At 31.9% G+C, this 72,089-nt stretch overlaps 5 protein-coding genes across 5 annotated transcripts in view; 1 reads left to right on the top strand and 4 right to left on the bottom strand.

Moving 5' to 3' along the window:
- LOC108347073 (uncharacterized) overlaps positions 1–388 on the bottom strand; it is a 4,738-nt gene extending 4,350 nt beyond the window's left edge. Inside the window, exon 1 of the mRNA XM_017586190.2 lies at positions 16–388. Coding sequence (XP_017441679.1) covers positions 16–174 — 159 coding nt within the window. The 5' untranslated portion in view covers positions 175–388. The remainder of the gene's footprint in view (positions 1–15) is intronic.
- Positions 389–4,849: 4,461 nt separating this feature from the next.
- LOC108347039 (tRNA-specific adenosine deaminase TAD1) lies at positions 4,850–8,607 on the bottom strand. The gene is made up of 10 exons (XM_017586143.2): positions 8,384–8,607; positions 8,124–8,244; positions 7,478–7,665; positions 7,284–7,364; positions 6,868–6,981; positions 6,355–6,524; positions 6,196–6,272; positions 5,992–6,111; positions 5,726–5,813; positions 4,850–5,386 (listed from the first exon to the last, which is right to left on the bottom strand). Exons 1-10 carry the CDS (start codon positions 8,544–8,546, stop codon positions 5,276–5,278), a joined length of 1,233 nt encoding a protein of 410 aa, XP_017441632.1. The 5' UTR covers positions 8,547–8,607; the 3' UTR covers positions 4,850–5,275.
- Positions 8,608–30,085: 21,478 nt separating this feature from the next.
- LOC108347581 (remorin-like) lies at positions 30,086–34,393 on the top strand. The gene is made up of 5 exons (XM_017586921.2): positions 30,086–30,444; positions 31,828–31,881; positions 32,226–32,313; positions 32,649–32,730; positions 34,045–34,393. The coding sequence occupies exons 1-5, from the start codon at positions 30,255–30,257 to the stop codon at positions 34,237–34,239; spliced, it is 609 nt and encodes a 202-aa protein (XP_017442410.1). The 5' UTR covers positions 30,086–30,254; the 3' UTR covers positions 34,240–34,393.
- A 313-nt stretch (positions 34,394–34,706) lies between these two features.
- On the bottom strand, positions 34,707–37,470 carry LOC108347580 (transcription factor MYB17). The gene is made up of 4 exons (XM_017586919.2): positions 37,283–37,470; positions 37,018–37,154; positions 36,155–36,284; positions 34,707–35,277 (listed from the first exon to the last, which is right to left on the bottom strand). Exons 2-4 carry the CDS (start codon positions 37,151–37,153, stop codon positions 34,707–34,709), a joined length of 837 nt encoding a protein of 278 aa, XP_017442408.1. The 5' UTR covers position 37,154; positions 37,283–37,470.
- Positions 37,471–50,205: 12,735 nt separating this feature from the next.
- On the bottom strand, positions 50,206–56,167 carry LOC108347620 (DEAD-box ATP-dependent RNA helicase 8-like). The gene is made up of 10 exons (XM_052868487.1): positions 55,526–56,167; positions 54,097–54,157; positions 53,250–53,484; positions 52,596–52,834; positions 51,961–52,212; positions 51,700–51,880; positions 51,284–51,372; positions 51,118–51,191; positions 50,917–51,044; positions 50,206–50,565 (listed from the first exon to the last, which is right to left on the bottom strand). Exons 1-9 carry the CDS (start codon positions 55,804–55,806, stop codon positions 50,966–50,968), a joined length of 1,491 nt encoding a protein of 496 aa, XP_052724447.1. The 5' UTR covers positions 55,807–56,167; the 3' UTR covers positions 50,206–50,565; positions 50,917–50,965.
- Between the last annotated feature and the right edge of the window lie 15,922 nt (positions 56,168–72,089).

Below are 72,089 nucleotides of genomic sequence, written 5' to 3'. Positions count from 1 at the left end.
ATTTGCATGACTCACGTTAATGTTCCAGACAGTGAAAGCAAGGAAAGTGGCTGCAAAGCAAACCATGACAAACACCATTGTTCTGGATTTTCCCTTCTTCGACAACAAACTCTGTCTCTGATGATTCGAACGCCCCAAGAAGAGTTTCAGATATGTCTCGTTGTCCTTGTCCATCTTCAATCGCTTTCAGAAACCCTTTAATTGAAGAAGCTTTTGAAGTTCACCTCAGAATAATAACCATTGATAATGTTTGATCATGGATTTTGAATGCTGTTTCTTCTCACAAACTGTGCTGGTTGGTTTCTGTAGCCATGCTTGATAGATAGAGATAGTGTGTGAAAGAGGAAGCAAGAACCATTGGATTGGATGTATACTGAAATTGAAATACTTCCTTCAACTAGTCAAACTTTGAGTATTTATGATTAAATTTTAAAGTCTTATATGGAAAAAAATCTTTAATATATGATTCATGAATTATGAGAAACATTAATATTCTTAGCCTTTACATAATATTCATCTTATATAATTAAAAATATGATAAATATATGTCTTCATATTTTATATTTTATATTTATCATAATTAACTTATATTTTTCCTCAAAATTATTTCCAAACCAAAGACACGATGTATTATACGTCTTTCTGCTTGTATTCAACACAAGTACTTATATACTTTAAGAAATACGCGTCTATAATTAATAAAAATTTATTTCCATCACTTATTAAAATAACAGTTTCAATTTTTTTAACAACATACATAAATGTATGCAATTATTTATATTTCAAATGATGACAAACTGATAAAAAAAGCATACATATAACAACTAAACAATAATTAATTTTACTAATATTGATAAATGATATATTAATGAAATATTATATATATATATATATATATTTATTGAATGTAATGTTGCTATTATTATTACAGTTGTGTTTTTGGTATAAATCATAAAAACTTTCCACCGAAGAAAATTCTTGATTCAAATATGATCACTACTCAAATTAGTTTTTTTTTTTTTTGTTAAATGTGGTGTATAATAAATAGCATCTACTTTATCTTACCCTTCAATCCAAAATTATATGTGTTCTAGGTTATTATATTCTATTTACTATTAGGATTCAGAAATTTTCTTTGCTAATTAATCTTAAATAGGAAGTAAAAAGAATAGAAAGAGTTGTTTATAGTTTATGAATTTACTAATAGAAAGGTGATGGTATTATGATATAACTTGTTCATAAAGGCAATTCCACATTCATCCCCGTGATTTGCTCTTCAACTTAATCAGGTAATTTTCCATCGTTTCAAAGGGACGTAGAAGACTCAAACACTCATTTTCAGCCTCAAAACAAGTCTAGTACATAGAAATTCACAATATCACTATTTTTATAATAATTTATATCTAAATTTGTTTATAGAATTCTAATTATAAGTTTATATTTCATACTAAATATATAAGGAAGGTGATCATATAAAAGAGAAAAATTTACAAATTTTTTGTCTTAAGATTTTAAATTTATAATTGGGATCAATTTCTTTTGCGTGAGTTGGACTTAAATTAATTTTATATAATTTCTTTTTAATAAATTTCTTTTCAAAAGATTTATGTAAATTAATGTTAGTTGTATATTTATATGATGAATCTTATTCAAAAATAAGTGTTAAGAAGTAAATTTAAGTTTAATTCACTTTTATAAAATTGATTTTTTAAAATAAAATTTACATCAATTTATATATCGTAAGCACATTTTAGATTAGAGTAAAATAAAATTTAAATCCATTTATATATTTTAAACTAGTCTCGTTTTATATTTAGTTGGACAATCTATAACTATAATATTTTAATTATCGATATAAATTGAAAAGATAAAGAGTTAAATGGTTAATATTATTATTTTGTTTTGACCCACATTTTTCTCCGTGAAAGAGAAAGACACACATACATTAGAGTGGGAAGAGTGAGTTGGAAGAAAAGGGAGAGGGAAGAATGAAAAGTCAGCATCGAATGTTAATTTGATTAATATAATAATGTGAGAGGAAGAGTACCAAACTAGGTAGCAAATTCAAGTAATTAATTAGTTGTAAGTGGTCAATTACTTAGAAAGTGGGGCGAATAATGAGGGAAATAATGTAACATATTATTAGTTTATGAACTACAAACTCTGCCTATGGCCTCCTCTAACCACGTGCTCACATCACATTCGATTCAACTTTCAATGTTAATTTTATGCACATGAAAGAAAGATAATGAGGATATTCATTCAATAGTTAGGTTCGTTAATTATGCATTTCACCAAAGTTATTGAATAATAGAACCTATATTTAGATTCTTTTAACCTAACTGGGGAACAGTATCAATTAAAAAGCAGAGACTTTGCAGAAGTTGCAAGAATCAGTCGAGGACCACCATATAATGAGGCTAAAAAACATTCTAGTTACAAATGTATTTGGTTCATATATTTTCTATAGGTTAATTTTAGTACATGAGATTTATAATATCTTGTTTAATAACTTAGAATTTTGTTTCATTTTTCCGTAAACTTAATTTTGTAGCAATACTAATTGCCTTCAAAAATACGTTTACACGTTAACTTTTGAGTTTAGAAATTTTAATGGAAGCATACAGTGGCTCGTGAGATCGGGGATAGAGGAGATGACATGATGTTTGGGATATTTTTTTTAATTTATTGATTGACTTGAAATGCAGAGTCAGTAGACAGTAACGTGCACCAAACTAGAAAGGAAATTATGCAAACGACAAATAGACTTTAAATTTTGGACATCGACATCAATGCAGACTTCATGTGCCAGGGAGATTTTCATACAAGGTGGTCCTCGGCCATGTTAATCATCCATGTCTTTTAACTAATACTGGGAAATTGCTTTTTGCACCGCTGATTTCATTTCTGCATCTCAAAGATTTTTTAATTGTAGAATTAAAAAAAAAGTTTAATTGAGAATTACAAAATTTAATATTTTCCATTTGAGTTTTTACCATTTAATTTTTCTGATTGGATCATATAATTGTTATCTTGTTCAGTCTCGTTATTTAGTTATCATCACATATAATTTTATAATTTAACAACTATTAATTATGTCATAATTTTCATCAATTATTAGAATTTTTTTTTCTTTTTTATTCTAATCCATTTTTAGTAGATCTCTTCACAAAGAAATATTTTGATGCCTTCTTAGGCGCGGTACTATCATCGAGCTCTCTTACAATTGGCTTAGTGTAAAAATAATTTACAACCGAACCACCTTTCTTGTTTGCTATAAATGACACTAGTTCTATTTTCATTTAAAAAAAATGAGTTATTCCTTGTTCCTGGTCTCTTTCACATAAAAGCAGTTACACAAAGAGATTGGGAGAAAGAGATGAATCGAAATTCAGTTGCTTTGTAACATATCTAATTTGATTCCAACTATATTTATAAAACCATATCTTTGACTATTGTTAACTCTTGCACCTTTGCATAAAGGATAACACTTTCACAGTTTGATCTATCAAGAAGGAGGTTCACCAGAGAGACACAAATACCAATGAGATTTGAGTCCAACTATATAAGATATTAACATCACTCTCTACCCAAAATATTAAGACAATGTGTCAATGGCTTTCCAACCGTTGTTATACCCTTTGTCAGGAAAACTTTCGGGATACCACTGTTAGGTTTAACAAGGAGGATGTTTACCGGGAGACACAAGGTGGCAACAACTAAACAAGGTGATAGTACAAAATAATATTCACATAATCCAGTTAATAGAAAAATTAAACAATAGGAACTTAATTGAAAATATATGATTTTTTAATACTCCATTAACAATAAAAAATCTAATTAGAGCTCAACTAAACATATCAAAGTTAATTAAGTCTTAAGAAAATATTTTGGAATACACGATGTAAAATGTATTTATTGATTCACATATACTTTTGAGATTATGTAAACAAAAAATATATTTAAAATTACACAATTCAAAATACATTCTCATATTTCAAAATTGCATAATCTAATAGGAAGTTAGAGGCTATGTATATAGTTTCAAGTAAGTGATATAATATAGTTTCACGTTATATAATTTAGAATGCAACGCGGTCATATGAATGCAAATTTCACTTCTCCACCCTCATTTCCAAATTAAAAATGCGTTCTTATCTTCATCATCATACCTAATGAAATTTTTGTCTCACAAATATGCCCAAATGCTCCTTTACTCTTCCAAATATCAATTAAACTTTTTTTTAAAAGAACATCAACAAAAGAAAAACATAATAATATTCAATATAAAAAAGATCCGCATTTATTAACCAATGCTAAATACATTACATAAATATCAAGTAATAATTACATAAAAGTCAAAGAAGTATAAAAAAATAAAAATAATCAATTATATATTTTATAAATAAATTACAAAACTAAAGATCAAATAAAAATTAATATAAACTTTTTAGGTAATCAAATAAATTAAAAATATTTTAGTAAATTTAAGATAGAGAAGAATATGAAAAAAGAGATGGTATGAATACAAGAACAAAAATTTCTCATCAAAATCGAAAGAAATTTAAACATACCCAGAACAACGGTTCATTTGTCATTCCTAACAAAATACATAACTAGAAATTCATATTACATAATCTAAAATAGATTTTCAAATCGCACAATCCAAAAATATACTTCATATTGCACACTTTAAAAAGCATTTTCAGTTCACAATCCAAAACCATCTCAAATTATATAATCCAAAATATATTTTCAAATTCAAAACTATATTCTGATTTATTCAATCCATAATACATTTCTGGATTATACAATCTAAAACACATTTATGAGTTTAGAATTATACAATTCAAAATAAATTTCCAAATTATGCATTAAAATATGTTTACAGTCCATGTAAAATTTAAACTTTTTCTACACCTATGAAGATGCAGAGAGAAGGTATGGAAGTGCTATAAAAGAAATACCCCCAAGAGTTTCCGATAGTAATGATACGGATTCATTTAGCAATAATGAAAGAAATAGATAATCAACTCCTTGTTGGCCCAAAAATACAGGCTTCACAGCAAGCCCATAGTGAGATATCAGTCTCCTACATTGGACAATGATTTTCTAAACACCCCCTCCACTCTTCATCTTCCCACCCCATTTTTTGATTTATGAAGCTTCTATTCTACTATTCTACCCCTCTGTCTCTTGGAGTGTGCAACCATGTCCAATTGAGCTACATTCTCAGATTACAGAAGTTGGATGACAAAACCAAAGAAGGACTCTATTATTCTGAAACGGGGAATGCCTCACAATCTAAGGGTTTCAAGAACCACCTGTTAAAAGGTGGCTTCCCTTTGAAAATTTTGGAAGCCAGATTATATTCTTCAGCTCCATCCTGCAAATGATTAAGAGAAATGATACTTTTACACATACAGATATTTTACATTCATTTGACATTATCCTTTCTTAACACATACAAAAGTTCACTTCTTTATGAACATTTTACCTTTATAGTGTGTGTCAAATGAATGTAAAAATGTGTCACCCTACCATTAGTCAATGATTAACCATGCAAAATAAGACACAGTTAATATTACTAAAAATAGCAATAATTCAGGCCAAGTGAATCCAAATCTGCTTCTTATTCTTCTCACATAAACTTCATAATGCCGATCAAACAAGACAATTTACACCATCAAAATGAAAAAGAGAATGTGAAGAACATCAAGAATACCTTAAGTTCTCGGTAGGTAATCCCATTGACCAGAGAACTGCTCAATTTTTCCCTTCTCAGTGGCAAGAAAACCTCTAGCAGCCTCTGTCTGGAAAATAATAAATTTATTACCACCTCTGATCTTTCGTTAAAATTAATTAACTTAACTATTTTTATTGATCTTGATAAATTAGTTACTTGTTTATATAGGTTTGGAGGTAGCAGTAATTGTAATATTATCAGTGCTTCACAAAGATTTCTACCACAGACATGTCAGTGGCACTCACTTGCACAAAGATGACTGCGTGGATGGGTAGAGTGCCCCTTTTGCAGAGGTGCCTTGCTTTCTTCCAGTGGTTCCCAGTATGACTTCGTGCAACCCACATTCATTCCAGCATATAGAATATCTGCAAAGTTAATCATTCAACTAAATGCAACATTTTTCCATAAAGCTGCATTAACTTTACAATTCTCCAACATTTGGCGTGTACCCGCATGTTAAAGTGTCGGCTGCACTCTCAGATTGCTGAAAGTCCTTTGGTGGTACTGGTGCAGCGTGAAATATCGGCTATGAAATGAAAAAAGACATAAAAGTCAGCATCCAACAGTGAACTTTTCTTTCTCACTAAGATACCAAATATTCCACAGACCTGGTTCACCAGAAATGGAGCCGTCAGTTCACTCGATAAGGGCAGGATCCGTTCATACAAGGCTCTTTTCATGTTATCCTCCAAATAAAAATTCCCGGGACTGTTAATGGGAAGACCAACAGTGATTGAAGAAAGATATACAGGTTGAAGAAAGTAGGAAAGTAAAGCTCCTGCACTAAGAGTAACAATGTCACAACACTTAACTAACTTGATTGAAATACAATCAAACCACACTATTCTAATTTGTTGGTCTCGTGAAATTTGAGACATATCAGTTCATGAGCAAACCCATATAAGGAATCATGACACCACCTTCAACCAAAAATCATACAGTAAAGTATAGTTGATGCAGAATATTTACAAGTATACAAACAATAAAAATGTCAATCTCCATGATGTTTCGTTTGCTGTATTAAATTGTTGTAGAACAGGGGTACGTAAATATCACATCACAATTAATTTTCAAGCAAGAACTACCAACATGTAAACATCCATGGTTTAAGCATATATAACCTTGAACACCAACAACATTCCAACGGGCTATCTTGTCAGAGCAACTAACTGACAGCGTTGTATCACCACGACCCGGCTTCCTCTGGACCATCCCGGGTTGGCTTAAACCGTTGTCTGGAATTGATGAGAAAATTATTTCTCTTCAGACAGTCAGACCAAAATAAACAGCAGCAATATTTCAATTATCCATGAAATATAAAAATCACAATTTGATAAAAAATGATCATAAATCAATAATTGAAGTATAGAAGGAAAGAGAGTTCAGCAAATATAATTTCTATTAAAAAGCTCTTAGATGTTTTAAACTTTTCTTAGTCTCATCTGTCTTTAAGGCTCCTCTAGTCCTTAGACACTTCATAATTTTCACATAAAATGTTAAATGTTGTAAAACTTAACCATGGAATCGACTAGCTTACCCAAAGGTGAAGCTGAATCTCTTTCTCCTAAAAGAACAGTTTCCAAAGGAGAGACAACCGAACTGAGTGAAGCATCTCCACCTACAAATGAAACACAACTGGCAATTACCCTTGAACCTAACCAACATACAGTCATAAATAAAGGAGGAACATTGATGATCAGATAGAGTGAAAACGAGAGAAAGATAAATTACATGGTAACTGTGATATGTACATATGTAATTTCCAATCCTTCCTCAAAGTATATTTCCCTTTATTAAGACACCCTGTATCCAACTCAAATGGCAAGTTACCATCATCAAATTTAAACCGTTTGCCTCCATTGGTAGGTCCGTGGTTACCACTGGTTTCAGTAAGATGTTGAATCTGTGTATAGAAGAACCTGGTGTGAATAGAAACAAATGAAGTAACATCTCCTTACATAGCAAGACATTATATTAAGGACAAAAGTTATATACATTTTCATTGTATTGTTTGCATACTCTCCAATAACAATCGGAGGTTCATCACAACAATCCACATAATTCTGCACACCTTTATTACGCAAAAATTCGAGATAAAACTTCAATTCTAATTAGAGAACATTATAAACAACCTAAGGAATCGTATAGATGTTTTGACCAAATAATTCATCACAAAGAGTGGTAGTACCCTGCATTACAATTTTACAAAAATTTAAGTAAAATGTACTTCAATCATGACACGAAAACAAACCTTCAGTATCGGTATTAAAAACTGACACATCAATGGATATAAAGTGCTGCATACTTATGGTACAAAAGAAAACAAAAAGGTTCTTAAAAAAACGACAAAGCAGTTTCAAAAGGATAGCAATGAAACCTCATCAAAGCTCTTCTAGCAATGACTTCAGCATGCGAATCATGAACAACATCACCAAAAGTTCGCAAGAGAGAACGCCCAATGCACTTTGTTCCCGTTCCAATTGCAACAACCCTTAAGTCTTGGGAGAAAAAACAATGAACTAGTGAACTCCTTGACTCGAAAGAAGGCTTTTTTTTTTCTTCTATTATTGAGAAATTAAAAAAAATTGAAACTTGGTTAGTGGGTGATTGTTATAATGGAAAGAGGAAGAAGAGAACCATTAGAAGGAGAAGAGAGAAGGAAAGCAGCCAGAACAGTGATTTCACGGCCTTGAGGTTTGCCCTTTTTGGGAAGAGAAGCGTAGACAGAAAGAACCTTTTCGGATACCCTTTGGCCCCAATCACTTTCCTCGGAAGATGAAACTGAAACCGCCATAGACATGGTTGAGGTTCACCAAACCAGTGCAGTGCGACTGTACTCTGTAATGACAAAACAGGGAAGAAAACCCCAACAGCATTGGGTTAAACCTCTACTTTTTTTAATTAATTATTAAATGAAATGTTAATGTTAATTAATTAGTATCCTTTTCAAAGAAAATATATACAAAACTTATTCGTTGGACATTTTTATCAAATATTATTAATATATTTTTTAAAATAGTTAGTGTAAAAAATAACAACTGAACTCTAAAATCTAACCTCTTGTGAATGAATTATTTAATTTAATCCTCTTTTCTAGTAACACTTTTGCTTGGAAAATGTTTAAGACTAATTTTTTAGTTTAATTAACTAGTTATGCACAGAGTTTTGGACTTCTACTCAATGACCTCATATGAAAGTAATATAAGTTTATATTTATTTGATATATAATATAAATATAAAATGATTATAAAAAAATAAATTTTTGAATTTTAAAAAAAAATAAAAAATAAGAAACAATAGTATAAAATAAATATAAAAAATTTATATGTGTTAAAATATCATTTTTATTTATTTAAAATTCTGACAAGAAAAGATACCTAACATTAAGTTTTATCATTATTTCTAAAACTCTTGCTTAGATTTTTAAGTGTAGTTGACTTGAACCTTCAAAATATTTTACTTTAAAAATCAAGCGATTCATTGTAATTAACCGGAAAATTATAATTAGTTTTTTTTATCTCATTGTAAATTAATGGAGGGGCAATTTAGTCAAAGTCTTCTCTTGCTTCTTTAGTAGAAATAGAAACAAGATAGCATGTTTTTTATTCAAACCCAGGAAAAATATCCTCTTCTCCCTCTCTGGGCTGAATTCAAAAGTAACTCATAGCATTGTTTCTTTCTTACACTCCCACAATTACTAACTGCAACCTCACAATGATAGAAAAAGATTCAAGCATTATCTATAGGAAGAAGAGATAGAGAACAGTCCAAAAAAGAAGAAAAAAACCTATTTAAAAAGCTCTCCCAGTAATGATTTTTCTGTGTTCTAGAATATATTTCATATAAACATGTTTTGGAAAACGCATTCCAAAATGCATTGTATATATTTGGGAAAGTTTATTCCAAAACACATTTCAAAAAATTTATTTCAAAAATAATTTTCTGAAAAATATCACTTCTAAAATTTTATTTCAAAAGTTTTATTCCAGAAATTTCAAAAAACTTGTTTGAGAAAGTTTTCGAAACACACAATAGTCACTTTCGAAAGATAAAAAGGTCATTTTGAAAATTTGGGAAGTGCACGAAAAAATTGTGGGTGCATAAAGTAAATCCCGTAATTGAGGATTACATAATTCTTCTTAAATCATATTAGCAAAATCAGAAATCACAATTTTTAATTACAAAGTTTCGTGAACAATTTTTAGCTTTAAAAAAATAAGCAAAGTAGAAAACAAAAATATACTTTGAAAATTGTTCCGATTGATAATTAATATAAAATTTTAAAATTATATAAAAAGGATATTCTAAAAGCCAAAAAAATAAAAACCTGAAAAATAGTTTCTCATTCTTTTCTTTTGTTTTCTTCGTTGTCTGTCAACTCTTCATATAACTTTCAATATAGTTCTCCAACTTGTTCCTCAACTTGTTCTTCAACTTATTTAATGGAGATTTTGTTGACAGTCATTAAGTTTCTGATATAAAGTTTATCAAATAATATTATTAAAAATTTTGTCCACTTTGAAATTAGAAGTTCTATCACATTATTATCTTTAAAAGACATCTTAAATACTAGAAAGAGAAGAAAAATAAAATTAAACAATCAAATCTTTTGATTCATAAACTATGTAAAATTATTGAATATGATAAGAATACTTTGTTTATTATTATTTTTGTTGAGAAAGGAAAAGTAAGATTTTGATGATGATGATGCAGGGCACGTAGGGAAAGTTGTGTTGATAGTTTATAATAAACAAAGTGGGAAATCAAACAAAACACTCTTCGAATCTAATAATTCCACATTTTTCCAACGCAATTTTTCTGTCTCCAACCACATTACTGCTACTTTTCTTTTCTTTTCTTTTTATTTTTCTTTTGAAGTGGTCAACATCAATTATTAATAAGTGCTTGCACGTAACTTGTGAGAAGCATGGGAATAATGGCAGAAAAGAAAAACAAAATGGCACTATTATTACAGCTTAATAACATGGTTTTTCTAGCTAAAAGGAAACAAATCAAACATAACATAGCTGTCTAACTTCACTAAACTAGTTGGCACAACCATTCTTTACTTTCTAATTAAACTAAATCTTTAATAATTGATTCTCTGGTAAAATAATTTTTTTAATTTCATTTCAGTAGTATAATATCTTAAGTATTATTTGTTTTGAAGTTTAATATTTTACTCACACTTTTATTTTTTTAAAAGATGGCTTAGTAGTTAAGAAAGAAGAGTGTTTATAGATAATTTTGGTTTTGAATAGATAATCAATTTACTTCAATATTAAACATAAACAAATATACCTTTAGTATAATAAGAAAAAAATTATATTATCAGTAACAAAAATTAATTTTGGTTGAATTTAATAATTAAGACAATTCTTTGATATTTAGTAATTATTATGTATTTATTAAAAACAATTAAACTTAGTATGTGTAACATCCCCAAAATACAGTAATAAACCATATAATAGAATTAATTACATTTAACAATATAACATATCAGTCTTACATATAAGAGAATGTACGGTCTCGGCCGTATGGCCTTACAGAAAGAGTTACAATATAAACTACAAGATCAACACAAGTCTGACCGAACGGTTTACAAAAGAAAATTACCGAACGGTCAAATTTAACAAAAGGGAGGATGATCGAACGACCATCATATACTAACTAAACTATAATAGTAACCGAACGTCCTACGGTTCGGCTTTAACTTCAACTTCTACGAGATTCACTTCCTCCAAATTTTCTTCTTCCAGCGCATCTATCAACAGTGCATCCGCTTCTGTTCACATCCACACGGATAATCATTGCAACGACAAGACGGACGTACAAAACAAGACACGACAGAAAAACGAAGGGTAAGCTTATGTAATTTAATTTTATGCATCAACATACATTTCAAACCATTCAATAAACAAAGTTCGTTTCATCAAACATATCATACGAAACTTATTACTAGACTGACTGTCCGGACGATATGAAATCTATGTAGCTACAGGCGTTCGTGTACCCGGGTGATGTAGTAACTGGGATCCCCTCAACAGCTGCCACCCGAGGTTAGCCCTATCTGTCCAAAGTACCCCTAAGGACTAGGACCTCCTGTCGTTCCCACACATGACCTACCGTCCTCTACGTGAAGACGAGTACTCACGGAACATCAAGATGAACAGCCAACTTAGCATGCCCACAATCATACTTTACCAATTCAAATGTCCAAACACGAGTCGTTCCTCCCCGGAACGCTCGTTCATAAACTACAACTTTTCCATAACTCATTTTCTTCATCTTTCACTAATACATATCACATTTAATCACCTCGTATAAAGATTTATGAGGGTTTCAAATAACGAACGTTCAATCGAACTTAAACTCGGCCGAACGCTTAGAGCGAGATCGAGAGACCTTCAACTTTGAGAAAAGATTTAGACCAAGGGTTGACAACGAATTTTAAGAAAGATGACGAGCGTAATAATATATTCCAAAAGACGAATGGGACGGACGTCGATTTCAATGTTGAGCCGGTTAGAGGGACCGACTCTTGAGGACTCTATCTGAATCATCAAAAGACCAGACGAAGAACGAGGACTCCAGAGTGAAACCAATGAATAATACTATTTCAAGGCAAAAATAATAATACTTAGTTTAGTTGAATTTAGTATCAAAATCTAAGTGACAGTCAAAGACTAGACACTATAGCGAGCGAACCCCAGAGGACTTGAACGAACGCTCATATAAAGAATTTAACTTGAGGAAATAGAACGAGTGTTGGGTGTAAGACCAGACACTTGTTTAGGACAAACACTTGGTATAAAACCAGGTGCTACTAATGAATATGAAAGAAGATGGATAATTACGCCAAGACATTTTTAAAGTATTGTTTAAGGATGCTCAACTATCTCATAGCAGGATATCAAGATAAAACTATGCTTGGCCGAACGCTCAAGCACATAAGTTCACAGTGTAGACGCTCGTCCTCTACCAGGATTCTTCCCAAATGAATGGATCCATGACTACCCGAATTTACTATAAAACCGAATGGTTAAAGACCGTTAAGTAACGAACGTTACTTTCTTAGGGGAAATATCTTTTCAGAATTAATATTATTCGAATTCAGTTCTTAACCTATAGTTTCACACCTTTATACATTCATACCATAATCAATGTTTCATATCTCATGCCACCAAATCATAGAATCTTCATACATTTCATGCATCATAACATAGCACAATCATTTTTCAACTCAAGTCAACGAACGTTCATGCAACACATAGTCATATAAATTAAATTAATAAGCTTTCCTTACCTCTTCAGTTAGCCAAATGTTCACAAGTACAAACTAGGGTTCTCCTTTTAACAGAAGCCTTAACGTTCTACAGCACGTTCTAAGAGCTATAACCAACATAAAGACCAGAAAAATACTCAGAATGATAGGATCAACTCATGCAACCAGGAATCTGGTTTTGCATGTTACAGAAAACACACGAATGGAGGAAAGATGAACTTACCAGTTCAGAATCCTAAACTGATTGGTTCAAACGATCGTCCTCTACGCCGGAAAAGTAGAACTGGTGCCTGAACGGAGATTGGAGTAGAGAATAGGTGAGTTTCGGTAGAGAGAAGGAAGAACTTTTAGAGAGAAGAAGCAGAATTCGAAAGATCAGGATTTTGGAGAAGATGAGTGCATGCAGAGATGTGACGCGGTTTTCAGAGAAATCAGTTTTGTTTAAAACTAACGTCCGCTCGTCTACTGACACCTGCATTCCACTATCTGATTTTAGAATCCTCATTGCTTGACACCTGGCGTCGCGCAGAGGATTTTGAGTGCGTTTTTAATGAGTCTGAGCAGAGGATTTTGGGGTGCATTTAATGAGGCCTGACAGTATGTAACTAAATATGACAATTACTATAAATTAGATATTTGTTTAATCACGTCAAAATAAGTTCAATCGAAATTAATGTGATCAAATTTATTATTATAATTATATTTTTTTTCATTAATATAAAAACAAAATATATCAATATTTATTATACTGAATTAACTATTTACCTATGAAGTTTTTAGAAAATTTTTAGTACTATTAAAGTAAGTTTACATTGAAAGACTAAGATAGAAAAATTATGTGTACTTTTCTTACTATCGAATGAGTAAATGTTTTTAAATCAATTATGTTAAAGATCACATATTTAAAGCCATTACTATTTTTGAAGTATGATTCGTTCAGAGTTTAATGTTTTCGTCAAAGTTTTATTTTTAAGAAACATGTAAAAAAAAATTAAGAGAAAAAAAGGTATTTACGATTATTCATCTAACAATCATATGTTTTAACAAAATTGAATTTAAATAATTTTTTTAATTCTCATTTGTTAAGTCGAGTATCTTAGTATTTCCAAAAAAAAAAATTACCCAATTTAAGAATTGACAGTAATAGTTTATAAGTATTTTTCTTTTTTAACTCATCAAAACATCAATGTTGGGATAAATTGTAATGAAATTGTTGAATAAATGGACAATATTGTAACGATATCTATAAATTTGAGCATGATAGAGTATATTTTGCTTAATTTAAAACTAATATTGAAATTATAAAGTATTTGTTAGTTACATTCAGCTTCCACATATACTGTTAAAAAAATTATTCTTTGGAGTAAAACATTTTCCATAACTTTAATATGGAGATTAATAATGTGATTGGACAAAAAAAAAACTTTATAAAAGATCCAAAAGATAAAAAGTCCGGACAAATTAGCTAAAGTGTTTGTTTGCGTTTTGTAATTAGAGTAAATAAGTAATGATTGTGTTGCCATTTGAAAGGCAAATAACAATGTTTGGACCTAAAATAAACTCAATTTGAGTCGTGAAGCATCTCTAGTAAGCATCTTAAGCAAGATTTAGATTTTTATTAAATCACGTATGATATAATAAAAAACTTAAATTTGAAACTTACATCCTATCTAAAACTTTGGATTTCAATAGAAAATGTTTAATTATATAATTAAATTTATATTGTTTATGTTGGACCAATCTAATATCCATAATTCCAAAGTAATTCGGTTATTTGCTTCTTTTTTCTTGTATTTGTTTGTTAGTGTTTTCAATTCATTTGATAATTTGAGTTTCATGTTTATCCAAAACCATCTGGATGAGACTTATAAAAAGTAGTCTCAGGCTTAAGTTAGAAAGGGTATGAGCACCTAAGTATTAAATATAATAACAATGTGTCTAAGTACCTATTTGAACTCTCTATTTATACAAATTGTAATGAACTTTTACTTATCATTAACTTAATTATTATCTAACCACCCTTTAATTACAATTATCATATTAATTTGCATTAATCTTTGTAGGCCTATTTAATCATGCTAGTTGTGTGTTCGATCGATCATTCCATCGACCAGTCGGCCTCCATAGGAATTTGTCCAGGAGGTGTCATGGGTTTTCTCCAATGTCCAAAGTGTTCAGATAGATCATGTTGGGTTTCTGAAGTTATAGTTGACACTATTGATTTGTGTTGGACCGGTCGAGTACTTATTTTACATAGGTCTCCTAAGCTCGAGCAAGTGGAGGACTCACTGCCATAGAGTTAATGTTGGTCGAAAGTGATTTGGTAGTATCGCTTAGGGTTGATGTCTAACCAAGTAAGTTTGAAAAAGTGATCGTTAGAGCTCGAATAGTTGTGATGCCTCGTATCGAATATGAGACGTCAGATTTCCTCAGTCGTTGGATGTGTCTCGATCTAACGCTCCAAAAGGTGCAATTTTTTTACTTAATTTCCTATAGATAAGCTTGATGTTGACTTGTCATTCTCACTTTTCACCTTTCATCTGTGGTATGCATTTCTCCTTCAGGGAGTCCTCTAGTCGGGATGGTGGGTATGTCGATGATGTGTCGTCGTCGTCACTACTCGAGTCATCTTCTGGGAACCAAAGATCAACCAAGAGGAATGTTCCATTGGTCAACATCAGCACTACAAATGTAAATAATGAAGTTGAAAATAAGAAACAAACATCGAAAGGGTCTTCCTAGAGTGCGACCAATGAGGTTGAAGTTAATGAGTCAACGAAGGGAATGAGTTAAACCTGCCAAAAATTTTGTGTTATGACTAGGTCTTTCATGATGTTCATGAATATTGCACTTGATACCGATGGGACAACGATCTGTTGGACTTAGTCGAGCGGATGTATATACTTAGGGATAACATTGATTATTATGTCATTAATCTCCTAGTTTGCAAAGGAAATGAATGAGTATGTCACTATTGGAGAGACTCAAAGCTAGACTTCTTTTTTGTGTTTTCTTGTTTCTTTACCAACTTGTTCGTGTGAATTCCATTCGACGACTTCCAAGTGGGGGCATTACAGGAATTGAACATTGCTCCTATCTAGCTTTATTCAAATGCCTATGCAGCCATTCAAGCTTTCAGAATAGTATATAAGGCAATTTAGCCCCTACTCATACCTTATTTCTTCACCACTTTCACACCCAACCAAGGTGGGGTGGTTGTCTTTAACAAGTGAGTCCAACAAGTGGCTCTTGCAACTTTTGTGTCGCTTCTTCGTATAAGAATTTCAAGGATGCGTAAAAGTAGACATTAAGGCCAAAGGTCTCAAGTACTTTTTCGATGAGAACGATTGGCCAAAAGTCCTTCTCCACTGGACTAGGAATCCCAACCAAATTGCCTCCTAGTTTGATACCTTGATGTTCTCGACACTAGTGTAGAAAGGACTTTATACGTCTGTTATTTTGAGCTTTTAATGTTTGATCTATGTCCGACGTCTATATGGGTGACGTCTATATAGACGTCTGATTCATACAAGTCAGACGTCTATATAGACGTCTAACACTATAGATCAGACGTCTAAAACGTTGTCGTATTTGATTGTATCCTTTTCCGCTTGAGGCCTCTCGGGTTACTCCTGGCTCATGGTGATTCGAGTTTACAACTTTATATTTTAGTTGAAGAAAATGTATTATACGTGTTTTTTGTATTGAATGATTTTAAAAACGTAGTGGAGAAAATTGGAGGAGTGCAAAATCCAAGAAATGGCCGCCCAAGAATGCCGCCCAAGGACACAAGCAAAATTGCACCAAAACCCAATGAAAACACATTTTAATCGGTTCAAATGAAAGATAATGCATCAAAGAGTGATGTGATTGGAGTAAAATTAATTTAAAACGGTGCAAAAGCGAGAAAGCGAACCTAAAAAGCATAACCCGTAGAGAGAAAACCCGAGGAAAATGATGAACATTAAGTGCGCGTAACTGCTGCCTCGTGTTCGCGGTGTTTTAATGCAGCCATATAGAAGTTGGTTCCCCCCACATTAGACGTCTATATCGTTGTAGAAGTCGGATTGGCGGGATCGGACGTCTAAATGGAGTTAAAAAGTAACTTTTAGATTTCAAAAATGAGTATATAGAAGTCGGTTCCCCCCACATCGGACGTCTATATGGCTGTAGAAGTCGGATTGGCGGGATCGAACGTCTATATGAAGTTAAAAAATGACTTTTTAGATTTCAAAAATGAGTATATAGAAGTCGATTCCCCACACATCCGACATCTATATGGCTGTAGAAGTCGGATTGGCGGGATCAAACGTCTAAATGGAGTTAAAAAGTGACCTTTTAGATTTCAAAAATGAGTATATAGAAGTCGGTTCCCCCCACATCGGATGTCTATATGGCTGTAAAAGTCGGATTGGCGGGATCAAACGTCTAAATGAAGTTAGAAAGTGACTTTTTAGATTTCAAAAATGAGTATATAGAAGTCGGTTCCCCCACATCAGACGTCTATATGGCTGTAAAAGTCAGATTGGTGAATGGAGTTAAAAAGTGACTTTTTAGATATAAAAAATGAGTATATAAAAGTCGGTTCCCCCCACATCGAACATCTATATGGCTGTAGAAGTCGAATTGGTGGGATCAGACGTCTAAATGGAGTTAAAAGGTGACATTTTAGATTTCAAAAATGAGTATATAGAAGTCGGTTCCCCCCACATCGGACGTCTATATGGCTGTAAAAGTCGGATTGGCGGGATCAAACGTCTAAATGGAGTTAGAAAGTGACTTTTTAGATTTCAAAAATGAGTATATAGAAGTCGGTTCCCCCCACATCGGATGTCTATATGGCTGTAGAAGTCGGATAGGCGGGATCAGACGGCTAAATGGAGTTAAAAAGTGACTTTTTAGATATAAAAAATGAGTATATAGAAGTCGGTTCCCCCCACATCGGACGTCTATATGGCTGCAGAAGTCGGATAGGCGGGATCTGACGTCTAAATGGAGTTAAAAAGTGACTTTTTAGATTTCAAAAGTGAGTATATAGAAGTCGGTTCCCCCCACATCAGACGTCTATATTGCTGTAGAATTCGGATTGACGGGATCAGACGCCTAAATGGAGTTAAAAAGTGACTTTTTATATTTCAAAAATGAATATAGAGAAGTTTGTTCCCCCACATCAAACGTCTATATGGCTTTAGATGTTTGTTCCCTCCAGACAGACGTTTATATGGTTGTTTTATTTACGGAAAATACCACCGGTCATTTTTTACATTGGATATTCGAGGGTCAGACGTCTAAAGGGTGACATTAAAGGCCTTTTCTACACTAGTGCGAGGAGTAATATGTTCTTAAAGTGTTGGAGGAACTCCCTCTCAGACTATGGACTAGGGCATTCTTAAAATTTTATAAATCTCGCAATACTTGCAAGATGTTCTCGGTGAACAATCCTTCCTCATTCAGTTATTTCATCGTCTGACTTTTAACTTGGCCTAATTCTTATCTGTGTTACAGATATTTTAGCTCGCACGAATCCAAAAAAGGTGGACTTTTATAAGATGTTAGAGAAGCATCTAACATCAATCACCGACTTTAGGGTAGCAACAACCTTCAAAGTGTCGACTTTCGTATGTGCTCTACACCAAATGGCATTGCTCATCATATACAACACTGTTTGGTTCATGAACATCCTTATGTGTTTGTCAGGGTCAGTGGATCCATCATATTTCTCTAATACAAGCATCCTTCAATTGTTGGGTAGAAGTGGTCTTTGCAATTCTTTTGGTGAACAAGAGCATCATGATCATGTCAATTGGTAGGATGAAAAGTTATAATCTTTGGTTGCTCTGAGTTGCTCACCAGAACTGTGCAGTCTAGTTTATCACGTGGTTGTTTAGTTGATCCTAGATGGGTTAGGGTGGAAGGCATAGGACCATTCGTACCTCGTCCTTGTCAAATGACTATGTTCTCAACACGCAGGATTCTCAACTCTTCCTCATATCACTTCTACATCTTATTCATTCACTTCTATAGGTTCTGCATCATCCCCCTAAGATCCAACTAGTCGTTTGAAGCCTCTTCCAAAACAATGTATCTCGTCATGTTCCTTATGGTCATCATGTGACTTTAAAATTGCTTGTTCGGCTTACGGTGGGTATCAAAATGTTTCTGCTGGATCGGTTGAGTATCCACAACTCCAAGATAATTTGATTCTTCACTTCCTTCTCTCTTGTCTTTTTGTTAATATCTTCAGTTTGTTCGATGATTTGAGTTTACTATTTGTTTAAAATCATTTGATTGAAACGTGTAAAAAGTACTTTGATACTTAAGTAAAAAAAGATCTAATTAAATGAAAGGTTTAATATCATTTTTTGTCCTTGTATTCGTCAACTTTGTTTAATGTGAGACTCATTTTTTTCGAATTTTCAATGTAGTCCCTAATTTTGTAATTTTTTTTCAATTTGGTCATTTTCCTTGACGGCGTCCAAATCATTAACGACACATTATCTAGGTCAGTCATCAGTGAATGAGTTGTTAATTTTTTTTATATACATGGCAAATTAAATGGAAATCTGGTATTTGAAAGTGGTTTTGTTGGAACAAACTTCTATCCACGCCACTACTGCGCTAGAGTCCATAACCCTCTGCCGCTACAACTCCATTGTCGCTGCATCGTCACCGTGAACTCCCCCACCTCCTTCCTTTCATCGCGCAGGGATATATTCTTGTTCTTCCTTTTCTCTATTGTGGGTTCGACTCATCAGGGAACCATTCTTCCCTCCCTTCTTTCCTTGTTCTAGCATGGGATTCTCGTAAGAAGGAAAGGCCAAGTTCAGTGGCTCCGGCGCGGTGTTTCCCTCATTTCAATAGGTGCCACAACAGTGACGTCTCTACAGCGCGAAGACGTGTTCTCATAGTGGTAGAGTTTTCCCCTTCAAAGTAACCCGCGAAGGTAGACGCGGTTTGGGTGCGAACAATGTTGCGGTGGCTGGCGAAGGTAGTGATGATGCGTTGCGAGGGGTACCTACGATGATAGTAGAGGGAATTATGGTTCTAATCTTGTAATTTAGGGTTTTTGATCTTGTTTTCTGATTTGGGAAATTTGGGTTCCTTTATGTTTTCGCATTTTATATTAGGGTTTCAAATTGAAATTTGAAATTGGGTGTTGTTTTGAGAAGTCCTCGTGTTCTTGATATTCTGGTTTGGGAATTTCATGTATTCTTGATGCTCATCTGCAAATTATTGGTGCAATTTGTGGGCTAGGGTTTCGAATTTGACATTTGCGTTTTTGGGTTCTATTTCTTGCGATTTTGGGGGTTAGGGTTCTAATAAAATCACTTCCAAATACTATATTTTCTTTTAAGTTGCTACGTATATATAAAAACTAATCACTCATTCATTGATGGCTAACCTGAATACTGACTGACCTAAATACTATGTCGTTAATGATTTAGACATCGTCAGACAAAAAAACCAAATTGAACAAAAATTACAAAATTAGTAACTACATTAAATATCTCTTACATTGAACAAAGTTAATGAATATAGGAACCAAAACTTATATTAAGCATAAATACAATAATCAATGTGTCCAACTATTTACATGTACTCCTATTTATATAAATTATAATGAGTTTTTATCTACAATCAATTTAATTATGATCCAATCACCTCGTAATTATAATTATCATTTATACTAATATATGTAGGTCTTCTTAACCATACTATGTGGCTGATCCGTTATTGCATTAACTAATCAGTCTTTGTAGGAATTTTTCCGAATGGCACCATAAACTTTATTCACTATTTTAAGTATTCATATAAATTGGATTGCACTCCGTGAATCCGACCGATTCGTTTTAGACCGATGAGTTACCTACTATAAAAAAATATTGAGAAAAAGACACAAGTGACGTGACCCATCATATCTTACGCTGTTCTTACGCTGCTGTGTAATTACCGACACAACAATGGTAAACCACACGCGGCAAACCCACCGTTTTATGATTATTTTCTTCTCTCTTTTTTTTTTTGTTAGGGTTTCATAGATTATTAACAATTACTGTAAAAGTGAGATCTAAATAGTTGGATATTGTTTATATATATATATATATATATATATATATATATATATATATATATATATATATATATATATATATATATATATATATATATATATATATATATATATATATATATATATATATATATATATGAGAAATTTTAAGCTTCAGAACGATCGCTAAATATGATAATTAATTTTAATAATATTATCTCAAACGATTTTGAAGTCAGAATAATTTTTATTATTTTAGAACAAAATTATTTAATTATTGCAATTTTATTTAATAATATATTTGGGATATTATTTAAATAATTTTATTTTTCTAAAATAAAATTAAAACGCATTTAAAAGCCACAAGAAAACATATTTAATTCGATGTTAGAGATTTTGTATCAGATACAATATTAAATTATAGTATAAATAAGTGCAAATTAACCTTATTGTATTTTATTGTATTAAATTGAGTTAAATATAAAATTTAAATTTATATAAACTTTTTAATAATTTTTTTATAACTTATTTAATCAAAGTAGTAACTAGCGTTATTTGTCAAAATTATATAAATAAATAAAAATATATTGAAAGTGATTAATCTCTTGAATAAAATATGATTTTGTACTATCGATCAAGAAATAGTGCCAAAAAAATTATATATATTCGAGAGGGACAATAATTACTAATTGATGATATTTAGTTAAATTTGTAATTAAATTGCACACTCGTATATTTCACAATATCATGATCCATTTCCTCTGAAAAACATTGTTATTACTTTCATTACATATTTTTTACGCATAAAGTTGGATCCTAAAAGATTCTTGAAAGTTTCCAATTTCTATTTCACTGTTAATATATTGGTTGGACATTTATAATTTGATCATTGTAATTTTTCAAATCTTATCTGTTGGACTTTTTTTAATCAATAATTATGATGATTTAGGTTAGTCCTTAAAAACAACTTTCCCTCTAAAAAAATGAATTAAATAATCCATTGTTTATTGTTGATATTGTACCTAAAAGAGAATGGCAAGATTTTTCTTTCTTTGTGTCACTTTTTTTTTTGAATGAATTGAAAGGGTGAGATGAATCATTGTCATTTGTCATTATCAAGTGCTAAGAACAGTGATTAATTACTAATAATTAAAGACAAGTTATCGAGAATAATTCACTTTACGTCTTTATCATCATATAACTGCCGACTAAAATATATTTCTCTTCTTTATAATAAATTATTTCAGCATTTTAAGTTAAAAAATATTATCCATGATACTAGTTAATAAACCAATCCTCACAGATATTTTTTTACTTAAACTTCTTTAGATTTAATTAATATAATGATTACTGTGCGTTTCTATTTATGTTTATGTAATTTTTTTCCGAAAATCACGTCTTTTTTTTTTAACTTTCTCTGTAGTTCTTAAAAAAATATAAAATATTTAATGGTTCAAAGTAGATCAACAACCTTTTCAATGAAAAATAAAATGTTTGTTTTGATTTAAAAAAAACATCAGTATTTATTAATATGCTATTTTTTTGTTCTTAATATTATAATCTATATTATTATATTTTTCTAACGTTATTTTATATACTGTTTGTATTGTTTTATTAATGCTGATTTGGTTAATAAACCTAAAATCGGTATGGTCCAATTTTAGGAAAAGTTAATATTTCTCCGTCAATCCTATATATAACAACATTAAAGTGCCAATTAACGTGATTTTTTTGTAAAACATTGAAGAAATTATTATAGATTCATAATGAATTTTGAATTTATGCAACTTTTTGTGTTAGATAAAAAACTACAAAGATTTACTGCAAACTTATTTTTATAATAAAAACATGAAAACATAAAACTGTATTAGTTTACGAGTGTTTACTTAGAAAAGTAAAAAATAGGAGAACATCTTGAAATTAGCCTTTTATATGAAAAATATATATATTTTGTATGTAAACTGATTTACGAGACATAATTATTTAAATTTTTTATCTTAATTTACAAACAAGTTCATTTTATCATGTGAAAAGGCTATTTTATTTTATTTGACGGAGATAGTTATTCAAAATTTTAGCAATTTTGTTTTCATTCACTAAAAATATAACTGGATTAATATTTAAATCAATATATAATTATTCAAGTTTATATTATTTTAGAATCATTTTATTAAATTAATTTTATATTTACATACATATTTTTTATATTTATTTTAAATTAATCAATTTAGTTTAATTTGAATTTTATACATTTGAAAATTCAAAATTTAAGATTCAAAATAGGTTTGAGATATCTCATATTAAATTTAATTGAAAGAGTACAAGTTGAACTATAGATTTTGTAAGACCCATATAAAAGTCAAAATAATTTTATGAATATTGTGGTTTTGAATAATTAATTATGGTGTGCATTCATATGTAAGATAAAGACTATTATTTGTATTTTGTCCACCATTTTGTTTAGCTTGATTGTCTTGTATTAGTTATTTAAATTTAATGCAAATTGTGTGGTCCATGTTTGGTCAGAGGAGGGTCATAAATAAAATAAAATAATAATAATGTGAAAAGAAGAAAACAAAACTTGAATTATGGAAATTGGCTTTCCGTGAAACATGAGTGCAAGACTTTCAATCATGGGTGCAAAAATTTCTTACATGGGACCCTTCATTTTCCATTATTTTCTTATGGAACGATTGCTAAGCTAGCTGCCAAAGAGAATTTATTTCTCCTTATATAGCATCTATATGGCGAGAAGAGAGGGCAAAAAATACTTTTACATTTGAGAAGGAGAGCAAGCAAGGGTGGTGGTCTAGAAGTATCAAGAGTGAGGAATTTCTTGCAAGGAGAAGAGGTAAGGGGAGCTAACTCAACTTAATTTCTAAAATTTTGTGGTTAGAAATATGGTTCCAATTGCTTGATTTTGATGAAGGGGAGCTAATCCTTTCTTGTTATGATCATGAATATGAGTATGAATGTGTTAAAATTTGGTAATGGTAGTTATCTATTGACTTGTGTAAAATTTGGGTTTCATGATTATAATTTCTTATTTTCGAGTTACTGTGGTGAAAATTTTCTATTAATTGTTTTCACCGTTGGATTTAGCTAAAATTTTAGTATGTGCATCCTAAGACCTATTACTAAACTTTGACCGTTCGAATTTGAAACTAGAAGTCTGTACTGGGAGAAAAAAATCCTGCAAGTTTGAGTAAATTAGTTACCCCTGTAGTTCTGTTACTAAGTTGTCTCGGTAAAAATATATATTTTTACCTATTTGACAGTTGGATCAACCTCAAAATTTGATATATGATCCCTAAGACATATTAATACAATTTGACCGATCGGATTTGTAATTGAAGGTCTATGTTTAGAGAAAGAAATTTCGAAAGTTTGAAATATTTGATGAACACTGCAATTCTGTTCTTAAGTTATAATGGTAACAATTTCATATATATTCCATTTACCGTTAGATTGAGCCCAAACTTTAGTATGTAGTTCATAAGACATATTAAGTGATCTTGACCGTTCATATTTTGGATTAGATGTCTGTGCTTAGAGGAATTCATTCCGCATTTTGAGTTTAATCGAGAACCACTTAAATTTCTGTCTCTGAGTTACCTCGGCAAAACCTTAATATCTACTTAGTTAACCGTTAGATTAACCTGAAACTTTAGTATAAAGTTCCTAACAGATAGGGACATACTTCGACCGTTCGGATTTTAGATCGGAGGTACCGAGTTAGAGATATTAATTTCGTAACTTCTCAGGGATCTCAATATTGCTTAATTTATGTTTTTGGATCATTTATACAAAATTGATGATTTCCGCCTCATTAACCGTTGGATTGGACTGAAAAGCTTACCATATGATCTAAACATGTTGTTGATTAGTTTGATTGGTTCAGATCGTCGATAAATAATATGTTGAAAAAGGTAATTTGGTTAATTTGTGCTACTTTGGTAAGTAGGCAGAATTGAAACTGAGATATGTTGATTGGTTATTATGTGCTTGTTGAGCATGATTGGTTTGGGATTAGTGGTTGAGATGGCATGTGATTGGTTATGAATGATATGTTAGGAAAATGTAATTTGGTTAATTTATGCTACATTGGTAAGTAGACAGAAGGGAATTGAGAAAAGTTCACCGGTTCTCTTATGCTTGTTGAATATGATTAGTTTTGGATGGGTTGTGGTTGATTATGAATAATTTGTGAAATAATGTAAATGATGTTGGTTTGCGCTACTTTGGTAAGTAGGCGAGTAGATGTTGGGTCTGCGTTACTTTGGTAAGTAAGCAGGGTGATTTGCGCTACTTTGATAAGTAGGCAGGATGAGATGATGAATGAAGAGATAAAGAGAATGATATAAATCGGGCTACTTTGATAAGTAGACAGATTAACTATACTGTGCTACTTTAGTAAGTAGACAGTATTGTCTTGCTGCGCTACTTTGGTAAGTAGGCAGAAGATCTTGTTTTATGCTACTTTGGTAAGTAGGCGAATTAATTATACTGTACTGCTTTGGTAAGTAGACAATATTGTCTTGCGGTGCTACTTTGATAAGTAGAGAGAATAACTTGGTTTGTATTACTTTGGTAAGTAGGTCGGATGAGGTGAAGTTGTAACACTTTGATAAGTGGAATAGTAAAATTGTTGAGCAATGATATTGTGATAATATGTTGAGTGGGTGTGCTTAACTGTATTGAATACTGTGGATGTATTATTAACGGATTGTGAATGGATTGTATGCTTGTTTCAGTTAGCTCACCCTATTGTTTGTGTTTGTGTATGTGAATGCAATGATCGTATAATGTGTGATATTATACGGGAGCAGAAACTATTTCAGATGAATTAGCAGATGGTTCTGGACTTGCTTAGAAGATGAGAGATCTGTGGGGAAAAGAGACATGGAGAATTTCTAAATAAATATGTTTGAAATTTCAAACTGTGTGGAATTTTAAATTTCAGAAGTTTATGAACTGTGTGAAATTTTATTTTAGAAGACTTGTGTTGTAATAAAGCACTTAATATTTTGTTGGTGTTGAAAATTGTTAAAGAAAAGTTATATATGTATTTTTGTGGAAAATAAATTGTAACGCCTAAATCGGGGTGTTACAGATTTGAATAAGTTTAAATTTAAATTATCAAGTTTTCTCGAATTTTTTTTGAGACAAAATCAATATAGGTCACCTTTAAGTTAAATTAGTTTAAATTCATTTATGACTAAATTAACTTGAGTCAAAATTAGGCTTAGTTAATCAAGTCTACATCAAGTCAAATCAGTCAATATAATTCGACGAGACTTAGGTTAAGGTGAAACGAATTGAACCAATGTTAAGTTAAGTAGAATAAGATTCAAGTTGAGTTAAATCAATGAGTGTCCATGTAGGGTGAAGTGGGCCTTAGTCCACATTGGTTGAGTCAAATTGAATTAAGGTTAGGCTAAATAAGCTTGAGTCTATGTCAAGTTGAATCAATCTTGATCTAGCTTAAGCTAAGTCAAATTGGACCCATGTTGATATAAGGGCAAGACCATGTCCTACTCAGTTGGATCAATCTCACATCAGGTTAATTAGGTTGAGATTAGGTCAGGTTGGACCCAAGATAGGCCAAGTTGGCTTAAGCCTAAATTGAGTTTAGTCAAGTTGGGCTTGTATGAGGCTAAGACAAGTTTAGCTAGGTAGGTCAAGTCAAATTGAGACTACATTAATCATATTGATGTAAAGTTAAGTTAGTTGATCCCACATTGGGTCAATTCAAAATAAACCAAGTTGGAACTAGGTCAAACTAAGTCAAATCTAGTCAACATCATAACAAATCAATGATAATTTAAAATCGCATTGAGTCAATATCACTATTCAAGTTGAATCAAGTTTGTTAGAAGTTCCACATCAATTAAAGATAATGTCAATTTATAGTATATTAGGTAGTCTCACCTTATAAGTTAGTTTTATAAGATTGAGTTAGACTTAAAGTTCACTTCTTAACATGGTCTCATAATCAAGTTAAAGTATATTCAACAAAGTTTGTTTTTTGTTAGGTTTATTATTTCATCCAATATCAAATTATTATTAGATCGTCCATTAAAGTCTAGTATCATGTTAGAGATGCATTTATCTCTATGTGAGGGTGTCGAAAGTTCTATATCAACTAAAAATAAAGTCAATTTACAATATACAAGTGGGTGTAAAACATCACCTTACAAGCTAGTTTTGTAAGGTTGAGTTAAATTTAAAGTTCACTTATTGACAAAATCAACTCACACTCTGCATAAGTTAGGGTAAGTCAAGTTAAATTAATGTTAGTTTAAGTTGGATCAAACCTATGTTAGGTACATTTACACCTAAGTAAGGTTGACCCAACTCAAGCTAAGTCAGGTTGGGTCTAGATCAAGTTAAGACCATGTCAAAGAAAGTCGAGTAGGGTTGGAACCAAGTCATGCAAGGTTAAGTTAAGTTGAGTTAAGCTCAAGCCAAAATAGGTCAAGTTAAACCCACACAATTTAGGTTGAATCAAAGCTCAAATTAAGCTCAAACTAAGTCAGGTTGAGCCTAAATCAATATTGGTCAAAATTAGGTCGAACTTGGTAGGGTGAAACCATACTCAAATCAAATTGAATTAGTTTAAGATAAATTGATTTTGACTATCGAACTTGCTTATCATATTAAGTTAATCGAAATGGAAATTACATTTAAGTGAAGATTCAAGTCAAGTCAATTTAAATTTATATTTAAATATAATTTAAAAAATATTTAAAATTTAATCAAATTAATAGGTCAAATTTAATTTAAATTTAAACTAATTTAAATTAAATTTAAAAATCCAAATAATTTTAATTTAATTAAGATGGATTTAAATTTTACTGAATTATATTTAGTTTCGATTTATAATCACCACTACTAGAAAAAAAAATCATTTTACCCAATTACCCTTACTGTTTTAACATATTTGGAGCTATCTAATTTTGTATAAACAAAATGTGCTGATATCACTTACCACTTATCTACCAGATCTCTTTTGAAAGATGGTGCCACGTCAATGAAAATCCAAGGTGGGACCCACCACAAGAAGAATGCGATTCTAAATTAATACATACATACAGATGACACATGCCCCCATCCCCCCATCCCATTCATTAATGCATAAACAAACAGATAAACTCCATTCATTTTCATCCATGCATACGTGGGCTACTTTTTACCTGTATTACTGTCGGCACTCACATCTACCGCACGATCAAACCACGCCTTCGATCAACGGTCCAAAATCTCCTACGTCCACGGCCATTGCCTCACGCGGGTTCCACGCTTTCCGTTCAAGCTGAAGTAACGGTAAAATTAGTCAACGTTGAGTGAAAAAACATATAATTAATATTTTTGAATTTGTTGAATTATTTTAAACTAACTTAACTCAAAATAACAAAAAATTGTTAAATTTCAAGAAATGAATATGTATAAAGAAAAAGAAGCTAGCTTACCAATTAAAACTATTGTCAAAGATATAATTTAATTAGGTGCTATCACAAGCTAATAGAGTTTAAGTTTCACTTAGTAATTTAATGGTTTAATTTCTCGGTAGGTCCCTATTTTCGACGTGAATTTTAAATAGGTTCCTTTTCTTTTCGGCGTCTCAATTGAGTTCTTTTTTGTGTAAAATTGTAGCAATTAGGGGTCTGTCGTCAAATTGAACAAACGGCCGTTTAAGTTTGGATTTGGTGGCATGATGATTGTATTGATTAATCACACGTGACATTAAAAACGAGTATGAATTGATTTTTTTATTAAAAAATGGATTGCACATATATTAAATCGTGTAACTTAAGGACAAACTGGGAAAAAAAATTATGTGCAGCCCTCCAACTGAGAAATCGAAATCAAATTGGGAAAAAAATTGGACTCCAAATTAGGGTTCGTGGGAGAGAAAAAGAAACCCCAATAATTCCCCAATTCAAGCCCTTTAAAGAAATTTCCAAATCCAATTTCATAACCTAACCCCAAAAATGTAACAGTTGAATTCCAAATCATTTTACAATATGCAGAAAGGGAATCAAAAACCACCACCCCCAATTTGCGGGCCCCACGTGAGAACACAGAACTCAAAAACCCCAAATGAAAACCCTTGCCACGAAACGCAAAAACCCTCGTAACCGTAGAGGCATCGCCGTCGTGAGTGATGAACGTTGCATGTGATCCGCCGGTTTCGCATCCTCCTCCCTGCAACCAGAACTAAACCAGAAAAAGAAAACGGAAGAAACTCCCTCCCTTACGACGCGAATCAGCGCAAGAAAAGAGGGAAAGGGAAAAAGAAGAAGAATGTCCAACGCGTTGTCGCAAACCACCACAAAAGCCGATTGGTCGCGCCATCTCCACACCGTCGCCGTGCCATCACTGCCGGAGTCATCTCTCATTCCTGCGATACCCAGCCATACCCTAGAGTAAGAGAAAGGAAAAAATCTCTCTACGTTGCGGTTAAAGCAAAGGAATAGAAAAAGAAAGCGCTTCCAACGCTGAAATTCTTGATTCAAGCAAAAGAGATAAACGTCCAGAACCCTGAAACTCACCTTTCCCAATTTGATTTCGATTTTGGAATTGCACAGGAGAATAGGGCTTTCGGCACTTTGATTTTCCAAATTTGCCATTGTTTAAATTATATTTACATTTAATTTTTTAATTCAAAAATTAAAAAATATAATTAACACACGTTTTTAATGCCACGTAAATTAAAACTACACCGTTTAATTCAAAAATTAAAAAATATAATTAACACACGTTTTTAATGCCACGTAAATTAAAACTACACCGTTAGCATACCACGCAATACTTTCCTTAATGAGACGTTTGTTTAATTTGACGACAGACCCCTAATTATTATAATTTTACAAAAAGAAAAACCCAATTATAACGAAAAAAAAAGGGAGCTATTCGAGATTCACATGTCTATCCAAACATTAAACCTAATTTAATTGTGTACTATCATAAACTAATATGATCATGATGTTACATGAACGAAGAGTTTTGTGTTGCTTTAAATTGAAAGGTACTTGGAGTTGAAGGGCACACTTGTTTATCGGAACGTTGCTACATACAAACGTTGTCGTCGTTGTTGTTGTTTCCAGATAAACACGTGACTATCTATCGTTCCAACTCTCAGAACTTCAACGGAACCAAACTCCCAACCTATGGCAGAGCTCCAAACCAAGGCTGAACCAGCTTCTGTTCCGGCTCCGCCTGCGGTGGAACCCCAGCCTCCGCTGGCTGAGGCACCGACACTTGACGCTGCTGACAAGAAAGCGGTGGTGGCGGCGGCGCCTGCTCCGCCAGCGGAAACCAAAGCTCTTGCTGTTGTGGAGAAGGAGAAGGACAGTGAGAGTGAGTTTTTGTTTTTTCGTTGATCAAAGTTTCATACTTTTGCTTTCTCTGAATCATGGGTTGTAGTCAAAATCCAACTTTTACAACTACATGATGAGAAAAAGATGGAAAGATGAAGGAACGTGAATAGTGTTTTTTAATTGTATGGCATGATCTGTTAGATGGTTTAATTGGTATTGTTGCTTGAATTTCTCTTTTTGGTTCTATGCATATAGTTTTTCTTTTTCATCAATAAGTTATTGGAATTGATTTGCACTGTTGACTCAGTTTCTATTCATTCATGTTCAAGTTTCTCTGCCGTACTGCTCTGTGCTTCGTTTTGGTGCTGATTGGCTTCCATGGGAATGATTGTCGGTTGTCATGAAATTTGCAGCTTTTTGCGATTGACTTGTCGGGTTTTGGTCGGTACTACTGTAGAGTTGAATGTGGTGTTTGTGATTGTTCTTGATTTTTCCTTGGTTTATGAGAAAACGTTGGTAAATGGGAAATGAAAGGAAATAAAATTAAAGAGATATGGCTCTTGGTTTGTGCTAATTCTTACTTACAAGGGCTACGAAGTTGGTGTTGCTGCATTTTAGTATTGAAATGTTTCTTATCTGTGTTATGTTTTGTGATGCTGTGATCTTGTTTTCTCTTTCATTAAGGATTCTTTAGTATGGGATTAATTTGATTTATCCTTTGAGAGCATTTAAGAGATGTAAATTATAAGAATAATTTTCCTCACTTATTTGATTACTCTGTTCATGGCTCTCCCCATTAGAGTTATTTTCTAGGGTTTCCTTTCAATGATTAGATGTGAGTATGCTTTTTTTTTCATGTTTCTTCTTTTTCGAGTAACCTCACTTTCCTTTTGGCTTTCAAAGTTGGCTCCACCCATTTTTTATGCTTAGTTTAGAAGCATAATTGTTTATCTACTTAGCTGTAATAGTTTCTCCGTCAAGCTAACTGAACTTATTTTGTGGCATATTCTGTTCTCTTCTCTTCTAATAATTTATACATTTCTAACAAGGATCCACTGTTACTAAAGCAATTATCTTTCAACAAAAAGCATGTCAATAATTCCTTGTTCTATACCTTAATGTTCAATGTGTACACTGCCCCAGTAAATCAGGTCCTCCAAGTTATATCATAAAACACTGTCTCAAATGTTGTGAGGAGAAAGGTCTTTTTCCACTTTGGTTAATGATGCTTTGATTAACAGGAAAAGTTATTCCAAATTTGTTTCTTTTTCCAGCTGGCTTTCTTTAATTTAAAGAACATAATGAGAAAGTGGTCACCTTAATTAGAATCTGATAATAAAGTCCAACCTGCAATCTTTAACATTAATGCAATTTTACCTTTGAGATCATTGCCTTTCTTTACCATTTTTCTTTTTGTCTACAGAGACCCCACCAGAACCTGTAAAAAAGAAGGTCTCAGGTGGATCCCTTGATAGAGGTTAGTGTTAGACTTCTCTCATATTCTTGTTTATTTTTTAATTTTTTTATCTTGATTATATAGTAATTTACACATAATATATGGTGCTTTTTGTTTTATAACTGCTTGAATTAGTCAATTTGAGATGAACCATCTAGTTTCTAGACTCATGGCAAATAGACATGAATTGATTTCTAGTTGATACTTCGCTGTTTATTTATGTAAGATGAGTGTGTGCTTATACCAACTTATGTTAAGAAATCTCTTTCCAAAAAGGCTTCTAGAGATGATTGTTGACTTATTAATTTTTCTGGATAGCATGTATCTTCATTAACAAATGACTGATGCAATTCTATGGTGAACAGATATTGCTCTTGCAGAAATAGAGAAAGAGAAAAGGTTGTCTAATGTGAAGGCATGGGAAGAAAGTGAAAAATCCAAAGCAGAGAATAAGTGAGCCTTTATTTTAATTTCATTTTTGCACTTTACCATTACAAGCATAAAAGTGAAACCAAGTTACATTGCAAAAAGAAAAAGAAAAATTGAGAAGATCTAGATAATTTCAGTGTTGAGACGGTTGGCATGGCACACTAACCCTTCATAATTTCATATGATTCAAGATTAATTATGAGGCTTATATTTAAGATGATTGTGAGCTGTAGGCCAATATGTCATGGGAGGAATATTTCTACAAATTTAAAGTGTTCATTTGAGGATCTTTTTTATGGCTTGTGTTCTTATGTTCAGTTTTTCCTGTACTAATAGAATTTTTTCTGATATGTTAACAGAGCCCAAAAGCAGCTCTCTGCTGTTGCTGCTTGGGAAAACAGCAAGAAAGCAGCTCTTGAAGCTCAGCTGAGAAAAATTGAGGTAATACTTGTTGTTCAGCTATTAGTTAACACTATGACTTTGATTTTTCTACTATTAATGATATCATGATGCATGTTGGCACTGCACACAGAATAAAACTTCTTTTTTTAAATCTGTAATTTAAAAAAAAAAAACATAATCAAGATAAAAAGGAGAACATAAGGTAAGAATTTATGCTGTCCTATGTAACATGAAAATGAATGTCATTTGATACCAATACTACCTATGACCTAGAATTTTAACTTAGAATTTTAACTAACTGTGAGTCTTTTTTTCTTCTTGCATGTTGTTTACTTTTGTTGTTTTTACTTAATGTGAGACTTAAATTTATTTAGACTTTTTTTTGGGATAAAAAAAAATCATATCTAAATAGATTTTTATCCAACAAATTCTCTATTCTTCACCCTTGTCACATTCTCTCACTAGACATGTGGAATCTTTATCCAATTGCTCTCTTGCTTTTGTCAAAAATGGTATCAAATACCAATGGCGTCCCGAATCGAATCCTTTTACATAAATAATCATGCTTTTTTCAATGAAATGAGCAACTACAGTCTGGAATGTACAAAAGTTAATACTTTTTTTATAGATAGAATTTGGCCATATCCATGTCATAGGTGTCCTATCTTTTTCAATCATAAGAATACAAAGTGTCTCAAAAAACTCCAAATTTGACAGCACAAGTTAAACATGGTTTCTCCTCGAAGGGGACCCCATGTTTCCTTCCATTCAAATGATCAAAGTGAAAGCAGAAACATTTTTCAACACAGTTATTTTACGAATTTAATTTTGAGACAAGTTAATTAATTAAAATTTTCTCTAAATATCACTGAATAAATCATTTCAAAAGTCAACAATTTAACTATTTCTGATAAATTATGATGGGGGTAGACTAAACTTTTAAGGTGATAAATTCTAAGGATTGTAATTCTTATAAATGGCTAAAATTGGTTTGATTGGTCAAATATATTTTTCAAAATATTTGAATGAACTTTCTAAGAATTAAAGAGTAATGTATTATTTTTATAACATAAATTATTTGATAAGAATAAGATAATATTTTTTTTTACAAAGTAAAACTTTTATTTTAATCTAAGAAATGCAGATTCTCATTTTTACGCATAAAAGTGATTTTGTAAAAAACTTGACTAACAACCAAACCATTCTTAGAAGAAAAAAAACATCATTTTCCGACAGGTTTTCTTTTTAAAATCTTAATCAAACATGGTAAATGAAGTAGGTTTACAAAAACATAGAAGCATTCAGGAGTATTATCACATTAAACTTTTTAACACTCTTATCATGTCTAAGCAGGAACAATTAGAGAAAAAGAAAGCAGAATATGCTGAAAAAATGAAAAACAAGATAGCCTTAGTTCACAAGCAAGCAGATGAGAAGAGAGCAATTGTTGCAGCCAATCGTGGGGAAGAATTTCTGAATGCTGAGGAAGCAGCTGCAAAATATCGTGCAACTGGAACCACTCCAAAGAAGGCCTTTGGATGCTTTTAATTTTCATTTTTGTTTTGTTTTTTGGGTCTGATCATGTCCTAGCAATTATTAAATTTTGTCTATAATTTTTCTTGTTTGCTTTCAAATGTCGTTTGTGTGTAAGAAATGGAAAAAGGTAACATTATGAAAGTTTGTGCAACAGATCTTCTGCTAAGATGAAGTGTTACATGCTCTTTATTCATTGTTCCATGAAGTCTTTAAATAGTGTAAACATTACACCATCAAATCATAAACCACCAATGAATCAACAATGTTAACGAAAACATTGATGTCTTTTTCAACATGTATCTGAGAAATTTATAGAAACCATATTGAGCAAAGAACTAGCTTACACAGCATATCCATTAAACTCTACTCAATGTCATTAGTTACTAGTTTGTCTTCTGATATACCAAGTCTACAAAATAGAGAATAAAAACCTACATGTCAGCATATCAACATGATACATGCACTTAAGGGTTGGTGTCTCATTCTAAGAAGCTCATGTCATTGTTTATAGGGAAGTCTAACAAGAGCTGCAATGAAGTGTCACACGAGTCTTCTTCTAGTTCACTAGAGCTTGATGAATCAGAGGCAATTTTCTTGCTACCACCCCACATCAAATCCTCTTTCACAATGCTTGTAGGGTTGGAAGCCAAATCTGTGGTAGTGGTAGCAGACAATGACCCTAGAGAAATGGGACTTTGGCAGCTACCTTTGTTGTCTGATTTGTGCACACCACGAAAAGATTGTCCAACTTCAGAGTTCCACATTCTGAGGAAGTAGTCAGAGTCAGTTTTGTTGGAGTTGTTGAACAAATAGGGCTCCCTTGAGAGCCTGGCCTCTGCTTCAAGCCTTGCACTCTCCCACTGGGCCATGTGGCGGGTTGAGGTGGATGCTGCATGGGCCTTGCCATCAGGGTTGCATGAAGAGGAGAGTGGCTGGTGGGTTTGAGGGTCTAGGCCCATGCAAATGAGACGTTTCTTCAAATGGGTGTTCCATAAGTTCTTGATCTCATTGTCTGTTCTTCCTGGTAGCTGAGAGGCTATAGCAGCCCACCTGTGAATTGGTTCGTTTGTTGAAAATTGTACCAATGAAATTTGTATAAATGGTTTGCAACAGTTATGATATGCATTTATATCTATAATAATTTCCAAAAAAGAATGTATAACTATAGATATGTGAAAATCTTATATTATCTAATAGTTTCTCTGAAACAAGTACATGTATTTGTCATTAACTACAATGAAATTTGAAAATAACAATAGCCTCTAATTATGTTTTACTGCTGCTCATATGCAGATGGTCCAATATGTTTTTCATTTGGTTGAAGAAATAAAAGCATGTAAAATAGTCTTAACAAAGGACAACTGGTAAGTAAGGAATTTAGTATACTGCTTTTGTTAATATTAATCTATGTTTTAACATGTATTTTGTCATTCAAATTTAGTTTTATGGATTCATTTGACAAATCAAATGTACATTCAAGAACTTATTTGATTGACTTCTTAGGAGTAAAAATAATTTAGGCTTTAATTCTAACAAGACTGCATATTTCATTTATAGGACAAGTTTTCTGGTTGCAAACAAGCTTGATAATTACACAAGAATTTATCATTTTATTTTTATGTAAACATAGCAGCATGAAGTTTGGATATTCTTTTAGAACTGTTTGGGGGAAGAGAAAGACACTAACATTCAGTAACATCAATTTGTCACCTAAACTAAACCTTGTGTCTTTCGTTCCTCATTTCACAGTGCAAAGAGAACAACATGGTATTTTAAACACAGCATGTCAAAACTTTCAATTCCAAAAAATCTGCCATTAAATTGAGTTTTGGCCTAAATATACACTTCTTTAAGGAGGCAAGTGTAACTTGAAAGTAAACATTGTTCAGAAGGTAATTCTTTGTCTCATTTAGTCAGCATTAAGTACCTATTTCCAAGGATACCATGAAGCTGTATGATTAGTTTTTCTTCCTCAAAAGTGAAGGAACCACGTTTAATATCTGGTCTGAGGTAGTTGGTCCATCTTAGCCTACAACTCTTGCCACAACGAAGAAGACCTGAAAAAGTGAGAGTTAAAAGGCAAGTTATGTGGCCAATACAAAACAAATTTCCATGTAAAGAAAAGCCTCCAAATACATGAGTGATTTGGCACTTGCCTACATATGTGTAGCAAACCTTATAAAAATGAAGGCTAAGTTTTCGGTTAAGAACACAAAAAGAACAAGAGAAAATCAGCAGAAAGATATTAGGAAACAAAATGGCCCTTAACGTACATTCTACAACTAATTAAACTTGACTTGAGTACATATTTCAGTCATATTCAATGCTTAAAAGCATAGCTATTAAGGACGAAAGTAAAAAAATTAAGATTGTAATGACATGGTAGAAGGAAAAAAAAAACAGAAAACCAATATATATAATAAAATATTTGAAGTTATGCAATGCTTACAAACTACAACACAAATTTATAACAAAGGGAAAACTTTCCCCTTCCCTTCAACAAACTTGTTCAAACAAGTTAGAGGGTAAATAAAAACACCTGTTGCAGCAGATTTCAAAGAAAAACAACTATTACTAAAGCTGCAGATTTTTTTAAAAAGAAGCTAAACTAATGCAAGAAACATATGCTTCATATAAACAGAAAAGTAACATTTTTCTTAGTGCAACAAAATGAGGGAAACTTCTGATTCAAAGAAAGAAAAGTGATTGTTGAAGTAGAGTTTCAAAACAAAACCAGCAAAAACCAGTTCCCTGAAGCAAGTACAGTAGAAAGAAAAAGGGCATGAAAACCTGCTAACTTGGGAAGAGAACGCCAACTTCCATGGCCACCATTCTTGTTGATATAATTGACAAGAATCTCATCCTCTTCAGCAGTCCAAGGACCCTTCTTCATACCCATCTTGTCACAACAGGGTTTCCTTCCCATCCTTACCACAACACACCAACAAAGTGAAAATCATCACAATAAAAACCAAACCAACATTCATAATAAACCAGACAAAAACAACAACATATGTTTTCTTTTAATTTCTCACACACACAAACACACAAACACCTTCAAGTGAGTGAATGAGATCCCTGTACTACATACACACTTTAAGCCCGGAAGTGGCTATGACATAAATTTGGAAGGATTTTAAAGTATAAAGAAAATGTGTATGATCATTATGGCTATTTGAGGAGACAGTATTTATTGATTGGGCTTGCAAGGACTATAGGCGACTTTCAAGCTGGCTTTATGCAATAAATGTGCTCAGTAATTCAGAACTTGAATCATAGTCTGCTCATATTCATACATATTTATTGCACACACATTGTGCTTATTTATTTATTTATTTATTTTCTTGCTTTTTCAAATGTTTTGTTGTGATTGAAAGAAGAATATTTTATTGTGAGTGATCAATTTAGATGAATGAATCCATAACATACTTAATCAACAATGTATTGCATAACCTATAAAGTTGCAAGATCATCTTTATCTCTCATGCTACAAAGGCCAAGAAATAGTTTTTAAGTTGGTTTGAGTTTTGATTAATTAATTAAGTTTAACTTGTATAATATATACAAATAATTGGTGCCTAAGTAAGAGGATTCACCTAAAGAACCTGCAATGTTTGGATGGTGAAAAATCATTATATCTATATAAAAATATTTGACATAATTTATTATCTGAATAATTTTTAAATTGAAAATATTAAAGACACAGTGACACGTAAAAAAAGAAAAATAAGAGATGCATGATAAAGGAGGAAAAGGGTGTGTTGGGTTGAATAGAGGTTTTTTGTTTTGCACATAAATGGAATGACAGAGAAAATGGGAAGCAATGAAGACGATGGTGATTGCATTAGTTAGAGAATGAAAAAGAAAAAGAAAATAATAAAGATTGAGCAATGAACATGCACAGTGACATGTTCAGATATTTCAAAGGATAGACTGAGCCGAAAAGAAGCATCAATGAAGCTCCAATTAATGCCATTCAGTGTACGGATTCACCACCATTAATTAAGACACTCTCTTCTATTACAGGAAACCGTTGCAATTTTTTTATACAAATTAAATCTTTTCAAAAAATAATGTTTTTTTATTCATTTAAATATATTTTTTATATTTAAATTATTATAAAAATTATATTTAAAAATATATAGTTTTATTGAGATTTTACGTCAATAAATAAATAAGAGGTGTATTATGCAGTAGTACTTGGTTGAATCATAGTAGGAAAATCAAATAAAAGGATGAGTAAGAAGGAATAAACAAAGGAATGTAGGCAATATTATGAACATAGTTGCTTGAAAAATAAGGAAAACAAATGCATAGAAGATGATATTCCTAGAAATATTTTTTTATGGATTGATATAGTGATATATCATAAAAAAGAAAAAACCTTTATATATAAAAAGAAAAAGTAAAAATAAGACGTAACATTTCATATGAAAATTTTCTGTGTTCAAGGAATATGAAGTCTATTAGTAGTGGCAGACGTTAACGGTAATAGGATGAATTTTGTCTGCTAAATTCATTTTTTTTATATTTATATAAATTAATATATAATTTAAGATATTCTTTTAAAATTTTAATTTATTGTTAATATATTTTATATACTTGACATGAATTTATATATATATATATATATATATATATATATATATATATATATATATATATATTTTTTTTTTTTTTTTTTTTTAATATCCTGACATATGTATTAAAGATCCGTCCCTTTATTAATAATATATGTGAGAGATAGAAATACTCTACACTTAATTTAGATTGAAATAATCAATAAGGAACGAAGAAACCTTCAATAAGTACCTATGTTTCATTTCAACTGTAGAGTTTAATTAAAGCATTTGAACACATTAGGTTTAATATATAGAATGCTAAGAGAAGAAGAATAAAAAGGTATATGATATTCAATGTCATTATCAATTATAATGATCTTAACTTTGGTGAAATATTGATTTGAGATAAAACTAATCAAATTCGTCATTCATAGCCTACTTTCCAATTTACTTTCATCCAGAAAATCCACTGCACCTATTACAATCATGTAGTTAATAAATATGGCGTCCATGAAAAGAAGAAATATAATGAGTCCATACTTAAAAGATTAAAAGGATCTAAGGTTACATACACATTGTTTACTTTGTTTCTATAATGACAATTACAAACTACATCTTTATTAGAAATAATATAAGAAAAAGGAAGTATTGTAAGACAAAATTACAAGGATATCTATCCTAATTTATCACTGTAAAATTTCCTTTATATCGGTTGAAATTTTATAATAACTAATTCAATATAATAATAAAATAGTGATAAAATTGTAAATAAGTTAGTACTTTTTTATACCAATTCTAATTATAATTGGTATAAAAAGTTGTGTAATAAAAATTTTATAATAAACAAAAAAAAATTCTATAGTGGTTATAGTTTTGTAATAAAAAAGAAATTTTTTTATAACGGTTTTAGTTAAAATTAATATAGAAAATAGTTTCTTACTTTTTCTTTCAAATTAGGATACATTAAAATCCTAAACTTTTCATATATCTTAATGGTAACACTTGTTTGAACACCTTCTTTCTTCATTTACACTTCTAAAGCATGCGTGAATACCTTTTTACTCCATTCACACTCCTAACACTTGCAACCACGATCATTGATGAGTCTATAACCATGGATCTACAATAGCTGCAACCATGGATTTACACCATCGACAAGTTCGCCACCACAACACCTGGAACCACGATCGTTGATGAGCCTATAACCATGGATCTACAATACCTGCAACCATGGATTTGCACCGTCGACAAGTCTTTCCCTCTCGCGGGAGCCTTATCCTTACCATTCTCCAATTCGCGCTTAAGCTTATCCAACATCCCATATTTGCCTCTAGCAAGCCACAATTGAAGATGTAGTTCTTCCCAACATCATCCATCATTTTCCATCAGTAGAGGTTGAAGGCATATGCTATATGAACTTTCTTGTCTCTTGAAAATAACCATCGTCGGTGGTTCTATTTTAGAACATTATGGAGATTGTTTGTACAACACTTGTTGTGTTTTTGACACTAATGGAAAGATGTTTGCCAAACACCATTATTTTGGGCATTGAGTTTTGTAATTGAATGTAATTTTGAGAGGTGAATAATGCATGAATTGGTTTTAGAATGTGCTTTGTTGTTGTGTAATTTGGGACATATCGACTATGCTGCAAATACACCTTTTTGATATTAAGATCCTAACCCGGCCTTGCCATATGGCAAATGCAACATGCTAGGTATAGTGGGTAAGTAAGGAGGTGTCATGTGGACCTCCTGGGAATTCACCATCTTCATCTCATCTTCACCTTCAGCTTCATGTTCTTCCTCACTAGAGTCATCCTGCTGCTGAACATCCTCCTGCTCAACATAATCATCCTCACCATGTCCATGTTGTATAAACTCCTTCTGCTCCTCATAATCATGCTCATCAATGACGTCCATGCAATATTCTTCTACCCGTCTTCTACGAGCAGATGTCGTAGATCGTCTCCTTTCATATGTGATGAAGATAATGGCTCACCACAAGAGGATGAAGTCTCACCACGATAAGATGATGGACCTCTAGTTCTAACAATTTCTATTAACCAATTATATTATTAACATATTATATACAAAAAAAAAATAATTATATAATAAAAAATATTCAAACAAATAATAAGTAATCAAAAAATATAAAATTCCAAAAATATTACATATATAATACTTAAATAATTAGAAATAAATAAAAAATAATATGTAAGAAAATAAAATTTACGGATGATAATAATTATTTAATTAAATAAACAATTTAATAAATATTGCAATTTCATAAAAAAAATTTAAAAAATAAATAAAATTATATACATAATAAATAATATATAAAAATTTAAAAATTTAAAAAAAAATAACAATTTCAACAAAGTTTAACAAACAAATAAAATAATTCAAAATATACTTCAAAAATATATTACATTTTATTTAACAACTAACATAAAAATTAGAATTAAAGAATATATCAATATGAAATTTTACAAACAAACATTATGTTAAAAATAAATAAAATATACTAACGTAATAAAAAAAACAAAAAACGAGAAATAATAACCTAAACCGCAACTCCATGTGCGACGACAACTAATCGCAGATCCAAGTGCGGTTAGTCTCAGCCGCAGTTCCAACTGCGGAGAACTGATAATGTTAATTCTTATCATTCTCTAAGCATGAATTTAGTAGCAAAATCAACTCTTTTCTAGCTTGCAACTTGCTTAATCCTCTCTTTTATCTTAGTTTTATGAATAATTGTGTTTTGGGCTACTTTGATGTAATTTCATCTATAATCCCTTTATTTTGTAGCTAATAATGTGCTTGGAAGAATCTCCAACAATGTAAAGAATTGAACCAGCCACAAAGGCAAGCAAATCTGTACAAAAAAAACAGAAAAAGAAGCAGTGCAGTAGAGTCAGGCTCGGGCCCCCTTTTCCCATGGGGGCTTGAGCGCTAGTGCATCAGTTGTTGAGTTTGATTGACGCATGCCCGGGCCCCCACTATTTAGGGGCGCTTGAGCGCCATTTTTGCTGACATGGAAAATTTGCTCTATTTAACTCAGAAACGCGAAGAGCTTCTAATCTTTGGTTCTTTGGAGGCGCGATTTCACTGTTGGAGCTCATGGAGGTCGTGAGGAGATTGTGGGAACATCTCCTCCTCTTCCTTTGGGTCTCCTTCTTCTTCCATCTTCCATTTTGTAAGCTTTAGGGTTCTCCATGGAAGTGGAGAACCAAATTCATCTTGTTAGGGATTGTTATAGCCTATGAATTCTTGTGTAATGAAAGATTGATTTGATTATATATATGCCTTTTCTATCAATTGCTAGTATTCTTGTTTCCAATCTTAAAGCTTGCATGTAATAGGAATGTTCATGACTTGATTTTGGGGTTTCATGGATTATGGGGACCTAAGATGGAACCTTGAACTAAAACAAGAGTCCTTGTGGTTATTGATTCTAGGGATGGAAGATGATTCACATGTTGTCTTAAGATCCTAGCTCTTTAATGCAGGTTTGCTTGTTAGATTTTCCAAGGGATTGGAGTTTAATAGGAAAAACCTAGGATCTTCCACCTAAGGGATTAGGGTTAAAGTGTTTTTGTGGATTGACTTTAGTAAATTGATGGAGAGGAGATGAAATAGGGTAAGCACAAGAGTGAAATAGGTGAAAACTAACCTTAGCAATGTCATTTCATATCATTTCTAGTTTTGTCCATATCTAAGTGCCTTTAATGACCAAAGTCCAACCATTGTATATTTGTGAATTTATCTCTTTGCACATGCTTGTAAATGAATGTTGTTATATTGAGTCTGGATGACTTGTTAATCACACAATTCTTTAGTATTACGAGTCTCTTGGGAAAACAATAACTAGTCTTACCATGGTTTATTACTTGAAACAATTCGGTGCACTTGCCGAAATCATGTAACAATAACCCACATTGCCATTCTCTGAAAAACCCAACTGCAGATCCAATTGCAGTTGGAAATCGAACTAGGAGGACACTTATCCACACTTCTAACTGTTACACGCTTTAACCGCAAGTCCAATTGCGGTTAAGCCTACAACTCCTCCCATCGTCGGCCAGCAACGACGAAGCGGAAAAAACTGAGCACAGATCAACCCGAACTCAAGCAGATCAACCAGAAACCAAGCACATGCATATATTTTATCATAGCATCATGCATCATGCATTGTATACTACAACTCTAACGAAATCTAAAATACTAACCTGGATGCCAAAAAGCTTGATGTACGTGAGATGTGTGAGAAGAAGATACCCTGCTACAACAACCCACAAGGACACCAACACCAGGGAGGAGGCAGAAGGAAGAGCAAAAACGATGGAGGAGGGGAGCACGAGAGGAGCGTAGAGAAAGCTTCAGATGTGGCATAGGAGGGCAGAGACAAAAGAATAGTGTTTTAGAAAGGGGGTGTAGGATTTGAAGCGTGAGATACGGTAGAGGAAGGTTTGAAGATAGGTCAGCTTTTTTATAAAACCAAAATATTCTGACTGACGTTGCTGATAGGGGTACACTTGGAATTAAAAACAATTGAAGGTACATGATGAACTCAGTGAGGTGTAAGGAGAGGCACTCTTAAAATAAATACTTTAAATTGGTTTGGAGATGTTGCTGTGTGGTTAAAAGTTATATTATGTGATATTATATGGAATAATTACTCTAATGTGTGGAAAACAAATTTTAATTTATATATCCTGAAACATTTTTTTTAAATATTTTCGAAACATGTAATTTGAAAGATTTTGAATTAAATTAAACCTTTTGAAAATTTTAAGAATTTTAAGAGGAATTTGAAAAGTTACTCTAAAGTAGTAGAAGAAAATATTAGGTGAGAGAAATAAGAATATCTTCCTTTTAGGAAGTAGATTCTTTGGTTACTCCTTTGTTTATAATTAAAATATTACTTTTAAGAAAGAGTCTTTAACTATTTATTAACTATTGCATTGTGAAATGAAGTGTGAGTTTGGCCAAAAAAAACAAGACTAATATTTTATAAGGAGAAATTTAATCGTTCATTCAAACAAATTAATAGGAAATACTGAAGCAAAAGAGTGAGAATAACACCATTGAATCAATCATCTTAATTTTTGTTACACAAACGATATTTTGACACATTTCTTTTACAATTTCTAAATTAAATTTTGAATTATTTTTTAAGTTACTCATCGAGATGTTTTTTTCGTCTATGCTGTCCAAATTGCAACATCATATTCTCAATTGAACCAACACAAAAAACCTAGGTTGGTGACATGGCGATCGGTCCTTGTTGAAATGATTGGTGACATTCTTATTTGTTCTCTTTAAAACAAAATATTCTCCCTTCAATTGTCATTTTCATTCCTTCAATCGCCATTGTTGTCTGTTATAGACGTAGTGAAGTAGTGTGTTGATTTTAGGTGGCATGTGAGGATAACAACGATAGGTAAAGGTGTTGAAGTTGGTGAATATACTCATGACATAAAGATATGTATATTTGTATCATAGACATTTTTATGTAGGTTTAAGATTTTTAACCTAAGTTTAATTTTTTTTCTACCATGAGTAATGGTAGGGTTCTTTCTGTCATTACTATAAACCAAAATTTTTGTGTGCTTTGAATGAAAAGTTAAATATGAAAGAAAAAATATTTATTGAAGGCAATGGTTTAGGTTTCCATTGTGTTGAACAACTCTATCAAGATAAGTAGGAATCTTTTAACTGAGTTATGTAGTATGAGTGATTTTTTTTTACTTTGGTGCTTAATTAATTGGATTTTATTTATTATATGTATGTCTAGGGTTCTAAGGATAGTCGGAGATAAAATTGATTTAAATAAGGTTGACGAATCAATGTAAGAAGTATTTTCATCTGAAAAAAATTCATGTGAATGTGATATATGATTTTCTGTTGGAAGAACATGAAGATGTATATTCTTATAGAAGATTTTTGCATCCTTTATATTTTGTTAGACATATGAGTTTTTACCGTAAAATCGAAATGCAACAATTGTCCTCATACTTTTTAAGATTGTGAATGACTTACAAAGTCTAGGTAAATATAATTAGAGTAATTTACTACATGAAATATTTGATTGGGAGCTTTTGCAGTGCTTCATTGGTATTGAGGAATGAAATAAATATAAGGCACTTCCATATTATTGGATGTGTATATTTATGAAATGAAAGAAATACAAGTCACATCAAAACTCCAATTACAGGGTGTGGGAGAAAAAAGGATCTCCATTAATTAGATGTTGCTAACATCATTGTAAAGTTCAATATAAGTATGTCTTCCTTCCTTTTTTTAGGGAATGAAAACAAAGTGTTAATTTTATGTAACTCCAAATACAAAACACAATAGCATTACTTCAAAATATTTATGTTGTCATTCATGCAAGACTTGGTGACTAGTTTTGCAAACTTCATAAGAAATAAAGGAAAATGAGGTTATTCTTCTAGTAGAGAAGAGTGAAGTTTAGTACAAACTTCTAATTGTCGGATTCACAAAGGTTGACAAAGTTTGGGAAAGGTTAGAAGCAATTTTGCAATAAGAATGGCTTGAAGGAAGGAAATAATTTGGTGTTTGAAATAGACAAGGAAGGAACCATTCCTATTATTGAAGTTTATACCAATAAATGTTTTTGTGATGTTGTTAAGTATATGTCGTTATGTAATGTTTAATATGTAATTTGATATCTGAGAATTTATTAAGACAAGTATTTAAGACTTATTATGATATATTTGTTCTCTAATATCATTGTATTTTATAAACAATTTGTGGTTCACCAATGGTTTTTAATTTTTTTTCATCACTAATGTGACTAAAAATGACTAATAACATAGTTAATTATTTCGCTCTAGTAACTTGTTTTGTATGAAAAAATTCCTACCAAATTTGATACAAAACTGATACACATTGCACAAATAATTGGCTAGTAGCTTAAGACTTTTTGTCTCCACTAAAAGGTTTTTGGACGTGTTTCTTGTTCTTATCTACCACTTATGTGACTAAAAATGACTAATAACATGATTAACAATTTCACTTCAATAACTTGTTTTGCAAAAAAAATAAGCTTGTAAGGTTCGACACAAAAGTAGTAAATGTTGTACAAATATTAGGTAATAACTTAAGTCTTTTTTTACAATTTTAAAGGACCACTCCATACTAAAGGTTTTTTTGGGCCAACAAGTGTTTTTTGTTCTTATCTACCATGAATGTGACTAAAAATGACTTATAACATTACTAACTATTTCGCTCAAGATGTTTTGTACAATTTAAGGGACTAGTCTCCACTAAAAGTTTTTTGGACCACCAATTGTTTCTTGTTCTTATCTACCACGAATGTGACTAAAAAACCTAATAACATAATTAATACTTTCACTCCAGTAGCTTGTTTTACAAGAAAACATGTCTACCATGTGTAAAACAAAATTAATGCACACTACCCAAATAACTGACTAGTAGCTTAAGACTTTTTTCACAATTTTAAGGGACTAGTATCCACTAAAGGTTTTTTGGACTACCAAGTGTTTCTTGTTCTTATCTACCATAAATGTGACTATTAACATGGCTAATCATTTCACTCTAGTAACTTGTTTTGCAAGAAAACATGCCTACTAGGTCTAACAAAAAATTGGTACATGCTAAAAATATAAATGGCTAGAAACCTAAGATTTTTTGTACAATTTTAAAGGACTAGTCTCCCTAGACCACCAAGTGTTTTTTGTTCTTATCTACCACAAATGTGACTACAAATTACTAATAACATGGTTAATTATTTCTCTCTAATAACTTGTTTTGGAAACAAATAGGCCTACCAGGTCTGACAAAAAACTGGTACACAATCCACAATTAATTGGCTAGTTACTTAATATTTTTTGTATAATTTTAAGAGATTATGCTCCACTAAAGGTTTTTTTACCACCAAGTGTTTCTTGTTCTTATCTACCACACATGTGACTAAAAATGACTAATAACATTGCTAACTATTTCACTCCAGTAACTTGTTTTGCAAACAAATATTACTACTTCGACATAAAATTGGTATACACAACACAAATAATTGATTAGTTGTTTAAGACTTTTTGTACAATTTTAAAATACTTCTCTCCACTAAAAGTTTTTTTAACTAAATGTTTCTTTTTCTTATTTACCACAAATGTGATGAAAAATGACTAATAAGATGGTTAACTATTTCACTCCGATAACTTGTTTTGCAAAAAAATAGGTCTACCAGGTCTTACACAAAACTGGTACACACTACACAAACAATTGGCTAGCAGCTTAAAACTTTTTATACAATTTTAAGGGATTTTCTTCACAAAAGGTTTTTTGGTCCACCAAGTGTTTCTACTTCTTATCTACTAAGAATGTGACTACAATTTATAGATGACAAGGTTAACCACCTCCGTTCTCAAAATGGTTTACAAGAAAAAAGGCCTACAAGATATGAAAGAAAATCGGTACTCACTATATAACTAACAAACAACTTAAGGTTTTTTATTCTATTTTAAGGAATTTGCATCCAGCAAATGTTGTTTTAGACCCCAAAGGCTTATAATTTTTATCTACCACGAATGTGACTAAAAATGACTAATGACATAGTTGACTATTTCACTCCAGTAACTTGTTTTGCAAAATAACGAGCAACCAAGTTTGATACAAAACTGGCACATACTACACCAATAACTGGCAAGTAGCTTAAGACTTTTTGTACAATTTTAAAAAACTTCCATCCAATAAAAGTTTTTTCAACTACCAATGATTTGTAGTTGTTATCTACCACAAATGTAGCTACAATTGACAAATAACAAGGTTAAAAACCTTCCATTGGGATATTGCCTTGCATAAAAAGAGGTTTATCACATCTGATTCATAATTGATATACAGAATACAAATATTTAGCGAGCATATGAAGACTTTTTATACAACTTGAAACCGATTTTTCTTTAACTATGAAATATAAATTAACAAAACATAAATTTACATCTTCTACAATTGCATTATTATGTTTGAATAAATAATCATCTACAATAGTCGGTTGGAATAAATAAATCTAAGTCTTAAAATTTCCCCTCATATTTTAGTACATCATCCCACAACTCAATCACTTTTAGAACCATGACCAAGCAACACTCACACAACCACATACACTCATACTTACAACCTTCAAAATAAAAATATAGATTTAATGAGCCAATACTATGCTAAAAAAATAACACAAATACATTAATATATATTTGAAACATAAGTCAACACTTCACCCGATTTGAAATTAAACTTTGTTCAACTACAATACATCAAAGTCACACACAAATTGAATATCAACATATCCACCAATATTCACAAATAAACAATCACCACGATAACATAGAAATCACCAAATATATCATAATCTCATTCTCAATCCCAAACCAACTCTTAAAAGAAATAAAACTTCTTTAATTTAACCTAACCAGAACAAAAAAATTAAAAATATTTATCAACAAATGGACTCCACTAACAAAGAATGGAACAAAATACAAAACCATAGAACGAAGAAGTCACACCCAAACGATGACCGAGAGGAACTGACAACAAAATGCAACGAAAGCAATGAATCCACAACAACAAAAAGGAGGCACACGGCAAACAAGGAAAAATCTAGGAAGGCACATAGAAACAGAAGTGCGAAATGCTACAATTTTTCTAATGCACCTCACGCTGTAGTCGCACCATTCAAATTTCGAAAGCCAGCTGTCAGCAATCGCAAAATTAATACTCAAAATTCATTTAAAAAAAACACATAAACTGTATCTAAGGGTGTGTCAAAATATGGTTTCCATTTTTGTTAACTATATGGCAGGTTAAAGTAATGTATCGGTTGGTACGTGGTGAGAGTGTTAAAGAAGTATGTCAAACATTGTATCATTTCGAAAAATGTGCGTTCATATTATGGAAATTATGCGTAGGCAGAGTGAATAATCAATGCACTGCTTGTAGTAATCATCCAAAACAAACAATAAAGTTGAGAACAATATTATACCGTTTAGTCCTTATCAATGAAAAATAAAGGATTTAATTCCTAGCTATATGTGGAAATTATTTTGTTTGGAGACTTACCTCAAAAGATATTAATCTTTGAATGTTGGCAACAAATACATCCCATTTTAATGTTCTGAAGAGAAAAGGTTGCTCCCAGATTTTCTCTATCATCACTAATTTGTTCAAAGAGGTATTGTTCAAAATCTCTGATCATCACAACTTCATCAACCAAATAGAAAACGAGTTTGAAGGTGTGGTACTTAAACAAGAGAAAATAAGGACCACGGAATCAACCGAGTTATAATGAAGAAATTATAACTTGGAAAGCTCAGTCCAAAAGTTAATGTTTGTAAAATCCTGTAAAATTGGGATTGTGAATTACTTTAAAATAAGGCGAATTGCGTTCTACTCTCATGTAATTCAGTTTTGCCTTATTGTTTTTTCAAAACATATGAACACACGACCAGGCAGCCCAGTCTACAAGGAAGAGCAGCCAAGAAGTCAGCAAGGATCAAATGATTCATTCTAAAAGGGGACTTGACAATCATAAACCAGAAAAGAGGATGGGAACCGAATTTTATACTTTGTTTCAAGTCATTTTGTACCTGCATCTTCTATTCCAACAAATAGTTTTACTTGCAAAAATTTCAATTCCCGTTGAAAGGACTAATACTATCTTTAAGTTTTTCCAAATTTCAATATCAACTCTCAAATCTGAACATAGAAAAAACAACCACATCCTAGTCCAAATTCTATGATGAGTAGGACGAAAACTAAAAAATGAAACAAGTATCGAGAGAAAGGTTTGACTTATTAAAATCATAGATAATACAAGTTATATAGGCTCTGTTGATTACTTTTCTGAATAAAACACTTGAATGTTTTTAAAAACTGTCTTCGAACATGTTTTATAAAAGTCACTCGTGAACAGTTAAAACAAAGACCCTTAATTTCACGAGCTTGTAATAATTTTTAAAAACCACTTGCAAAAAACATTTCATTGATAGATTTCATGCCGAAACATAGTAATTGTTTTAGGAAAAAACTTTAAACAAAAAACAAAAGGTGAGATGCATACCAAAGAAGCCCTTAAAAGGAACCCAAATGAAAATATGCATTCTAGTAGTGCCACGGGTATAAAAATCCGTGAACATATACCACCCACCAAGCAGATAGCATGAGTTCAAAACTCAAGAAATTAAAAATTGATTAGGATCCCAACGAGGTCCTCGTAAAACTAAAAACAACCAAAAAGAAAGGCTCCAGAAACTTGGTAAGGCCTTCGAGACTTCAACGGCAATGGCCATGAAAATCCTGGCGACAGGCAATTAACATCACCGGCATGAACCATATGCCCAGCTTGAGATTTCTACGCTAAGAATCCACAATTTATAAGAGAAGCCATAATTGCAGGAAGGGACATGTTCATAACAAGGTATATCATCCCTAAACCATAATATAAAACTAGAGTACTCAAATATGTAATGACAATAATATGCAAATGTAATTAACGGAAACCCAAACTGGACCCAGTCACTATCTGGCAATTAAAAGCCAAAACTAAACTCAAAATGTTCCAATAATGTTTCAGGGCTCTCAAAACCAGAATTTATCGAAAAGCACTCAATAATGGGTCCAATAATACCCAGTTTTGAAAGTGCATCCTCTCATGCCAGGGTCCAATAATACACTATTCACTAGCTTAGCAAATCCTCCCATGCACCTGCTTGTGTCACGGTCACACTAACCTGTAAGAAATACAAACGTCAGCATCAGCTAAAGCAGCTACAATTCATATTTGAGCTAAAACAAGCAGGCTTATACCCCTACATGAATTAATACAAGGTGAGATAAAAACTTAATCAAATTTTAATAAAAATGAAGATACGCAAAAACTTTTATTGGCTTATCACAACGGATTTGTCACCCTTTATAGAAATTAATTACAATATGAAAGTCCTTTTCTGATAAAGGAATAATTTGTCTTCCTGGAAAAGTTGCTCTTCCAAAGTATTAGACATTTATTTCCACATTTTGCTCTAGTTTGGATTTAGAAAATTCGCATCATAAATACGGAAAACAAAAATCCTGTCACTCACCACTGCTATTAGCCACAATTGTAAACACAATCCCGGTATTTACAACCAATTACCGGCAATAAATTGCCTGATCAATTTGCGGTGGAATCTGCTTTATTTCAGTTCCAAGTTCTTGTTCAATCCTATATCTGAACGAAAGTAGAAATGCATCAGACACTACAGCGAGTATCTCAAAAAATCATTCAAATGTAAATTACATACAAATTAAAGCGATCCTCGTAAGTAATCAAGTTCACTGCCAACCCAAGGTGCCCAAACCTCCCTGAACGACCAACCTATCATCAGCAGAGCACCCTTTAGAACATTTACAGATAACTAGTATCCAAGAAAATGAGTTAGAGAGGAAGTGACCAGAAATCATACATACCCTGTGCAAATAAGTCTCTGAGTTCTTGGGAAAATCAAAATTAATAACAACATTAACTGCCTGAATGTCTATTCCTCTAGTAAAAAGATCTGCAATTGTTTCACATAAAGAAGCATGAAAAACTTCAATCATTACAATATATGTAAAAGCATAATATCTAACCATAAGTTTGATTAAACACAGAAATTAATATACCACGACTTAAGAGCACAACACCAAAAAAATAAAGATTATTCAATTAATGACAAATAAATTTGCTTTTGAGAATAAAACATAATATAATATCCGAAAAAAGAAATCAACCAAAACCTAACAAATGTTGCACATAACCATAACTGGTAGGACAGGTATTCTTCACATGCAACAGAGAAAAATGTGATCATTATTAGGGTTGTGCTACAGTGTCAGTAACATACCAGTACAAACAAGATTTCGACATGCACCATTGCGGAAGTCATGAAACACTCTGTTACGATGGTCTTGCAACATCTTTGCATGAATATAGAAACATGAATACCCAAGTTCTGTGATTTTCTTGGCAAGGAGTTCTACTCGATTCACTGAGTTGCAGAAAATTATAGACTGGTTTATTTGCAGCTGAAATAGAAGACATCAACATCATCAACATATTCACAGGCTGCATATAAGAAAACCAAGAGAACAAATAAAAAGCAAACCTTAGAAAATAGAGTATTTAAGCAATGGACTTTCTGCCTCTCTTCCACAAATGCATAATATTGTGTAATACCCTTCAGAGTTAGCTCATCCATAAGGTTGATGACATAAGGTTTATGAAGATACCTATCTTTGAAATCCTTTACAGTAACAGGAAATGTTGCTGAAAACATCAAGATTTGACGGTTTGAAGGAAGAAAATGAATCAGCTGCTCTATTGAAGGTTGGAACTCTGGGGACAGAAGCTTATCAGCCTGACAAATACACAAAGCTATGTATGTAATGCTTCAGATAGATAAGTAACTGTAACCACTAAAAAACATAGACGTTAAAAATACCACAGAAAAAACGAACATACACAAATGATGGATGAGAAAAATATTTTGTCAATATTTAAAACATAAATGAGAAGATCAATTACACAAAGGCATATCCTTTTACAACCGGTTTGACAACATTTAGGAGATTCAACAAAACTTTAAAACATGCATGCACATCAGATCATGTGTAATTGACATTCAATCATTATTCTCAGTTTCAACTTCCTAAACCTCTTTATATATGAAATATTTACAAACTGTTTATTACTCTCAAAGAAATTTGATAGACAAATGTCATCCAGGTTAAATATATTTACCTCATCCATAACAAGCATAGAGCAATCTTTCATAATACAAACACCTTTCTTAGCAAGATCTAATATTCTTCCTGGAGTTCCAACTAGTAAATGAACTGGTTGGTATAAGCGCATTATATCATCTTTCAGGCTGGTACCACCTGTTGTAACCATAACTTGAATGTTCAAGTGTTTTCCAAGTTCTTTACACACTTGAGAAGTCTGCAAAGCCAGTTCTCGGGTTGGGACCAGTATAACAACTGCAGGACATAAAAATACATAGAAAACATTCAGAACGTGTAAAGCCAATCATCATCATGCTTCTTCAAATAGTCAACAACCATGAAATAGCTAAAGATAATGCACAATTAAACCATGATTCAGAAATGTCACAATCATATATCACAACTATTTTCAACTATAGAAATAAAATCAAATTGTGTCCCTCATATAAAATAACTTTTCAAGGGAATCAACTTGGCAAAAGGCAAAACAGGGTATCCATTAGTTTAGTTGAAATTCCAAAATCTTGTGTTTATAAACATAGATCTTTCGTTAAAACCAGATGTCCAGTAGAGAATAAAGAGAATAGTAATAAAACCTTGAATATGCAGAAGTATATACATTTCTTTCAACAAGGTTATGAGAATCGAGAACTGGAGGAACAGATCAAACCTTGAATAACATTATTATCTTGGTCAATTTTTTCCAACGCAGGAATGCAAAATGCAGCAGTTTTGCCAGTTCCATTTTTAGCCCTAGCAAGAATGTCACTACCAGTAAGAGCAATTGGAATGCTTTCTTCTTGGATGGGAGAAGGCCTTTCAAAACCCTTCTCATATATTCCCATGAGCAGCTCACGCTTCAAAAAGTAATCCTCAAATTCATTTCCTTTTGTTGCTGTTACATCCTGGAGAGAAAAAACGAAGCAGATCAAGACTAGCATGTAAATATGTAACAAAAGTTAATAAAGACAAACCCCACAATCATAGTAGCTAAAATGACTGATCTGTGAATGGTATAATTTTACTATACCTTTCGAGTATAAGAAATATAAAGTGAAATATATGTAAAATCTAATAACATAACAATCAGAAATATAACATTAAGGGTATACGCCACAGACTGCACTAGTTACAAGGAATAAAATTAAATACATCTCAATCTCTACACGAGATATAAATGATTCAAGTAGTTTGTAAATTTTACAGGTACAATTGTGTTCTAAATAACTGACAGTAAATTACCAAATGTTTAATAGAGCACAAGGCACTAAGAAAAGACATGAATACATTGATATTGTGCCAGTTACATTCTATGACAATAATGATTTTCATAAATCATTTATACTATATTAATGTATGAAAAACAGCTCCATACTAACAAGAATATGCAGAAACAAAAAGTAAGAATTAGAAATATCACAACCAAGGTGTTACCAAGGATCTCAAAGATGTGATTCATGCAAAATATACATAACCAATAACTTGAGGTATAACATGATGGTATTCCATGACCTTACCTCAGTCTTATAGCGTGTATCAGCTGGTGGAATCTTGAGTCTTGCTTTCCAATCTTGTGAGCTAACAGGACAAGAAAAAAGCAAATGATGGTAACATGAGAACACACTTTCCTTTGGGAATAATAGAACCCAAAAAAGAAAATAATTTCATGTAGTAGTAAAAGAAAACAATCACACATTGTGATAACCTATTGTAGACCCATAATATCACCAAAATAACTCTGTAATTAATATACTAACGGTTTAAATATTTTTTACCATAAAACATATAAACAATAATACATGTTCCAAATATCATTATTAAAATTGTATAAATTGTATAACAGATTATGTCGTTTGATTCAATTCTGAGACACCAATTCAGACCACATTTGAAGTAGAAAATGACTGTATCTCTTTTTCGTGAGGGACCATACATAGGGCTAAGTTTGTGCAGTCACTGTTTTTCTCTTAGTCAATTTTCAGGATTCAAATTCCAAATCACTGAGCAAAGTTTCAATAATAAAGTATAGGACACATTCATTTGTGATTATGCTGAAAGTTAATGAAAAAACTAAATATGAAAACAAGTATCTAACAAGCATAAATGAATAAGAAGTACACCAATTGCCTATAGAAAAAGGAAAGTGGCGATAACTTCCAAGGGCAACAAAATTGCCTTACCAAATAAAAATAGATCATTGATGTCAATTCCTCTTATGATGAGTTGTTCACTCAAGTAAAATAATTCAGAGGGTTGACCGAACAGACAATGAATCATGCAAAACAAAGTAAAAATGGTGAACAATTCAGTTCTGAAAAGAACACAGGCAGAAACATGGAAAGAGGGCTGGGAACAAAACTTCATGATCAGACTAAACAGACAAAGGGATCTCTGATCTAGACACAATAAAAGAATACAAGTTCCAGCAATACCATTGTTATCAAATGCATAATATTGCAGAAAACCAATAATCCACCATACATAGTGGGCAAATACCACAAGTCACATTCACTTAGTGGTTGAAACAATATACCTACACACATACACACACAATTATGTTTGTTTAGAAAATAAAAATCAAACTCATGTTGCATGCAAATAAAATTGAAATAATATTACTCAAAAGTTTCACAGGCCAAAGCCTTGTTGAAAATGACAAGAGGATACAGGAGGTATGCTTCAAACACAACATCCACAGCAACCACAATCACAGTTCCCAAGAATTCAACAACACAATAGCAATATAGTGGCTATTTAACAGTACAGAACAATGCACTATGGTAATAATTCAGGCTACCATTGGAACAGCAAACAACATCAAGCAAGCACATTGCAGAAACACCACAAAGAACCAACAAGAAAAAACAAAGATAGCACCTCAACTCTAACCCTAATTACAACACAACAAAAATTGAGGCCAAATAACAAAAATGACAACACACAAACCTCGAATCCACGGCTTCAGACTGCACGGTCTTCTCGACCTCGTCAACGGCATTGGCGTCTCTTCTCAGCCACTGCTGCTGCTGCTGTGGCTGTTGCATCAAATGCCTCTGCACGTAATGCGGCTGTTGCTGGTATGATGGCCGAGGCTGAAACGCCTGATTCTGGTTCAGGCCAGGGTTCTGGTTGAGGTTGGGGTTGTGGCCGACGTTCGGATGAAAACCTCCTCGTCCAAGCCCCATTCCAGGAGGGTACCTCGCTCTGTTGTTGTGGTGGTGGTTCATCTCTCCGATTCAAAACCCAAAAACTCAATCTAACCTAAACTACCGAAAGAATTTACAAATTAACACGAAAACTACGTCTCAATCTGATATCATACAGCAAGAAAGGGTTAGGGTTTGGTCTTGTCCGGTGAAATGAAAATCGGAGCCGAAAGGGTTGGGAATTCCTACAGATCTAGAAAGAAAGAGGGTTTTGTAAGGTTCTTGGTGTTTCAACCCGCAGAGAATAGAAGAGAGGATTTGTCTTATTTATATCTTGGCTTGGAAGGGTTAAGGTAGAAAGGAAGAGAAGAAGCAAACAAAACACAGAAACTCAGAAAAATAATGAATGCAGAAGAAACCTCCAATTTCCTTCTTAGTTCCCTCTTCTTTTTTCTATGGTATACCAACTCTTTGTTTATTTATTTTCCAACTATTATTTTATGGTCCCTCTTCTTCTTTTTATTCTCCAAAGTTCCCCATTTCTTTTTCATACCTTCAATTATATTCAATGCAATCCTCAAAATAAATATTTATTTTATTACAAAACAAAATAAGTTGCCATAATAGAGTAATTATTTACTTTATAAGAAACTAGCTGTGCATGGCCCTGTAAAATTGATTTGTTTCGTGTTATATTAAAGAGACTTTTATATATAGTATATTTATTACATGTTATAATTATCTCAAAATTTATTTGGTACAACAAATTATTTACTTCGCTGTAAAAATGTCTTTAAATTCAAAGTGCATGTTTATTAAAGTTTTACACAAAAAATGCATATTTTTTAAAATATAATTATACTTAATAAATATAATATATAATTAAATTTCTTCTAAAAAATATTACATTCATTAATGAAATATATTTATTATTTTTTAAATGTAATACAATTTTTTTTAAAATATTCTATCTTTTAAAAATAAATATATAACTGATTGCATTTATTAATATTATGAAACAATTAAAAAATCTCTTATATTCATTAAAAGTCATTTATTACTTTCATAAATGTAATACATATTTAATAAATATGTGACTTTATATATCATAAATGTTTGCACTTATTATATATTTTTGTAGATAATTTTATATTTTAGTGTTAATTCAAATTATCTTAGTTTATATGTGGAAGATAATATATAAATGTAAATATAAAAATATTTCATATATATATTAGTCACATGATATTTTAATTTTAGATTTTTAATTGATTTTTATGCTTAAAAAATTTATTTAAATAAAATTTTTAATAATTTGATTTTGAAAAAATAAATATTTTAAAAATATTTTTAATTTTATAAATTATTTTTGAATATTCTAATGTTTTGATAATGTTGTTAAAGTTAAATTTATGTCGTTTAAAATATGAAAATAAATTGATTAAAGTTATAAACACTTCCTAAGACAACTTTATATACATAGTATAATTTAATGATGTAGCTTTTTTATTATAACCAGTAAATTAAATTTAAAGAGTAATTATAAAGTTTAAAAAGTTATATAATAAAATAATTTATATTAATACAGATAAATGTGTAAGGAAATGAATAAACCACAGTTAATAAAGATAATTTGTATTAGTTAAGATTACATTAGTTCTATTTTAACTTAAAATTATATGAATCACCAATTCAAATGTAAATCAATAACATACAATAATTTATCATATTTAATATATTGTTAGTATATCAAAGAGTTCACACACAAAAGAACTATATTAAAAAAGTTCATTTCTGAGTTTCATTACTATTTAATAAAATTCATGTATTATTTTAAATAAATCATAATATCATTTTATATTATTTATATAATCTCATAGTTTATAGTTTTTTAACACATGAAAAAAAAAAGTAAAAATAATAAGACAATACAACAATTATGTTGACGGAGTAATTAAACCGCAAAATTTAATTAAAATATATGAAATTTTGAATTCTCAATAAAAGAATATAATAAAAACTTAATTAAAAATAGAAAATTAGAACTTAATAAAACCTAAATTTTGTATGTACAAAAGACAAATGCTCATGATATTCTATTGCTAGAAGACATATATAAAAATATTCAGAGAAATTGAATGCTTTATGAAATAAGGAACGTTTTATCTAAGAAATCTCTTCATTCTCTTCATCTTCTCTTTGACTATTTCCAATCTATTATTCAATCAAAAGTATAATATATTACAAATATAATTAAAATTATATATTCTATTTTCACACTAACCAAGAATGTTAGTAAAGTTGACTTAACGTTCAAAATTTCATTAAACATAATTTTTTTGTAAATTACTTTTAATCAACTTATTTAAGTTATATATATTTATTGGAGATAGTGCATAAGTTTAAATATAAAAATATTTTAAAAGTAACAGTAACGTTAGAATAGTTAAAGATTGTTTACATTAAATTCCATTAATTATATTTTTTTATATTGAATGTTGATTAATACAATATATTTATTGCTTTTTATACATTTAATTAATGTTTATTAAACGTTTAATTTTTAATTTTTTTCATCAAAATGATAACACGTTATAGTTATTTTAAGCGTAAAGATTAATTTGTTATTGGAAATGGTGATTTTGGCTTCCTAAACATTAGTTCACAAAACTTGACAGTGAAAGAATTTTTTTATGTTCAATATAAGATTACGTTGTACATTATTATGAATTTGATATTTCAACTTATATATCAAAACTCATTAATAAATTGTCATTGCATACAAAAATTATTAAAACAAAGAGAAAATAAAATAATATAAAATTTATATTTAACGACAAACTATATCTATTATAAAAAAATAGATACATGATTAAATATATTTTTATTCCTTAAATTTTATTGCAAAATTGGAATCTGTTTCTGTCCAAAACTATTATATATTTTGGTCCCCAAATTTAAAAATGAATGGATATAGTCTCATTAACCCAAATCTAACGTGTCAAACTAGTTTCATGTTAGTATTTGAGTTATTTACACATGTTCCCACTTCAATACCAATTGGAAAACGTGTTTGACACACACAAAACGTTAATGTAATTGGGTTAAAATAATTATATCTATTTGACTAATACGTTGTCGTTGAAGCTATCAAATTAATACTCCTTCACAATGCAACTTGAGTATTGCCAAATTAGTAATCAAGAAAATAAATAGGGTTAAAGTAACCTTCAGACGTTTCTCAATGAATAGGAAATTGCTTTTCAATATTTGGTTCTTATAGAGACTTTGAAAGATTAGTAAATGCTATGCAATGCTTAAGAATAAAAGTAAAAAGCTATGCTAATGAAATTTATGTTTGAAGAATGTTTGAGTCTAATTGAAGAACAAATAAAAAACTTAGAAACAATTATAATGAAATAGACTAATTCCACTACTTTTTCAAGATAGAGTTATCATCGGTTATCCATAGATTATTGTTCAATTTATTATTGTTCGAGTTTCAAATTAATTAATTAACTTGATGACGATCTTACAATTAATTAAAGTATATTTTCAATTAAAAGCAAGACCTTTCTGTATTATTCATACTGAATTCAACAAAAGTACATTCTCAATCGAATCTTAGTGTGTTTAATCATGTTTATTGTTAAATCTCATAACCTTCTGATGCAAAAATCATTGCTTTTAACGTGATTGAAAGATGAAAGACATAGAAGAAGGATAACTCAAATCAATAATCAAAAGAAAGAAATACATTAATTCAACTTAACCTCAAAATTTACAACAAAATTATAGTGGAATAGCCCTAAAAGCTTAGCTCTCCATGAATAGAGTGAAATACATGGTAAAATAAAATGAGAGGAATGGTGAATGATTGCTTCTAATGGAGGAGTCTTAGTGAACGGATGAGTGATCAGTTCTACTTCCCCTAGGTCTCTTTGTATACGGCTTGATTGATCTTGAATTTTGAATATTTTGTTGATAAGATCTTTATCTTATATCTTCCAAATAATTAATAGATTTAGATAATTATAAAAATATTTAAAAGATATTTTCTGTTGATGTTTCTAGATTTAATTATCTTCATCTAACAGATTTAATCTTGCAAAAAACTAAATTTCAACCCTTTTTATTTTATTCCAAATTGCACAGAAGCCCAGAAAGTTTCAATATTTGCACTTTAGTCCTTTCTTCCTTTTCCAAAATTGCTCTTTAGTCGATTAGTTGACACGATTTGACCAGGTTTGACCATATTCAAGCAAATTTGACCAACTTTGACCCAATTAATTTCATACTTTAAATGGATAAAACTTTAACTCCATTTGCACAAATAAACTTTAGAATATCCAAGAATAATTTATGAAACTTAAAATATTTTTCAAACCTTTTTAATTCCCAAATCCGATAAAGCTAATCGTTACAAATCCTCTTCAAATTAACCATTTAAGTACAAGAATTCTATCAAAATTTTGAATTTGAACCATAAATGTGGACATAAATATGCATTCATCAAGGACCAAAATATATTTAGACAGAGACAAATTCCAATTTTGCATCAAAGTTCACGGACTAAAAATATATTTAACCCTAAATACATGGAGGTAAAACATTAAACCACCTATATTGTTAAAGAAATCTAAAATTGCTAACTTATCAACACAATTTCCTTCTGAAAAACACGATAAATGTTAAACTACATATGCGTACAAAAATGCAAGTATTGACGTCATTTCCCTTTAAAACTCTAAGGAACCACTTGTTGGTCCAAAAAATCATGACAGACTAAAGAAGAATTACTTTTCAACCAAAGCTAAACTACTCCTTCCAAGTATGCTCCAACAGTAAATGATCCCCATAAACCTAGCATTAATAGAAGTCTGTACTCCTAAAAATGCTGAAAAACTACCTACATATTCACCCTCACTTTCTCTAAAAATACTAACACATCATTAAGTCAAACTAGGATAATCCTTTGTCACACCATCAGTATTCACCTTAAGCCATTAACATATGAGACTTGTCATATTGCGTTCATAAATGAAATCACTCTACCCTTCTTGGTTTTAATACGAAAATTTTTATCACAAAAAATATAAGAGACAACTTCTTAGATTTATTTCCATTCGTACACACTTACTCCTTAATTTTTCTATGCTCGATACTCTATATGTTTCGGAATGTTTCACTTATAAGTGTAACGTCCTAATATTTAAAATAATTATTATTTATAACTTATTAAAATATTTGTATAAAATGTATAATAATACAAAATATAATCAAAATATACATAAATTTTAAGGACTTAGAAAATAGTTTGAGTAATAACACTCAATTATTTTATGAGTGAATCTTCCTACACCTCCCTCACCTCATCCTGCACCCCCAAATTTACCTATTTACCCTTCATTTAATTAAAAGTCAAAACGGTAATTAATAAATTAAATTTTTTTTAACCCCAACCATTTTTCTAACTCCCAACCACAAGCACAAAAATATTCCTTCTTTATAAACCCTGAGTTGCCTTAGGTGCGTGCACTGTTCATGGTTTTTTTTACTGTAGCAAGTAATAGCAAGCAAGTAATTTATGGTTTACTGGATTGTAAGATTTGGAGTTACAGCAGCAGGAGGAAGAGGAAGAAGACTCTGCGGTATTATCTATATTTAATTAAAAAATTATCTATATTTAATTCAAAAAACTCTGAAAAATGCCATTTTTTGCCGCATATCGAAGTCCGGTTCTATACGTTTGCCGCATATCGAACTGCGGAGTGCACCTCCAGCGAGCCGCACTTCCAACTGCGGCTCTGATACTTGCCGCACTTCCAAATGCAGCGTGCACCTCCAGCGAGCCGCACTTCCAATTGCGGCTCTGATCCTTGCCGCACTTCCAACTGCGGCGTGCACCTCCAGCGAGCTCCGATCCGATCACGACCCACGAACCCATTCACTACCCATGAATCCAACCAGTAAACAACAAATATATTACATGATGGAAGCTACTAACCTGGACGCCGGACGAACGTGAGCAAAGCAGCGGATGCCAGATAGGACAGAGAGAAAAAGAGGGAGGAAGGAGGGGGTGTAGATCTAAGGTATTAGTGAGATGCGACAGGGAGTGAGTTGCGGCAGGGGAAGAAGATGAGTAAAATAGGGTTTCAAATTTTATTAATCTTTTTTAAAAAAAAAATTCTCTCTCCTCGTTGACTGTGAAAGGGCACATTTGGAATTATAATTTTTTTTGGAGGTGTAGGATGAGGGTGGTGAGGTGCAGGGAGAATGACTCTTATTTTATTTATAAAAAGTTCAACTATAAACAATTTTCTATTAATCTAGTTACATTTCATAAGAACCATAATCTCTCTAATTTTTTTTTCTAAACTCTTTCTCTACATTATTTATATATCTTTGACTTTATCCTTCACTTGTTTGAATCATAGTAGGTAATAGAACTTCTGGCATTGAGGTCTATAATCTTACCCAATAAAAATCTTAAATAGAGTAAGTTCATATTTTTTGCCTTTTCTTTTTGGTCTTTTAAGAAATTTATTGCATGTGAGGTGTTTTAGGCTTGCATGTGGCATTTAAAGGCTCAAGACGAATCTTAGTTCAATTAGAATTAGTAAGATGTGTTATGTTCGTTGATTAGAGTTCTCAATGTGCATGTTGATCAACTTGTGTGAGGTAAAAAGTCTATAGAGCTTGTGAGATTTAAGTCTATGTAGAGTACCTTTTGAGAGTCTAAAAGTGCCTATCCAGGTAAGGGAAGCTAGACTAAGTTTAAATAGTTATATAAAACTATAGTTTAATCTCATGAACTGATTGTGAAATTGTGACTAGTATAGTAAAACTAAAATGCTAGTGTTTGTATTGATTTAATCATGTTGATGTGTGAACTATGATTGTGAAATTTAGGGTTTTTTATGTTTGTAAGACCTGGGGAAAGTTGATATGTCTAATAAGGTGTTGTGTGTGAATATCTTTCTTAAAACATAATTATGTTAATTCTTTGATGTTATTTTATTTAAGTACAACACATGATTGATATGTTGTTGATTTGATGATGTGTGTGTTTGATAACACCAAATGTGATGGGTCGGCTTGTTGATAGAAACCCTACATCAAAGAGAGAAACATAGAGAAAGACAGGAGAGGGACATTTTTGGGAGAGAAGAGAAAAATTTGCAGCAAACCTTAGTGCAAGGGGAGATTTGTTATGTTTTTGGAGTATAGATAAAGCCCTAGTATTAGCCAAGGTATGAGAAAACTTACATTTGTTTTATTGTATGGTGAGTGTGGGTATATTCTTGATTTTCTTGAGGGTAATGAGGAAGCTTACCTTATTTTGTTTTCTTAATTATTTGTTTTCTTAATTGTTTATATGATGAATATGGTTCACTCTTGATTATCTTGAAAGGTAATGTTGTTTTGATGCATGTGTATGTATGAGAATATGTTCCACATGGTGATAGGGGTATATCATGTTGTGTTGGGATTTTCCTATGTAAGTATGTATGCTTTGTTGGGTTATCCCATGATAAAAGGTTGTGATGCTAAAGGAGAACAAAGCTATGATGCTTGGGGTTTTTACCATGCAAATATATGCTATAAAGTTGGTATGATAATCATATGTAGAATTTTGGGTTTGTTTGGATTATAATTTGCATAATGATAAGTTTTGGATTATTCAAGTTATGTAATATATGTATTAAGGTCTATTCATAAGGGTATGTGAGGCTTGAATGCATGCATGATGCATTGGGTATGTTTCCTCGTGATTTAGGGTTGATGCATGTGTGTTTTGAATACTTGAATTTACTCTAGGATGTGTTTCGATTCGTTAATAATCGATTATCACTAATTATCATCGATTATTTGCACATTGGTTTTGAGTTTTTGTTCGGGCATAATCGATTATCTGGGATGATAATCGATTATCCCTTCATGTATGACGATTCTGGAAGTTTTGTGTGCCAGGGCCACTGAGATAATCGATTATCGTAAGTGTAATCGATTATCACAGTCCAATTTGTGTAAAGGTGAACTTCGCCGGAATAATTGATTATCCTAGTGCATTTTTGTTAAAAATGGTGAATTTAATGAAGTAAGAATGTGGACCAAGCTTAAAGAGTTGTAGAACGTTGTGATAATCATAGAATGAGATTAATGGTTATGATTAGGATTAGGTTTGACTTGTGATTAAGATTGAAGCATAGGTAAGTGTTGGGGATGTACCTGAATGTGTGGTTTATGAGCATGAGGCATGAGGTAAGTGTTGGGGATGTACCAAGTAAATCTTGAGACTATTTGCGGATAGATGCTCCCTTTGACATTGGTTGTTAAAAAGGAAGGGTATTTTGTTAAAATCGCTGCAACGGAATTATTAGCGTGGAACAAACCAAGAGGGGGGGGGGGGTGAATCGGTTATATACTTTTATTTTGCCTTTTATTATTTTTCTCTTAATTTTTCTTACTGAGCAGATAATTAAATATAAATGACAGAGTAAGGGAAAGAGAAAAATTGCACAAGTGATTTTATCCTGGTTCAGATCACTCGGATCCTACGTCCAGTCGCTTATCTCAAACAAGATAAACCTTTTTCACTAACACAAAACAGTTACAAATATTAATCACAAAGAAAAACAATTTGTAAGAGTTTAGAAATACCACCTCTCTTGAAACCACAAGAGACGAACTTACACTTCCTTTGAATCTTCACAAAGGATGACCACCTCCTTCGAATGCTTCACGAAGGATGATTCTCTTCCAGGCACTTCCTCGGATACACCAAGGATGAACAAGATATTCCTCTGTCACCGCAGTAGCACTTCAGGACTTTGCAGACAAGAGTTTCCTTAGCTTCAACAATCTCACAGAGTTCTCAAAGAGTTCAGAGATCTTTAGCACAAGGGAAGAGTTCTTTTTGAGATAAAGAGTGAGCCATCTTATAGACTCAGCCTAATACCCTTCCATTCTTCGAAAACGGGCCATCTAACGCATTTAATCGATTAACACAAGTATTAATCGATTAAAATGAGTACAACGGCTAGTTTTTCAAATCTGAAACCCCCAACGGCTAGTGTTAATCGATTATTCTCAGGAATAATCGATTAACTAATCGATTATTATTAGCTTTAATCGATTATTATAGGGGCAATTGGGTTTTCTGTGCCAGCCTCATTTTAATCGATTAAAACTGGGTTTAATCGATTAAAACAGCTTGTGGATGATTCTCAACAGTAAATAAATCAAATATAAATTACAAGAATCAACCCTAATACATATTTGAGCACTATTACATCAACTTTGATTATTATAAAAGCTTTATAAAATACAGAGATCTTCAATCTGTCTTTATGGATCTTGACTTGTGCAAATCTGTTCATCAACAAAACTTCATCTTTGATTTTTGCTAACATTTTCCCCCTTTTTAATGATGATCAAAAATTCTCCTGAGTTTAAAGCTTTTTAATAATCTGAAACAACCACAGTTCACGAAAGGAGAGATTAATAGAAAAAATAAAGAAATAAAGAGTTTAAACTATCTTCTCCCCTTTTTTGATCATAAGAAAAAAAATATGTGCTCCCCCTTAATAAAAAGAAATTATGCATAGAAGAAAAAGAAATGAACAACAACTTTTTATTGAATTTTAAAAAAATAGTCTGGAGCGCATTTAATCGATTATATTGGATTTTAATCGATTAAGTAATCGATTAATACTTGGATTAATCGATTAAACCATTCGTAAATGTATAGGTAACACTTTTAATCGATTTACACGCAGATTAAATACGTTAAACAACGAAAAAAGGCAATATTAAGTCCAAGAATGCCTATTTTACTATTTCTAATATGCCTAGATCTCTTCTAAGCTCAAAAAATCTATCCTTAGGCAATGCTTTGGTGAAAATTTCCGCTAATTGATGCTTAGAATCTATGAATTCCATTTCACAATCGCCTTTTTGGACATGGTCTCTAATGAAGTGATGCCTAATTTCTATATGCTTGGTTCTAGAATGCATGATAGGATTTTTGGTAAGTTTTATAGCACTTGTGTTATCACACTTAAGCGGAATATGATCTAAATGAATATCATAGTCTTCTAATTGCTGTTTCATCCATAAGATTTGTGCACAACAACGACCTGCAGCAATGTATTCAGCTTCAGTGGTTGATAAGGCTACACAGACTTGTTTCTTAGAGTGCCAAGAGACTAAGGAACTACCTAAAAAGTGATAGGTTCCACTAGTGCTTTTCCTATCTATCTTACAACCTTCATAATCAGCATCAGAAAATCCTACAAGACTAGGCTCAGCTCCTGAAGGATACCATAAACCAAAGGATGTTGTCCCCTTAAGGTATTTAAAAATGCGTTTTACTGCAGTAAGATGAGACTCTCTAGGGCTTGACTGATACCTAGCACACACACATACACTTTGCATGATATCAGGTCTACTAGCAGTAAGATATAATAGAGAGCCAATCATACTTCTGTATTTGGTCTGACTTACCTCTTTACCTGTCTCATCTTTGTCTAAGTAGCAGGATGTTCCCATGGGAGTTGATGCTTCTTTAGCATTGTCCATCTCAAACTTTTTAAGGATTTCCCTGCAATACTTGGTTTGAGATATAAAGGTTTCTTTCTCCATTTGTTTGATTTGAAGTCCGAGGAAGAAAGTAAGTTCTCCCATCATTGACATCTCAAATTCACCCTGCATGGACTTAGCAAAATTCTCGCAAAGAGTTGCGTTAGATGAACCAAAAATAATATCATCTACGTATACTTGAACAATTAGAAAATGTTTTCCAATTCTTTTAATAAATAATGTTGAATCAATTTTTCCTCTGTTGAAACCATTTTCTACAAGAAAATTGCTAAGACGTTCATACCAAGATCTAGGTGCTTGTTTTAAACCATATAGTGCATTCTTTAATTTGTAGATGTGATTTGGGTTTTTAAAATCCTCAAAACCAGGTGGTTGTTCAACAAATACATCTTCTTTGATATAACCGTTTAGAAAAGCACTTTTAACATCCATTTGAAATAATTTAAATTTCATTATAGATGCATAAGCAAGAAGTAGGCGTATTGCCTCTAACCTGGCAACTAGAGCGTATGTCTCATCATAATCTATACCTTCTTCTTGACTATATCCTTTTGCCACAAGCCTAGCTTTATTCTTGGTGATGTTTCCTTCTTCATTCAGTTTGTTTATGAACACCCACTTTGTTCCAATTACTTGATGAGTGTCTTTTCTGGGAATTAATTCCTACACTTGATTTCTTTCAAACTGGTTGAGTTCTTCTTGCATTGCGATACACCATTTTTCATCTTGAAGGGCTTCTTTAATATTCTTTGGTTCCTGTGTATTGTTAGTAGGAACAGAAGAGCCAGACGCAATAACATCCCAAATTTCACAATCAATAGATTCAATAAATATTTGCATTCTTACCTTCCAGAATGCATAGTTCTCACCTGTGAATAGTGGGGGTCTATTGATTGATGCACCCTCTGCAAAGGTTTGATGTGATCCTGCCATTTGAATGACTATCAAAGCAAGCTCTGATGCCAATTGTTAAAATCGCTACAACGGAATTATTAGCATGGAACAAACCAAGAGGGGAGGGGGGGTGAATTGGTTATATACTTTTATTTTGCCTTTTATTATTTTTCTCTTAATTTTTCTTACTGAGCAGATAATTAAATATAAATGACAGAGTAAGGGAAAGAGAAAAATTGCACAGGTGATTTTATCCTGGTTCAGATCACTCGGATCCTACGTTCAGTCGCTTATCTCAAACAAGATAAACCTTTTTCACTAACACAAAACAGTTACAAATATTAATCACAAAGAAAAACAATTTGTAAGAGTTTAGAAATACCACCTCTCTTGAAACCACAAGAGACGAACTTACACTTCCTTTGAATCTTCACAAAGGATGACCACCTCCTTCGAATGCTTCACGAAGGATGATTCTCTTCCAAGCACTTCCTCGGATACACCAAGGATGAACAAGCTATTCCTCTGTCACCACAGTAGCACTTCAGGACTTTGCAGACAAGAGTTTCCTTAACTTCAACAATCTCACAGAGTTCTCAAAGAGTTCAGAGATCTTTAGCACAAGGGAAGAGTTCTTTTTGAGATAAAGAGTGAGTCATCTTATAGACTCAGCCTAATACCCTTCCATTCTTCGAAAACGGGCCATCTAACGCATTTAATCGATTAACACAAGTATTAATCGATTAAAATGAGTACAACGGCTAGTTTTTCAAATCTGAAACCCCCAACGGCTAGTGTTAATTGATTATTATTAGCTTTAATCGATTATTACAGGAGCAATTGGGTTTTCAGTGCCAGCCTCGTTTTAATCGATTAAAACTGGGTTTAATCGATTAAAACAGCTTGTGGATGATTCTCAACAGTAAATAAATCAAATATAAATTACAAGAATCAACCCTAATACATATTTGAGCACTATTACATCAACTTTTATTATTATAAAAGCTTTATAAAATACAGAGATCTTCAATCTGTCTTTATGGATCTTGACTTGTGCAAATATGTTCATCATCAAAACTTCATCTTTGATTTTTTCTAACATATTCCCTTTGACATTGGTTGTTGAAAATGGGTGACTCTCTTTGGTATTAGTTGTTGAAAAAGGAGTAATGTTCTTTTTGAAAAATAGTTATAGAAAAGAGAATGATATTCTAGTGTTGAATCTTCTTTGGTATGTTCCACCTTCTGTGATAAGGGAACAGGTCCAAAGCCAGAAGAGAGATGACTCAAGTATGCCTATAGAGGAAGACTCGAGTAAGACCTTCACACATTAGCAGTAGGAAAGACAAGATCACATAATAAGAGAGAGTCATAATCTAGGGCAAGCATTTCATTTCAATATCATCCCTTCGGTCCTTCTTCAGAGAAATCTTCTTTCTAACATTAAGCTGCAATCACCCTTGTTGACAAAAAATACAGAGAGTTTATAACACAGACTATAGGGAAGGGTGAGGTAGGGTACAAGAGTGTGAGTAGGTTTAGTCATGATGGAGTTCATGGTTTGGTGGTGCTTGTGGTGTTATTCATGATTGGGATAATCATGATTTAACACCCCGATTTTCGAGATGTCACGATGTAAATTTTTTTAAACATAACATCTCCATAAAATATTCATTAAAGATGATCAAGCTTTATTCGATTAAAATGCGGAAACTAAACATAATTATAAACATCGTATGAAATCTTTAGAATATCACTTTTACATAAAAATACCAAGTCTGAAAACTTTTATAATAGTATAAATAATCATCCCCGAAATAAAAAGATCCCAACTCTCTAAGCTACTTTGATCCGGTCGTATCTGCAACATCATCTACTCCCGTACAAATACGATCATCGCAGGTGGAAACCAAAATCACAACATGCAAGGGTGAACAACCATAAATATCATAACATACAATATTCAATGATTATTTAAGCACATAATAATATATTCATAAACATAGAGCTGTCAAAACGGGCCACCCGACTCGACCCGATCCGGCCCACCACGGGTTGGTCACTTAGTGAGCCAACTCAACCCGACTCATTTATTAGCGAGCCAGAAAAATTCAAACCCGACCCGACCCACCACGGGTTGGTGGGTAAATGGGTTGGCTCACTGGCTCACTTAATTACATTTTTTTTAAATAAAAAAATTACAAACTTTCTATAATTCAAATCTAAACAAATTTCACTCCCAAATTTCACTCCCAACATGGATGTTTAATTAATTATGAAAATAAGGAACTTAAATAATTTTTTCAAGTAAAAACAAAATAATAAATATTTTTTTATAAAATTAAAATTAAATTTTTATAAAATAAAATTAGGTATGTGGATTGGTGGGCCAACCCGGCCCACCACGGGTTCAATCCGCATGAGCCGGGTTGAAATCTAACCCACATAAAAAGAATACAAGTTTTTCAAACCCAACTCGGCTCAAACCCGTGGTGGGCCGAGTTGGCCCGCGGGTTATGACCCATTTTGATAGTTCTGCATAAACATATTTCATCACAGCATTGACATCACAACCACACCATTTATGACCCAATGTCGTTTCCTTCTAGTGTATCGTCATTACCTATTTCACAAAACAGGGCGATTTGAGTTGTCTTCCATCGCAACTTCCGACCTATCTCCCCGACTTTTCAAGGGCTAGCACTATACTCGGGACGAGCCGAAGCCTTTTGGGCGAGACATTCACCTCCTTGCGCAAAAGGAAGCGACACCCGAATCTCTATCTCTACATGAGACTCCAACACACGCTTAACATAGCACAATACGAAAAACTCACACATGATCGATAACAGTACAAGAAGATAACCGAGTTTCATGTCCATCTTGCATATCAATACACATTCTCAACAATATGTATTATACAACTAATCACAAAATTTAAATACAATTCTCATTACATTTCACCTTTAAACTCAGTAATAGACGTTAATTCATCAATAACATCCATTACTCACTAATCAGAAGGCTGATATCACAATCTCAATACACTCCATATTTAATTTCAATAATATACATCTTTCATCCAAGCACAACAGTTATAATACAAATCTTGTTACTTTTCGTCTAGCCTCCAAACATTATTTCTAATACTTCTCAATATTTACATTAAAACAGAAAACTATAATTATTTACCACTAACTTCAAATGGACACCGCAAGATCCATCACTCACCCAAAACAAATTAACGTAAAAACAATTTACGTAATACTTACACAATTGTAAGAAATTTATTAACTTGCTACAATCACGCCCCTTTTAATTTTTAATACCAGTATGATAAATTCCAACTAAGTGGCCATGGAACAACTAAAGTACCCAAGAAAATAAAAGGAAACAAAGAACTCTGCACACTTGTATTAGATTCCCTTTCACTTTTCCTAAACCACGGGTTTCACAGAGTACTAACCCATCATTCACCAAATTCCTGAGAAGCTAATTTCATCCCCTGCATTGGATTTCTACCCTATAATTCCTTGCAACTACAAGCATCCATATAATAGTTAAATCATTTTTCTTTCTTCCTTTTCCCAATAATTCATAGCACACCATCTTCTTCCTCCTCTTTCTACTCTTATTTTCCTGCTTAACCACAAAACTATCACATTACTACATTTTCTACCTTTTAATATTAAATTTTCTCTTTCCCCCCAAAAACTCGCGGGACCCACCACAAAACTATCACATTACTACAATTACTCCCCATGCTTCTGCACTTATATTAATAACCTCTCACTTTCTTCACAGACCACCCTCATCATTTATAGAAATCCAACTCTCATAATCTTTTGCTTCTTCTTCTTTCTCCTATTTCGCGCACACCAATACAAAGCTACGTAGAAATCAAAAACTCCTTCTATTCTTCCTTCTTCACTTCCAACTCCTACACTCACTCACCTATTGATTAATACCTTCTTCCTTCAAGCAAAGTTTCACCAACACCACTTCTATCTTCGGATTTTACTGTCAGACTAAGACACCCCACACTTCCGTTTAAAACTTTAACCTTCCCTCCCTTTCTTCTTATATTATTGAATCCACCCTCACTTAACTCCCTACAACTGACCACTTTAAATACTTCTATCCTCTCCCTCTTCTCCTTTCACAAAGCCAACCACCAACTCACAATATCTCATTCTCCACGTAAAACCCTAACCTTCTCCTTCAACTCACAATACTAACTCGTACTACCCTTTTTTCTCTATTCAACTCCTCACTCCACCATTTAACTCCACCAATTTCCCTTCCCTTTTTTTTTATTTAAACCATTAAACCTCAACTTTTCACTGCTACCATTGACTAACCCTACACTCATTTGAAAGAAACCAAAACAGTGTCATAATCAAACGTCCCATGCAAGAACAACCACCTTCTTCACTTCCACATCACTTTACATACTCACATTCCATTCATCTCACTCATGCATCACGCCGATTATTCTTCTCTTCTCTCGTTCAACTAACTACCTTCAGGGAAAAGACCCATGGAACACAAGCATGCAGTCCTAGCCACTAATATTCAACCAAGATTATTCCCTTTTCCACCTAATCATACACCACAACAAAGACTGTTAGTATTATTTTAAATATAAAATAAATATTATAGTATTTTCAGTTCCTATTTTTCAGGAACATAAAGTGGTCCATTAAGTCATTATTTTTATCCTTTTAACTGCATAGAGGTTATGAAGTAGTTACTAATTTTGTTTAAATAAAAAACCCATTTATTTTGAAACCTGTGATGTCCAGACTTTATATGAGCAAATTGGTTATTCTCAGTTTTGATCACTAAGTCTACCACTTTAT

The sequence above is a fragment of the Vigna angularis genome, chromosome 9 (assembly GCF_016808095.1).
Source record: "Vigna angularis cultivar LongXiaoDou No.4 chromosome 9, ASM1680809v1, whole genome shotgun sequence".
Lineage (NCBI taxonomy): Eukaryota > Viridiplantae > Streptophyta > Magnoliopsida > Fabales > Fabaceae > Vigna > Vigna angularis.
The sequence above is the reverse complement of the archived record's forward strand: the minus strand, read 5'-3'. Positions and strand labels throughout refer to the sequence as shown.

What these genes read in the sequence shown, in the direction of transcription:
- LOC108347620 (XM_052868487.1), bottom strand. Translation starts at nt 55,806, where the DNA reads ATGAACCACCACCACAACAACAGAGCGAGGTACCCTCCTGGAATGGGG. An exon ending in CTATGCTTGTTATGGATGAG is followed by an intron (nt 52,213 to 52,595) that starts GTAAATATATTT and finishes TGTATTTGTCAG; the next exon opens with GCTGATAAGCTTCTGTCCCC. An exon ending in CAGAGACTTATTTGCACAGG is followed by an intron (nt 51,192 to 51,283) that starts GTATGTATGATT and finishes TGCTGATGATAG; the next exon opens with GTTGGTCGTTCAGGGAGGTT.
- LOC108347580 (XM_017586919.2), bottom strand. Translation starts at nt 37,153, where the DNA reads ATGGGAAGGAAACCCTGTTGTGACAAGATGGGTATGAAGAAGGGTCCT. An exon ending in TTCTCTTCCCAAGTTAGCAG is followed by an intron (nt 36,285 to 37,017) that starts GTTTTCATGCCC and finishes TCACTTTTTCAG; the next exon opens with GTCTTCTTCGTTGTGGCAAG. An exon ending in CATGGTATCCTTGGAAATAG is followed by an intron (nt 35,278 to 36,154) that starts GTACTTAATGCT and finishes ACCAATTCACAG; the next exon opens with GTGGGCTGCTATAGCCTCTC.
- LOC108347039 (XM_017586143.2), bottom strand. Translation starts at nt 8,546, where the DNA reads ATGTCTATGGCGGTTTCAGTTTCATCTTCCGAGGAAAGTGATTGGGGC. An exon ending in GAATGTTGTTGGTGTTCAAG is followed by an intron (nt 6,525 to 6,867) that starts GTTATATATGCT and finishes CTCTTAGTGCAG; the next exon opens with GAGCTTTACTTTCCTACTTT. An exon ending in GCCGACACTTTAACATGCGG is followed by an intron (nt 6,112 to 6,195) that starts GTACACGCCAAA and finishes TTAACTTTGCAG; the next exon opens with ATATTCTATATGCTGGAATG.
- LOC108347581 (XM_017586921.2), top strand. Translation starts at nt 30,255, where the DNA reads ATGGCAGAGCTCCAAACCAAGGCTGAACCAGCTTCTGTTCCGGCTCCG. An exon ending in AAATCCAAAGCAGAGAATAA is followed by an intron (nt 32,314 to 32,648) that starts GTGAGCCTTTAT and finishes ATATGTTAACAG; the next exon opens with AGCCCAAAAGCAGCTCTCTG. An exon ending in CTCAGCTGAGAAAAATTGAG is followed by an intron (nt 32,731 to 34,044) that starts GTAATACTTGTT and finishes ATGTCTAAGCAG; the next exon opens with GAACAATTAGAGAAAAAGAA.